At 37.7% G+C, this 71,348-nt stretch overlaps 7 protein-coding genes across 10 annotated transcripts in view; 2 read left to right on the top strand and 5 right to left on the bottom strand.

Annotated features, from left to right (window-relative positions):
• Positions 1-2,243: 2,243 nt before the first annotated feature.
• On the bottom strand, positions 2,244-4,615 carry Nnp-1 (Ribosomal RNA processing protein 1 homolog Nnp-1). The gene is made up of 3 exons (XM_065233696.1): positions 4,324-4,615; positions 4,037-4,260; positions 2,244-3,935 (listed from the first exon to the last, which is right to left on the bottom strand). The coding sequence occupies exons 1-3, from the start codon at positions 4,571-4,573 to the stop codon at positions 2,340-2,342; spliced, it is 2,070 nt and encodes a 689-aa protein (XP_065089768.1). The 5' UTR covers positions 4,574-4,615; the 3' UTR covers positions 2,244-2,339.
• Positions 4,616-15,449: 10,834 nt separating this feature from the next.
• On the top strand, positions 15,450-16,637 carry LOC135710973 (E3 ubiquitin-protein ligase RNF4-like). The gene has a single exon (XM_065233707.1). It carries the CDS (start codon positions 15,764-15,766, stop codon positions 16,589-16,591), a length of 828 nt encoding a protein of 275 aa, XP_065089779.1. The 5' UTR covers positions 15,450-15,763; the 3' UTR covers positions 16,592-16,637.
• Positions 16,638-21,803: 5,166 nt separating this feature from the next.
• Positions 21,804-27,077, bottom strand: LOC135710974 (gamma-aminobutyric acid receptor-associated protein). Its single transcript, XM_065233708.1, has 3 exons — positions 26,883-27,077; positions 21,986-22,183; positions 21,804-21,916 (listed from the first exon to the last, which is right to left on the bottom strand). The coding sequence occupies exons 1-3, from the start codon at positions 26,970-26,972 to the stop codon at positions 21,848-21,850; spliced, it is 357 nt and encodes a 118-aa protein (XP_065089780.1). The 5' UTR covers positions 26,973-27,077; the 3' UTR covers positions 21,804-21,847.
• Positions 27,078-31,561: 4,484 nt separating this feature from the next.
• AMPKalpha (AMP-activated protein kinase alpha subunit) lies at positions 31,562-33,617 on the top strand. Its single transcript, XM_065233698.1, has 3 exons — positions 31,562-31,733; positions 31,801-32,283; positions 32,345-33,617. Exons 2-3 carry the CDS (start codon positions 31,816-31,818, stop codon positions 33,512-33,514), a joined length of 1,638 nt encoding a protein of 545 aa, XP_065089770.1. The 5' UTR covers positions 31,562-31,733; positions 31,801-31,815; the 3' UTR covers positions 33,515-33,617.
• Positions 33,618-40,514: 6,897 nt separating this feature from the next.
• On the bottom strand, positions 40,515-44,765 carry kz (putative ATP-dependent RNA helicase kurz). Its single transcript, XM_065233706.1, has 5 exons — positions 44,530-44,765; positions 42,774-44,457; positions 41,100-42,711; positions 40,768-40,970; positions 40,515-40,699 (listed from the first exon to the last, which is right to left on the bottom strand). The coding sequence occupies exons 1-5, from the start codon at positions 44,602-44,604 to the stop codon at positions 40,620-40,622; spliced, it is 3,654 nt and encodes a 1,217-aa protein (XP_065089778.1). The 5' UTR covers positions 44,605-44,765; the 3' UTR covers positions 40,515-40,619.
• Positions 44,766-53,746: 8,981 nt separating this feature from the next.
• The window catches only part of LOC135710975 (cytospin-A-like), a 73,289-nt gene continuing 55,687 nt past the window's right edge, over positions 53,747-71,348 (bottom strand). For 2 of the 3 annotated variants that reach the window (XM_065233710.1, XM_065233709.1), the window contains 9 exons: positions 66,915-67,769; positions 66,538-66,847; positions 64,979-66,229; positions 64,668-64,819; positions 64,467-64,598; positions 64,295-64,403; positions 56,928-57,179; positions 54,215-54,489; positions 53,747-54,016 (listed from right to left, as the gene is read on the bottom strand). In XM_065233710.1, coding sequence (XP_065089782.1) covers positions 53,927-54,016; positions 54,215-54,489; positions 56,928-57,179; positions 64,295-64,403; positions 64,467-64,598; positions 64,668-64,819; positions 64,979-66,229; positions 66,538-66,847; positions 66,915-67,769 — 3,426 coding nt within the window. In that variant the 3' untranslated portion in view covers positions 53,747-53,926. The remainder of the gene's footprint in view (positions 54,017-54,214; positions 54,490-56,927; positions 57,180-64,294; positions 64,404-64,466; positions 64,599-64,667; positions 64,820-64,978; positions 66,230-66,537; positions 66,848-66,914; positions 67,770-71,348) is intronic. The other variant, XM_065233711.1, reaches the window with a different exon arrangement.
• spdo (sanpodo) overlaps positions 70,610-71,348 on the bottom strand; it is a 5,108-nt gene continuing 4,369 nt past the window's right edge. Inside the window, exon 2 of one of the 2 annotated variants that reach the window (XM_065233700.1) lies at positions 70,610-71,076. In XM_065233700.1, the coding sequence (XP_065089772.1) occupies positions 70,874-71,076 (203 nt within the window). In that variant the 3' untranslated portion in view covers positions 70,610-70,873. Of the gene's footprint in view, positions 71,089-71,348 lie in introns of both variants that reach the window. The other variant, XM_065233699.1, reaches the window with a different exon arrangement.

Below are 71,348 nucleotides of genomic sequence, written 5' to 3' on the forward strand. Positions count from 1 at the left end.
CGTATCTATTGTGCGCCGGCCTTGACTCTGTCTCTCACCCCTGGTAGGGGAGTATGGGTCATAGTGAGACAACTTTTTGCAAGTAGATATAAGTTTTTTTTTTTTTTTTCGATTTTTTTTTTCTTTTTGATTTGTTTGTACGTCGGGCAAAAAATTTAATTACTAGTAATTAAAACTAATTAATTAGTGAAGGTTTTAATTTTTTTTTTTCCTTCTTAAGTGGTTGCGCACCACTTTTGCGCAACACTTATGGCACAAACGAAGTGACAGACGGAGCGGCTCGAAAACTTTGGTGACTAACCTGCTATTGCAATTTTTCAGTGTACCACATGGCAACACCACTACTACTGGATTGTACCACATGGCAACACTACTATTGGATTGAACTAGCATTTTCACCAAATGTACTAGAATATTTTGGTTCTATCTCTTTCACTCTACTCAAAACTGAAATGCATAAAAAAAATGACAAAATGATACGCACTCTTTGCACACTGTCAAAGAATCACTGTACACAAAATCAACTTTGTTCAAATCAAAACAAAAAAACTAACCCATCTGGTGGATGATGGCACAAGCTTCCAAGAAAATTCTATTACAGTGAACCACATTATTTAAATGGATTTCTTCGCCAGTTAGTCGTCTGTCACTTCGTTTGTGCTATTACCACCAGCATGATACAACCTTACACTTCGTTTGTGTTACCAGTGTATTCAATAATCTAGGTCCTATTTAGGATTATATCTGAAAAATCCAAATCTGGCCAACGCCCACCCTAAACCTAAACCTGTTCTAATCCACCTGAAATGACTAACGAATGGAAGACTTTGACTACCCAGCCATGCAATAGTCTCATTCCGTGCCTTATGGCAACTTGATGATTCTATTGCGCTCATCTTCTGGCACCACCCAGGGGAGACTTGGTCCTGTACCCAATGCTTAACTTATCTTCATTTCACTCAGCTACTCGCAATTTCTTGTGATATAGTGGGCGGAATATTATTGCGGATTTCACACCTGATTAGACTCCTGCGCTAAAAATAAGTACACAGTAATATTTTCGCACTGGTCATAAAAGTTAAATATGGAGCTTCTTAATGCTTTCTAGAGCTTTAATTCAACAGTGTAGCTTGCTAGTAATGTTCTAAAGCTGTTACTGCTTTCAAATAAGTCGATTTTAAAAAATTTCTGGCCTGTGCGAAAATATTACTGTGCAATTATTTTTTGCACAGGAGTGTAATTTGGTGCAAAATGCGCAATATTATATGAGACAATTCAATGCAGACGTCTTTCCAAATTTGGCAGATCGACAGGTAATCGGTGAGTTACCACGATAGTTGCTATTCAACAACTCGACAACGTCCCATCGTCAACGCCTGCTATGAGAATTTCCCATTGCAGACGCCAACAAAATGACGTCATCGAGCTATCGATCAACTACCCTGGTTGTCGCCTGGTACCTTATAGCACGATGCTAGGAGGCGAACCGGAAGAATCGACGAGCTACCTCCCCCAAATGATACTTCTGGCAATGGTCACAAAATACCATCTCTTCCTCAGCACTATCTCGACGTTGGCATCCCGCACAACTGTATCCTGACCGTTCTGGATCGGGGTTAGGGTTTGGTCGAACCATTGTAAATTTTTAAGAAAATGTTCGGACCAGCTTAATGGCGAAAATTTTCTTAGCAGTGTTTATTTTTACACAGCTTAAAACTGCAATAGTTTATTCATGTAATTTGTTTTCTAAATGCATATGCTTATTTGATTTTTACTTACATTTCAAGACCAACCATTGAAATGGCCTTAACTCCATTTTGTAAACAAACCTTGTAAGGCCATTTTCTCGCGAACCGAAGTCCGCAAAGGCAAACCAACATAATAAAAAGGTAGGAGAAATTCTACTCTACCCGATTGTGGTTTAGGTTTGCAAATGTAGGTTTCGGTTCGCGAGAAAATGGCCTTACAAGGTTTGTTTACCAATTGGAGTTAGAGCCATTTCAATTGTTGGTCTTGATTTACAGTTTCTTTTCAGTCCTTTTATTTCCAGGTTACGCCCGTGCAAGACGTTTTGTAGATCATCGCTATAATACAATTAAATCGACTTCAATAATTTCAAAACGTTCAAACATCAACTTTTTCCGTACTTCCGTACTTCCTGGATTAAAAAACACCTAGAAACTTGCCAAGACATAACACCTAAAGGCTGTGATATTTAATATGAAGAAATCAGAAAATGCAAGTACCGAATAGATTTGTAATTTGTCATTCTTAACTACAAACAAACAAAATAATAGAGAACTACACATTAATTTGTTTTACGTACCACAACAGTTGTCCTACAATGTTTTGTTGAGTTTCAGGCCAATCTTCTTCCGATAGAATGGATTTATTGGGCTCGGCATCAAGTTTGGTTTCAATGCACCCTTCGGTGGTTTCTTGCTGGAATCGTACGGCACCTGGGGCGAGCTCTTCACCTGCTGAATATGCTGATGCAGATCTTGGAAGATGTTTTTGTTCAGGGCAATTTTAACGCGCTTCTTTTTTTCAGCTGGACCGTCCGTTTGTGGTGTTCCAATGGATCTTTTCAACTTGGATAGATTTTTCGGCGTGGCAAATGGGTTCTTCACTAGGGAGGATGGTTTTAATCGACTGGAAGCATCTGATGGCGATTCTTCCTTCAGGTGTTTGTTAATTTCTTTAAGTTTAGTTTTTCTCGATGGAATGAAATACTCCGTTTCGCCTTCCTTCAAAGGTTCAGACCATTCGTCCTTAACTTCAAATGCGCCTTTCTGTTTGGTAGGACGAGGTGCATTTGGTTCACTTGACGTCACCTTACCATCACTCTTCGGTAGTATCAAATCTTCTTGTTTCTGTTCCAAAATCACTTTAGGTTTCTTGCTTTTAGACTCCTGCTTTCGTTGTTTGATGGCTTCAAGTTTTGCATCTCTTTTAATTTTTAGTTTCTTTAACTTTTCCTCTTTAATCTGCGTTTTCGATATCTTTTTCCGCGTCTTCTTTTTGGAAACAGCAGTATCAGTTGGTTCCCGTTTCGAATCTTTCGGTGTTTCTTCCGTTTCAGTCCAAACATTTGACTCGCTCGTTTTTGCACTAGCATTTACCTCTTGTGACTTCAACTTTGCCAACTCTTTTCGCTTTTGCTTTTTTGAACCTTTATCGCCTACCAGTTCCTTCTGGTAGTTTTCCAATTCACCGATCTGCTCATCAATGTCCACGGCATAATCCTTCTTGGCAATACTTTCCATTGACTGGATACCAAGAGGAAACATTCCTTCGGAGAATTTTTTATACTGTTTTACCAACATTTTCATCTGCTTTTTCCCCTTCGATGTGACGAAAGGTTTGAAGCGGTTATTTTCAAACATTTCTACAATTTTGAGAGCATCGAATCTGATTTCATTAATTACGACGTCCACTTGTCCAGCACGAGGATCAAAAACTTTTTCTTTGTCATTATGTCTACCCTCAGAACCATCTTCGTCACCCTGTTCTCCGTCTTCGCGTTCATACCGGACCTCGAAATCTACATCATCGATATTTCCCGTTATAAAGTTAGTTTTTTTCCAAAGGTCAAACTTTTCCTGATAGTCTTGGCCCAATTCCGATTGGTAAAGCAACGGATGGAATATGCTCGATGTGATGTGTTTAATCATTCGCATGTCATTGGTACTAAGCAGACGGATAGCATAGGTGTTAACGATTAAATGTACAATTTCTGGTTCGATTTCTCCATCGCACACTTTGGCAATTTCCTCCAGCAATAAATCGTCGAAATGTTTGGTCAACCCAAATGGCGATTTATCAGCGTTGAGAATAGTTTTTTCGATGTGCTTCATCATTGCACTGACTTGATCCATGGGCCACTGAGCTTCGTGCAACATCGTCAGCATCTGGCGAGTACAACGGCGGACAAGCTAGAAGAAACAAAAACGCTTTGTAAAATAGATCAAATTCAAACATTCAGAGAATAAGAGATAATATTTGATCAAAAGTATACTCAAACATAAATAATTACCATCATGAACTTGTCCATTCTCCAGTGATCAATTCCAAACCATTCGATGCACATTGTTTCTAGAAAGGTTCCAAAATACTGCAACGCCACGGATAGGTCATCGAAACATCTCACTAAAGAAGCGATTTCATCGGCGAGGTTTTCCTGGGTAAGTGGCTTGTCCGACATCCACATGCAATAGAACAATCCCTTCCATAGGCGGAGGAAGTCCGTATCGGTGAATGCTGTAAGCAAACCAAGCCACATTTCAATAGTAATAAAAGATCACAATAACAGACAATGTTTACCGAAGGAGCTCCGGCTGCGAGTTGCCAGCCAAATTTTGAGGTTTTTCATCACTTTGCGGCGCAGTTTCACATCGTTCCCAGCGAGCGATTTTACAAACTTCAGCTCTTTCGCTATAAGAATGGACTTCTCCTCCACCTTAGACACGGATTCCATTTGCTTTTGGAACCGTCTATTCCCATTATCCGCCTTCGGCATTTCGGATTGAATTTTCCCGGCACGTGGATTCGTCGCGATCGCTTTGACCACCATCTTCACCGAACAAAAACACACATGCGAGTCAGAGACGTTGATGCGAATATTGCGAATGTTAAATCAACGATTAATTGACATGTCAAGACCAACCATTGAAATGGCCTTAACTCCATTTTGTAAACAAACCTTGTAAGGCCATTTTCTCGCGAACCGAAGTCCGCAAAGGCAAACCAACATAATGAAAAGTAGGAGAAATTCTACTCTACCCGATTGTGGTTTAGGTTTGCAAATGTAGGTTTCGGTTCGTGAGAAAATGGCCTTACAAGGTTTGTTTACCAATTGGAGTTAGGGCCATTTCAATTGTTGGTCTTGATGTTTGACATCGACGAGGAACAGAAGTACACGATAATCTTTATTTATGAAAATAAAATAAATATTGGTGACACGCTATTTCAAAACTCCCCAAATTTGGGTAGAATCCACCCAGATCGGTCAAAACTAAACCTTTCCAAAAATGGGTAAACTACCCGGAAAAAAATAACCATACAATTACCATTAAATAAAATACAAATACATCCAAATCTATTGCCAACAATCAATCTTATTGTGCGTATATTGTACAACAAATTTTAACATATTGTTATTACATTAGATGTACAATACGTCCCATATAGTATGAATTTTCAACAATAGAAAAACAATAAAATAAATGGTAAATGGCTCAAGTTTGTTCGGGAAAAAGTGATTTTTTGTATGGTTAAGATACATAACAACCCCCTTGTTCTATTGTAGATTTCTCCATTTACCATAGATTATATTGTGAAAACAATAAATTCTATGGTTATTTTATAGTTGTGGACGATACAATTTATTTTAAGTACTTTAAATTCTATTGTATGGTTACAATACATTTCATTGTACCTATATCGTTCTTTTTTTACGGGTACACACTTAATCTAGCTGGGTAAAATCTCCAACAGCCGATTAACTCGCATTTACTTTTCCTGATATCTCTGCAAAATATCTGTTTGTTAGCTGATATCTCAGCAAAATGTTATTTGTTAGCTGAGGCTCGGCAATTATTGTTTTACTTATCCCCATCAAAATAAATTGCAGAATCGCTCGGCTGTTGGAATCTCGGCGAAAAAAATTAAGTGTGTATGTTGAGAGTGACAAGTTGACAACTGAACAAAGTCGATCGGATTCATGTCAATGTTGTCCATTTCAGTGCCAACATTTCAAAGGGGCGTAATTGCATTTGTAAACAATGGCTTTAGCCATAGATTTCTCGCAAATAAAAGCTCACTCATGAAAAATAATAACACCACCAGGTAGAGGAATGTTTCCTCTACCAGCTAGCATTGTAATTTTGGAGAGGTAACCCGGAAAAAAATAACCATACAATTACCATTAAATAAAATACAAATACATCCAAATCTATTGCCAACAATCAATCTTATTGTGCGTATATTGTACAACAAATTTTAACATATTGTTATTACATTAGATGTACAATACGTCCCATATAGTATGAATTTTCAACAATAGAAAAACAATAAAATAAATGGTAAATGGCTCAAGTTTGTTCGGGAAAAAGTGATTTTTTGTATGGTTAAGATACATAACAACCCCCTTGTTCTATTGTAGATTTCTCCATTTACCATAGATTATATTGTGAAAACAATAAATTCTATGGTTATTTTATAGTTGTGGACGATACAATTTATTTAAGTACATTAAATTCTATTGTATGGTTACAATACATTTCATTGTACCTATATCGTTCTTTTTTTACGGGAAGATATCATTCGCGAGAAATTGACGACTAAAGTCATTGTTTACAAAAGCAATTACGCCCCTTTGAAATGTTGACACTGATTTGTCAACTTGTCAATCCCAACATAGTTTACCCATTTTTGGGTAGGTTCAGTTTTGATCGATCTGGGTGGATTATACCCAAATTTGGGGAGTTTTGAAATAGCGTGGATAGAAAGAAATTTACACGGTAAGAAAAAACGAACCAACGGCCAGTTCACTTTTACCTACTTTTGACTAATTTGTCTCCTTTTCTCCTTCTAATCTAGACAAACATTTCAAAAGGTCCTATCGGTCATTGAAGCTGATTGGAGAAAAATTGATTTGAACTTTTGCAATATATTTTTAAATGTCTTTTTTAATTACGACATAAAACGATAATCTTTTGTATTCTCAAATGCATAGGAAACACATAGAATTCGACTGAAGTGTATGTTTCTTCGTTTTATTCAGGTTTAATTCGTGGTTTTGTTACATAGGACCTTTGGCTTTTTTCTGTATCAGTTAGGACCTGTCAAATTGGTCTGATTGCAAAGTTAATGTTACTTAGGACCTTGGTAAGAATACGGTTTAGAGGTCAGATAATTACAACTACATCATTATTTGTAATTGTTGATGGGCTTAAAACTACTATTCTGCCAATTTATTAAGTAAACTACGTTTATAATAAGAACTTGTCCATTATTTTTTTCTGATGTATGCAGGAAAAATGTAAGTGTATGGAAAATTTGCATATTTTTTAATATTCGGTATATTTTTATAAACAAACTCTGTTTTTTCATTCTACATCATTCGTTTTATATTTATTAGCTCAAGCTGTTCATCAATAATTTACATTCATTCATGTTATTCGATCAAATCTACATCGCTGTCCTCCAGTGGATTGAGATCCACATCAAAGTGGTCTACAACCGTATTATTGTTCTTCTTCCTGTTTTTTCTGTTGCAATGTTGCAAAATAATCTTTTTGCTTGACATATGGCATCAGTTTGCGTAAATCGTCCAATTTAGCACTTGGCAATTCAAGTGGTTGATCCGCAATTGGATCGAAATCCTCGTCCAAATTCACGCTTGTAATATCGCATGTCGGATTTGACAGAATTTTGAATAAGCTTTTGCCTTGGTGTACTCCTGGAATCGCAATTAATTCGTCAACTCCATACCAGATGCAGAGCGATTGATTACAGGCATCGTAAATGAAATTTTCTCATATCCCACTTCCCAGTTAGATGTTGGATCCATAGGAATTTCTAAAACTTCATGTTCATATTAGTATAGCATTTCCAACTAACTATTATGAGTTTTAGTTTTTCTATTCCACGTGAAACACGAGATGAAACAAAGGTCCTAATAGCATTTGTATTTTTTTTGGTTGAATGTCAGATTGGACTGTAAACATGTTTAAGGTCCAATCAGAGAGCTGTGCGATATTATAAAAACTTTCAAAGTGGACGTGTTTTTCACATATTTTTATAATTTTCTGAATATTGTCGTAGTCGAAATACGTATCTGTCATGGATACCAAAATTAATTAAGTGGAATTAAATGGAAGATAACCTCTTTTGCTGTTTTATTTAGCATTCCGCTAACAACCCAATTTCATTACTTCATTATGATGGCTACCAAGCCTTTGGGGATTTTCCTTATTAGAGAGTTGTATAGATTTTTCTCCTTTAGCTTACTTAAATCTTTGGTTTTTATTAGTTAGGTAGGTTCCGATTCAACACATTGTAGTTTCATTTTTATACCTATGATCTTGACTTTTTTACCTAGGGGATGAGTACTTAAGGGGTTAGATTTTGATTAGTTCTTTAGTGGGAATGACACTGATGAAGACTGCACATTGTAGTCGAAATACGTATCTGTCATGGATACCAAAATTAATTAAGTGGAATTAAATGGAAGATAACCTCTTTTGCTGTTTTATTTAGCATTCCGCTAACAACCCAATTTCATTACTTCATATTGGAAGATTGCCGTAGTACCTCAACGTAGATTTCGCCACTGCATGATGATGATAATGTTGACAGACGGCATATAAAATTCGTGAAAATTAGCATTAAATCATAATTTTCATCAAGCCTGCGTAAAATCCTTCCAATATAACATTCGAATTGAAGAAGAAAACGTTTTTACGATCAGACTGATGTGCATCTTTGACTTTTCCAGGTGAACTTTTATAAGATATATTCATTTCATTTCACGGATCCATCAATGCTGCATCGTAAATATGATGGTAAACAGAAGTAAATTGCTCAATTACTCAAAATAAAGATGATTTGTCATCTTGTTATCACTTTGAAGACCATCTAGCACCATTTTATAGTATGGTGCGTGTTGAGTAAATCAAATTCCGGTGCGTTTTCCGTCGAAAATTGTGAGTATCAATATGTCTGCCTAAAAAAGGCCATAATGAACATTTATTGAATATTGGCGTCCTATACAACCAATTCTCTATTACCACCAGCATGATACAACCTTTCCTAAGTAAATTCACTTAATTTCCACTTTCATCTTAGTAAAAATCGCACATATTTACCATTTTCTGAAGAATGCAGTTGCGCAGGAGGTAACCTCTCCCTGTGGGTGCAAACTTGTTATGCATAATTTGCCATGAAAACATCTCCGATCCATACCGAAATAATAACAAATAGTTTTCAAACACGTTTTCTTACACGATTCAAGCAAAAGTTTCCACGGGAAATTATTAGTTTTTCTTTATGGACCGATTTGCCCCAAAAAGCGTCTGTTTTACTTGGAAAATTTGGAAACTATCCTCCTTCTAGTAGTTCTCACTTCGAAATGTAGGTGGCGAAAACTTGGAAAAGTTTCACTGCAAGACGCCAATACAAAGTGGACATAACATGGATTTATACTTGCGTCCGTATAATCAACTTTTATACTAAGTATGTATTTTCTCCCTTTATACCGAGCTATATGCGTCGGTCGGGAGAGTTGCGTACACACAAAAAACAAAAATTGTTGATATAAAAATAATGCAATTTCAAAATGAAAGTTTCCCAAATTTCGTTGTTTTAACTGTGAAAATTTTCAAAATGAAAATTATATCTTTGGTTTGAAAGTTTTTCTTTCACTTTGGACTTGTGATTTTAAAAGTGCATTATGTTTTTATAAAAGTTGTTCAACTGTCAAAAACAGAGCTGCCAGGTGGTTTTATAAAAAATCTGTATCCACTCTATTAAAAAATCTGTATTTTCTGTATTGACGATTTTTTTCTTAATTAATCATGTTTTGTTGTTTTACAAATACAGTGCATACAAAATAACCATAAAAAGTGCTTAACCACCTATTCGGGCTATCGTACTAACCATACGGGATATAATTGCGCCATTTGTGATATCGTCCGTACTTATTTATAAGAGTGATATGAAGCAAGGGGGAAGGTGGCTGTCAAATACGAACAATCGTCGCCTACCTCGCATAACTGGTTCCAAAGGTAAACAAGCCATAAGAAACCTACAGCGTTTGTTTACGTTTGGAACCAGTTTCATACAAGATGATCAGTAGGCTGATTTGACAGCACGTCCCCCCCCCAGATATGAAGCCGTTTGAAAATGTATGTATCTTCGGTATCTTCCTGATAAGCAGTTTTAAATGCAAAAAAGTGCACGAGTTCATTACTATTTGATATTTTTAATATAGATGAATACAATTAATTACATCATTTGTGTGGTAGTTACACCGAAAAGTCAAGAGATGTCGCCCCGCCAGTGCTGGTAAAATCATTTTTGCAGTATGGAGAATATCAGAAAATCCGCAATTTCTTACGAAATACATTTTCAATGCAAATAAAATGTTTACGAGTACTTGTATTTGTACCATTTTAATGTGCTCGGGCCTAGGGGAAGTACAACTTAATCCGAAGTAATATTTGGTGTAAAAATTGCTCAAATTGGTAGTTATTATAATTTTTAGTATAAATATTAATGATATTAACTGTCAAGCGGGAAGCTTCAAAGTAAAAAAAATAACAGTGTAGCTTTAACGCATACACTCAATGACGTTTCACCGATGTTGTTTATGTTTACTAAAGCTTTCTGTTTGTCATCATTTTTGCCTAGATTTTCGTTTTCGATAGCTCTGATCGATTTTGACTTCGGCTTTTCATGATAAAAACGGTACTGGACGTTCCCCCAGCAGCAAATCTCTTCAAGTTGCAGGCTCATGGCGAACCGAGCGATACGACCACGGAACCATCACTCTGGGACTCCGTTAGCAGGAGCGGCGTAGTTAGTCGATTCCCGTTCCATCGGAGGACAGCACATTTGTTCGCAGACGATGAAGATTTCTTGGAAAATAATGACTATTTCTTTTAGATTTTGTGCATTGAGAACAGCTACCAAATAATGCCGATTTTGTGAGAACAAGGAGCGGATTATGGTGGCGGTGACCAGCAAGATCTTCAAGGAATGACTTGCCTCTCGTGTAATACCCATTTTAGATTAAACGAATGTCAAATGTACGCTTAAAACCAAAAATTGTCAAAAAATCAACTGTCAGACTAAGTATAAGATTCGAAAATATCACATATATTAAAATATTCAATATTTCCACTATCGGTATTGATGCTGATACTTGGAGCTGTCGTTCCCCTAGGCTCGGGCACTTTTCTTGTATTTAACATACATGCTTATATTGGAAATATTCAATTAATACTGTGAATCCCCATACAATCTCAAATCGTTTACTACCAGCTCCATATGCATCTGAAAGCGGTTGGTCCTCTGGTTGTGAATGCTGTCAAAAACACCATAACATTCATTTTATAAAAATCTGTATAAATCTGTATTGTAATTTAAATATCTGTGATAAATCTGTATTCTGTATCGGGTCTGTATTAAGATTAAAAAATCTGTATAATACAGATAAATCCGTATAAATGGCAGCGCTGGTCAAAAATACCTGTTCATACACAGAGAAAAAAAATTACCCTAAATTTAAGTTCTTTTTACTTAATTTTGAGTAATTTTGAGTTTCACATCCCACTCTCACTTTTTGTTGTTGTCAAAAACGAAACGAGAGATTCGACTTTCTCACACACAAGCAACACATATTGTATCAATAAAAATTATGCGTTTTCATATTAAAAGTTTCCAATATTTAGTAGTTTTAACTACGAGAAAATTCAAATAGAAATAGATTTTGTTGGTTTGAAAGTGTTTTTTTCACATCCGAGTTGTAATTTTAAAAGTGAAATTTTCAAAAGAAAAGTTGTACAACTGTCAAAAATGCTTTTTCATATTCATTGACAAGTGAATCCAAAAGGCGCGAAAACAAACACTGAATGTGAAGTTTCAAATTATGCATTTCGATAGTGGTTTTTCATAAAGGCCTAGGTTGCTAAAGTAAATTTTGTAAATGGCTTCTTGCATAAATTAAAATCTATCTATGAAAGCCACCTAATTTATCGGATAGAGCCTGGAATAGAGGGCCTCTTCCTTTACACGATAATGCTGGTGATTAACTTGGGAGAGTTTCCATTCTCATGAAATTTGTGAAAAAGGTCATTGTTTACGTTTACGGCCTCTTATCAAAGATCACTGTTAACTTACCACCGATACGACACTGTGCAGTGGCCGAGGTAGTGGCATCCGGAAGTCAACACCCATCTTTGAACGGCCAGCAAAGGGGACCTGACGCCACCGATTCAATTTTTATTTTTCAGAAGATTCGGTAAATTGAGTAATTGTAGTGTTTTAATTTAATTTATTTTTTCCTGTTTAGCAGCAGCAGCTCCAGAAACAGCCAATACAGCAGAGTCAGCAATTGCTTTCCACAAGATTTCGTGAGGCATTTTTGGCAGCACTTAGCATTGCAGGAGTGGAGGGAGGATGTTTGTCGATATGGCAATAACGGGGTCTGAGCATCACTTCCAGTGGATGGAGTCAGTCTACGCCAGTGATAGGGATTACGAAATGCGCTGCCACGTGAACCAACAGCAGGAGGAATCCTAGATCAATTCATCCATCTTCTTGGTGGCTCAGTATCTTCCGGCTGTACTGCAAGATCCCAGCCGTACTAATCAGATTCATTTTTTCACCAAATAACATTAATGGCTGCTACGGATTGAACTTTTTTTTTTCCTTGATTTGTTTTCCGTCGATCTTGTTTTCCAGGCTTAGCACCAATGCTACCGACGCCAGGGAGGCAATAACCCACACCTGGACCCTACCCATCAACCCATCAACTCATGAACCGGGGACCAACGGCTTTACTTCCCGTGATCAGAGATGTTATGCCTCAGAACATTCCGGTGACCAGTCCAACAGTTCATCCGACAGTGTGAATGCAACATCGGTTTGATACTCCACGCGCGCGCGAATTGTAGAGAGTTTTTATCTTCTCGCACGCGAATTTCGGAACTATTTCAAAATTTTATACTAGTTACCGTACCGTAACCTGTTGATCTAATCGAATGTGATTAAATCCTGTGTTTATCTAAACCGCAGTTGACATATTCCATAATTTTGTTGGTTAAAAAACTTGGTTTCTCTGGGGCACTAACAATGGCCATGGCCATTCGACACTATCATTACTGTTGATAGTTATTGTAGCACAAACGAAGTGACAGACGGAACAGCTCGAAAACTTTGGTGACTAAAGGCCGGCGCACAATAGATACGTTTTCGGGTTTTTTGACAGTTAGCCCATAGAGATTGCTGACGTTTATCGTACGTAGTGTGCGTCACGTATACGTATACGGAAAATGTTTTCATCGGGAAAAAAAACTTCATAGCGGAAAATTTTCCCGATGAAAACAAATCACTCACACAGTCATACTTTAGCAATCTCTATGCATTATCTGTCAAAAAACCCGAAAACGTATCTATTGTGCGCCGGTCTTAACCTGCTATTGCAATTTTTCAGTGTGCCACATGGCAACACCACTACTACTGGATTGTACCACATGGCAACACTACTACTAGATTGAACTAGCATTTTCACCAAATGTACACTCAAAAAATATTGAAATCTAAATAGTATAAAAGCTACGCTAAATCGCAACTCTCCGTACCGACGCAAAGGTCGGTATAAAGGGAGAGAATGCAAACTTAGTATAAAAATGGTTTATGCGTTCCGTAGTATAAAATTGAAATATACTTACAATGCATAGATACGGTTTATTCGAGAGAATGTATTTTTCGCTTCTTAATTTTATATATGGTAAATATTATTGTTTTCAAATCAAAATTAAAATTGTCTCAGGGAGGTTTTTTAATTATTTTATTTTTATGAATATTATTAAAAAATACATACCTTTTCGATGTTCATTAGAATGAACTCGTGCTTACGCAGTCTAGCTGCCCAGCTGATCACATGTGCTGTATAAATCCGCCGGGATGAAGCTCTTCACCAGCACAAAGCTCCGAAGAGAATCCAGATGATCTTTTTGCTATCATTTTAGTAAACACTGATCGAATTCCACTCCGTTATTCGGACTTAGTATAATTTTGACGAAAATTTTAATCGAACCGATGTATAAATTTTGAAAATCCATAAAATGTATAAATTTTAATCTATATTCGTTTTATAATATTTTTGAGTGTACTAGAATGTTTTGGTTCTATCTCTTTCAGTCTACTCAAAACAGAAATGCATAAAAAAATGACAAAATGATACGCACTCTTTGCACACTGTCAAAAAATCATTGTACACAAAATCAACTTTGTTCAAGTCAAAACAAAAAAACTAACCCATCTGGTGGATGATGGCACAAGCTTCCAAGAAAATTCTATTACAGTGAACCACATTATTTAAATGGATTTCTTCGCCAGTTAGTCGTCTGTCACTTCGTTTGTGGTGCAAAGAGTGTATCATTTTGTCATTTTTTTATGCGTTTCAGTTTTGAGTAGAGGGAAACAGATAGAACCAAAACATTCTAATACATTTGGTGAAAATGCTAGTACAATCCAGTAGTAGTGTTGCCAAAAATGACAAAATGATACACTCTTTGCACACGTCAAAGATCATATTGCACACAAAATCAACTACGTTCAAATCAAAACAAAAATACTAGCCCATCTGGTGGCTGATGGCACAAGCTTCTAAGAAAATTCTATTACAGCGAACCACATTGGCAAATCAATGTTGGCACTCGTGGAGAATAGAAGAACTATGAAAGTGATGATGGTTTCAAAATTTTCCACGGGGAAGTATACGAGTGCAATCTTAAAATGCTTTTATTTTGAAAATGGAGCATTTTATTTAAATCTGGTTACTGCTACAGTGGTAGAAAAGCGGAAGTCTTTGTTTACACCTAAAAATCTGAAAAGAAATTATGTTTTCTGTATTATATCTCTATTGAGTAGTCCTGAAGTTTTCTACTAACGTAGCACTACCCGGAAAAAAATAACCATACAATTACCATAAAATAAAATACAGTTACAAGTAAATCTATTGCCAACAATCGATCTTATTGTGTGTATATAGTACACGAAGTTTTAGCATATTGTTATTACAATAGATGTACAATACGTCCCATATAGTAAGAGTTTTCAACAATAGAACAACAATACAATTAATGGTAAATGGTTCAAGTTTGTTCGGGAAAAAGTGATTTTTCGTATGGTTAAGATACATAACGACCCCCTTAATCTATTGTATATTCCCCAATTTACCATAGATTCTATTGTAGAAACAATACATTCTACTGTTATTTTATCGTTGTGGATAATACGATTTATTGTAAATACCATAAACTCTATTGTATGGTTACAATACATTTCATTGTACCTCTACGGTTCTTTTTTTTACGGGTAACCAGATTTAAATAAAATGCTCCATTCACAAAATAAAAGCATTTTAAGATTGCACTCGTATACTTCCCCGTGGAAAATTTTGAAACCATCATCACTTTCATAGTTCTTCTATTCTCCACGAGATCCAACTTTGATTTGCCAATTATTTTAATTGATTTCTTCGCGAGTTAGTCGTCTGTCACTTCGTTTGTGGTTACAACTTTATCACACAAACGTTCATGTAAAGTTCCATAATCATTTCAGTTAAAGTTTAGGAGGGATTATAAACAATTTATAATTATTATCGGTAAGGTCGTTTATGCGGCCGAACGGATTCATGTTGATGTTGTCCATTTGTCAACTTGTCTCTTCCAACATAGTTTACCCATTTTTGGGTAGGTTCAGTTTTGGCCGATCTGGGTGTATTCTACCCAAATTTGGGTAGTTTTGAAATAGCGTGTAGAGTGTGTATCGAGAAAAAAAAAATGTGAACTCAAACGTAAATAAACAAGCGACTAGATTAGAAAGAGAAGCTGGCTTGTGAAAATCCCAACTCACCGCGAACTTAAAATTTAAAATTGATTGAAAAGTGTTTTATCGAGTGCTCCGCATCATTGTTGTATTATCACCCAAGAGCACATACTAGACAATAATTATTATTATCAGTAAACAAATGGATTCATCTTCGGAAAATCTAGATGAATCCATGTTAGATGTGATTCAAAGAGCAGAAGCTTTCATAATGGCGCATTCCTTCCTAAATCGTGAAGCCAAGCGATCTTCCAGCAACATTTTCGACGTGAGCGGAAATGACGCATCTTTTCATTCGGCAGCAGATAAGTCTGCCATTGCAGACGATTCCGAATCAAACATGATAGCCTCAGGCCCTTCTACAAGTGGTACTAGTGACAGTGATGGCAATCAACAAACAAGCAATGCTTCCAGTGATCATGTTGAGGTGCTGAGCGATGATTCGAATGCTACACTTCCCTATGAGTTAAACGCTTTACGACCGGAGGCCGACGACAACGCCGATTGTGTTGTAGACAACGATGATTGTGTTGTGATAGAAGTGCCACACCCTGTAGTTGATCTTTGTTCCCCCATGCACGATGAAATACCACTCTCTCCAGCAACTCGACGGGCTCGGCGCAGGAGAGCAGATGCCGCTCTAGTAGTGGAATCCATCAATCTTGACGATACGGTAATCAATATTGCACCTCCAGCGCAACAGAATGCCATCCAGACGCCACCACCCACGAAACGAATGACTACCATAGCTCCGCGTTCAGATTCCATATCAACTGAAGCAGCTTCATCAATATCTGCTACATGCCCAATATGTTTGGAGTCCATATTCCACCAGCAGGCTGCATCTACCGTGTGTGGACATCTTTTCTGCAATGCTTGCATTACACAGGAAATTCAAATCCGCAAAAAATGTCCTATGTGCAAACGGGCGCTCAAGAGACAACATGTTCATCCGATTTATTTTAACTGAAGGCTTATTCGTGATTTATTTAAGTTAAACTATTCTGAGCGGTCTAATAAATGTTACATTTTCAATCCGTAAAATCATCTTTTTATTTATACTATTAAGTCACATTTTTTTTTTTTTTCTAGAGTTAATCAATAGTTAATTCAAGCTAAACATTGCGTTAGGTCCTAAGAACATTGACAGATTCTATTCGTCGACTTTCTCTCTGTATCTCCATTCACATGTAAAGACTTTCCCAGGTATTTTCATCACACAGCTAGATAAAAGAAGCTTTTATTTAGCGTCTAATATTACAAACACAACAAGAAACGGTTATGTGCTCAAGTTATTAACGAAAGAGAATCGATCAATGTTACTTAGCGCCTAATGCAATGTTCAGCTTGAATTGTAATTGGGCTGTTTTTCATTCGTCAACCTCCAGACTCAATGAAGTTCCAACGACGGCTCAATTTTGTTTCCTCTGTTCGAGATATAAATCCACTGCGGCCATCGATTGCCATCTATTGACGGCAATCGAATGTGCAGGAAGGCAGCTTCCACACCTGCCAAACACACATGGGCCGGGACCAACGGCTTGTTTTCCGTGCTGAGCACCAATGCTACCGACGCTAGGGAGACAGCTCCCGTACACCTGGACCCTACCTATCGACCCATCAACTCATGAACCGGGGACCAGCGGCTTGACTTCCCCCTTCCGAAGGAAGGCGTGATCAGAGATGTTATGCCTCAGAACATCCCGGCAGCGCCAACTGGGATTGAACCCAGGGCCTGCTGGGGTGAGAGGTAATCACGCTTAGCACTACACCACCGTCGCCGCTTGTATTATAATTTACATACAACCATATTCTCGGACCTCAGATAGCCTAGCTAGTTAACTGTTATTACTGCACACGGTTCAATAATTGTGAATTAAGATCCAATCCGTCCAACCTCAATCGAGGTTTCTGTTTACCGCCTACTCTAACATTAAACATAAACATTTTACATAGTTGAAGACGCTAATTTCAAATAACATACTGTAGTGGTAATTTTTATACGATAGATGGAGTAGATGAAAGCATAGAGTTGATAGTTCCGTTAGAGTACGGCAGTGTGAAGATTGTATATAGATATTAGAATAGCGAACTAGGATAACTTTTAAGGAAGGTACAAATCGGTTTTTTCATCTCTCTTTACCAAACTCCCCCTTTGGAGAGGGATGGTGAGGGGTGTCCCCCCCCCCGCCACCACTGGCAAAAAGAGATGAAAACCGACCCGTTCAAGTACCAACTGTGTGTTTGAAACAGTTCTACCGATTTTTACCGCACTTCAATTGTTATTTGAAGGAAGGCATCCAGTCGTAGGTTTGGAAATTGCAACTATTGTTTACCCCTACCACGATATGTGCTCCTGTCTCTGACTATGCTTTCATCTACTCCATCTATCGTATAAAAATTACCACTACAGTCTGTTATTTGAAATTGGCGTCTTCAACTATGTAAATCGTTGACTTCACGTAGAAGCAATACTAAAACATATAGTCAAAATAAACATTTTGTTCATCGCCAGTCCATGGTGGAAATTTTACTTATTTTTTTAATTTCTAACCATTTAACATGATAAGTTGTTGAGGCTTAAGATTTTGATTGCACACACTCAAAAAATTTATCACATATCTAATGGATGAAAACCATGTGAACTTCACATAGCTTTCATGTGATCACATAGCTAAAAATTCCACCACAAAATCACATGAATATTATGAGGCCGATGAAATTCATATGAAAAATCATATAAAATTAACGTGATAGCATAAATTTTATGTGAAATTCAGATGAATTTCATTAATTTTGTTCATGGATGAAAATCATTTGCGTTTCCAATGGTAGCTGCATGAAAACTATTTTCGGTGCAGTCGCGTTCCTTATGAAATTTTGGTGGTAATGACTATTTACTAGACCAACAATTGAAATAGGCGGAACAACCAAACGTAAACAATGGCTTTAAACGCAAATTTCTCGAGAATCAAAACACATAAATTTAGCAACTCGGTACCCGCATAAACGCGAACCATCACATGACCTTACCGATAATGGTTATAAATTGTTTATAATCCCTGCTAAACTTCAACTGAAATGGTTATGGAACTTTACATGAACGTTTGTGTGATAAAGTTTTAACCTTATGTGTTATGGTTTTTTGGAAGCGGACCTTACAAATAATGGGTTGTTAAGAACCATTACCATTCCAAATTCTTGTTTTCTCCATACATTTTTGGAAAGAGAACTATATTAGAACGTTTTTACTTATGGTTTGAGAACATTAATGGTTATGGTTATGGTAGTCAGTAAGGTCCATTAATGGTTTTGTATTATCACTCAACTTTACGTGAAATATATCGTGAATTGGTAATCAGTAATTTACAGGCAACCAATTCGCGATATATTCCACATAAAGTTGATCGATGTTACAAAACCATTCATGGACCTTACTGGTTACCATAACCATTACCATTAATGTTCTCAAACCATAAGTTAAAAGGTTTTAGTATAGTTTTCTTTCCGAAAATGTATGGAGAAAACAAGAATTTTGAATGGTAATGGTTCTTAACAACCCATTATTTGTAAGGTCCACTTCCAAAAAACTATAATACTTAAGGTTAAAACTTTATCACACAAACATTCATGTAAAGTTCCATAACCATTTCAGTTGAAGTTTAGCAGGGATTATAATCAATTTATAACCATTATCGGTAAGGTCAATTTATGGTTCGCGCTTATGCGGGTAGCAACGCATCAGACGGTTGCTATTTTGAATAAACGTCAAAATTTTGTTTTGCTGGTGTGGAAAACGGTAACTTAAATAATGATTGTGATAGCAACGACCGGTGTGGAGAGGAGTGATTAAGCCAAAATGGAAACGCTGTGCGTAAGTAAAATAGTGCCGCAAATGGCAACGACTGGTACGGTTGCTCTTATGTCGTTTTCGCTTTTGCGGTGTAGCCACCGACAAACCGACATGAAACATAAACTTAACTCTTGATCGAGAATCCATAACGGCGGATTCAAATGTGCAGCGATCCCATCTGTCAAAACCATAGAAATTTGTTATCTAGATAAAAATAATATGCCTAGAATATATTAGACACGGTTCAACTGATACAATTTGTATGCGCGTTCGTGGCTAGGATACACATTTTTCGCGAACACGGAGGCAGATGTCAGTTTTGTTCTTTGATCAGAAATTTGATGGTACTTGTATGGTTATTCATGTCGGTTTGTCGGTGGTGTAGCTACACCGGTGCTACACTGTAGTACACCGAAATATTTTAGGGTGTAGATATAGGATGCACCTTTGTTTACGAACGAATAATGATGTTGAGCTGTCAAAGACTCGCGCTTATTCCTGCTTACACTACACTAGCGCTACACCGCAAAAACGAAAACGACATTAGAATTTATCGCCGACTTCGGTAATTTTTACCGTAATCTGAACAGCTGACCTGTTCGGTAAAATTTATGCAATTTAATTCAATTGCTTTTCAGCTACTTTGAAACTAAATCTCCACTAAAATGACAAGATTTGATCTTTTAAACAAGGTTTATATGTTTTGAAATTTTGAAATTATTTTCAAATTCAATAGCTTTTATGAAGGTCAAAGTTTTACCGAACGTTCAGGTTCAGTAATACGATGCCTCGCCAATTTTCGCACACAATCAGTTACCCCTTCTTTGGGAACTTCACTAAGGTGGAGGCGAACCAGCCCAAGGCTGAAAGCCACCCTAATAAAGCTAAATAATAATAATAACTTCACTAAGATGCCCTGCATTCTGACGGCCTGAAAAGTAGCGTTGTCCCTGCTATTACGGAATAATTGATGCAACATTTGTTCAAATGGTATTGGGTCAGCTTTGAGCATTTTCTATTTCCTATAGTAATGGAGCCTGCGAGTTGACACTCTTGACACGAGGGATGTGCCGCACCATTGGCGGATCATGCCGAGATGTGGGAATACAAAGAGAAAGTCGACGAAGAGAATCTGTAACTGTTACTTAGGACCTAATGCAAGGTTCAGCTTGAATTATCGAAGACCTACACACTAAATAAACTTAAGAATTTCATAAGGATCGACTTATGAACGACACATATGAATTTCGTAAGCGTGAGCGTTATGAATGATTTTCATCTAATATGAGGTAGCTCTTATGCCATTTTCATCACACCAACCGTTGAAAGACGAGTGGTCGGCATACGGGCATCAACGTATATGATTCAGTTCCAGTCTGCTGCGTTTTATTATTAATGAAATTCATACTGGTTTCTTGTGACTAAAATTCAGCAGTGGTTTTTATGGAATTCTTATGTTCTTTTGCCTCAGTGTATGATACCTCGAACTATCCCCCTATTCTGCGAGTCACGTGACTCGCAGAATAAGGGGGATTATCACCTCGTGTGAGGTGACTCTCCATTTGATTTGCACGGATTCACCTCACACGAGGTGACAAAGTCACGTGACTGGCAGAACAAGGGGGTTCAATTAGTCTTTTTCGTCATTAATAGGCATTCGGACATATGCAATAAAAACGCTGTACATCCCTACTTAGTTTTATCATTTATTCCATATCTGTATAAATTAAATGGATAAAATACAGATTGTGGTTGATAATAAAGCTAAAACTAAAAACCTAAGATTAAAGATGTGTTTTTGGTATGTGCTTTCACACATTTTGCTGCATTTATGTGTTTTTATAATATTTTAATATTTATTAGTTTTTTTTTTTCATTGTTTATATGTTTTCTTCCAATAAGCATCTGCATAAAATGGTGTTTATTTTTGCACAGTAATTTAAGACATGGCGATAGTATCGAGAGGCGCCTGTAGTGATTATATAGATACCCGGTGTATGATGAGTTAGAATTTACAGAAACTTATTTTTGAACATGAAAAGCAGAAAAGTTACGCAACTTTTCCTTTTATGTTCTGAAAATTAGCTGTCCCTTGCTATCCGGCCATTGTTCAGATGATATTTTCCAAAGAACATAATAATTAATCGCCAATATAGAAATCATCCGCTTCAAGATGATATCTCTGTTCTTAGCCAACTCAAAACAACCGGGTCAGTTGAACGGGTTTGAAATGCATCGTACCACGAAGATATATTAGCGGACGTTGGAAAGTATCAGCCCAAAACAGGAAACGTATGACAAAATGAACGAAAAAACATCATATACCAAATACAGTTTATAGCAGTCCTTTTCTAAACATATCACTCCTGTTATTTACTTGCTTCCATATACATTTTCATCAGAGTAAGCAATATACAGGAAGTAATCCTCCTCGTGGTGTTCCTGTCGAGGAGAAAAATAAAACAAGTTACAATCATGAATCATTAAAAACAGTTGACAAATATCGCTTACCTGGTACAAAGACCCCATGGTTGCTGATGTTGGTGGAATTACGTTGTTTACAAAGAAGAATAAGGCGTCTTCAGGCCTAAGATGAATTCTCTTACGAATTAGAAAATAGAACTGCCCAACAGTCAGGTCAGACGGGACTAGATATTTCTTCTTATCCAAATCTCCGATGCGAGCTTTAGGGGCTTTTTCAACAATCACCTGTGTTTAACAATCATACAAAAATTATGAATATTTGTTTGGAAGCAATAAAACACAGATTAAATTTTATCTTATTTCGCACAGAAAGAAAAACATCTTAATACAATCCTATAAACACATTCACTACCTGTCATGAGAAAAAGATCGCTTGGAAATGCATTGCTACACTCTCTTGTTGAATATTGCATCACATTGAAATAAGTTTAGCATCACCCAAATGTTTTGTCATTTCATGTCAATGTCACTGTGCGAGCACTTTTGGAGTTCTTTTAAAGTTTTTGGAATTACAGACTAGTTTATTATGACTAAAACCGAAGACTACAAATCACGAAGACTGGCAACGGTTCCCTTCTCCCATACACATGTCAAACGTCACTGATAACAGCGCCTCTGTCAATCAAAGGTGGAACTTTGAAGCACAAGTGTTAGTGAGACACCGAAACGAATAATCATAACACGGTACTCGTTGTTGTTTTTGATCTGCTCTACCAAATTTCAAGGCAATTTGTATCCAGCAAGCCGGTGGTTTCCAACTCCAAACCGAAAACTTGTCATAGTGGATCAAGTAGAGAATTGAAACTAGGATCGATACCTAGTGAAAATAACTCTAACGTGAATCGAATTATTGTTTATTTTGCCTGTTGGAAGCAATCAATTACAAGGCATTGACAGCTTCCACCACCATTGAGTGAACTACCATTCGGAAGCTGCTGAATTCAAGGATTCAAAAATAAGAAAGATCCGGTACCTACATCACGATCCAACGGAAGGCGTAGCAGGATCTAATGTTGGAGAAAATGAAAATGAAAGGTTGAAGGACTACAATCCCTATTGATTGTATTAATAAAGAATATATTTCCATTTTAGATGTTGTCTGAACATAAAACCCTCGAATAGTGATCTTCTGTATGCTCAAATGGTCAGCGAGTACTGTGCCAAGTTGCCGAGCGTAACAACTTAACTTCCCCCACTGCGGCCAGGTGCCAAAGCCATGCGGAACGTTCATGCATTTTACTAATGCACCATACGAATGCCCATAAATGCATCACTAAAGAGCTAAGGAAAAGTGGAAGATAATTCTGAAAAAAAAACAAAATAATGATCGAGGAATGTCCCACCATCATTTTTTTAATTTTAAAAACAAATTTAGTTACGCATCTGTTTAATTTCAGCTGGAATTTTACTCGTTGTCAAAGAAAGAAACTTTTCACTTTTTACGACAATCATAACAAAACACAGCTATTTATTTCTACCTATGTGTGTGAATGCACTCGTGAATTAACACACACCATCATTCACAGGTTCCACTTTTGCTCAGAAGAGGCGTTGCCGTTACTGTCTCCTGATTTTTGGCAGAGTTGCCAGTCTTCTTGATTTGTAGTCTTTGTTTGTAGCCAATTGGTTACCTTCGGTGCGCTTATTTCTTGTGATGCAAGCAATAAGTTCCCCGAAGACACCAAAACGATTTGAAAGAAGGTGCACTTTTATCACACTTTTTGCATTTTTGGGGCGGTCCAGGTTCTGATGCAATCAGCAATATCAAAATGTATTTTTTTAGTTTACTCGATCTTTATGGGAAATAATATTGCGGTGTTTCCCTAGACGCGGTAGTTAATTTCACCAACCAAAGTCCGCGTTGAATTTCGTGCAATGACGCGTTTGAGAAAAATCAAAATGCCGTGCGGTGCATCACATTGACTAAATCCTACTATACTTTGGACTTTGAAAAAACATTTAAAACGGTTCTTATTTTGTAATACAAATGTCGCTAAAAATACCAAAACTACGTTGTACCATCCATAAGAGTCCATAGAGAAAAACAAATTGAACAGGGTTTTTCTCAGCTTGCTGTTTTCACGAATGGGACAACTAAGCTGAAAAGGGCAGTGCACCTTGGTAAACAACGGTTAAACCACAAACGAAGTGACAGACGGAGCGGCTCGAAAACTTTGGTGACTAATCTGCTATTTCAATTTTTCAGTGTACCACGTGGCAACACCACTACTACTGGATTGTACCACATGGCAACACTACTACCACAAACGAAGTGACAGACGACTAACTGGCGAAGAAATCCATTTAAATAATGTGGTTCACTGTAATAGAATTTTCTTGGAAGCTTGTGCCATCATCCACCAGATGGGTTAGTTTTTTTGTTTTGATTTGAACAAAGTTGATTTTGTGTACAATGATTCTTTGACAGTGTGCAAAGAGTGCGTATCATTTTGTCATTGTATTATGCATTTCAGTTTTGAGTAGAGTGAAAGAGACAGAACCAAAACATTCTAGTACATTTGGTGAAAATGCTAGTTCAATCCAGTAGTAGTGTTGCCATGTGGTACACTGAAAAATTGCAATAGAAGGTTAGTCACCAAAGTTTTCGAGCCGCTCCGTCTGTCACTTCGTTTGTGGTGCAAAGAGTGCGTATCATTTTGTCATTTTTTTATGCATTTCAGTTTTAAGTAGAGTGAAAGAGATAGAACCAAAACATTCTAGTACATTTGGTGAAAATGCTAGTTGAATCTAGTAGTAGCACAAACGAAGTGACAGACGGAACGGCTCGAAAACTTTGGTGACTAACCTGCTATTGCAATTTTTCAGTGTACCACATGGCAACACCACTACTACTGGATTGTACCACATGGCAACACTACTATTGGATTGAACTAGCATTTTCACCAAATGTACTAGAATATTTTGGTTCTATCTCTTTCACTCTACTCAAAACTGAAATGCATAAAAAAAATGACAAAATGATACGCACTCTTTGCACACTGTCAAAGAATCATTGTACACAAAATCAACTTTGTTCAAATCAAAACAAAAAAACTAACCCATCTGGTGGATGATGGCACAAGCTTCCAAGAAAATTCTATTACAGTGAACCACATTATTTTAATGGATTTCTTCGCCAGTTAGTCGTCTGTCACTTCGTTTGTGGTGGTAGTGTGTAAACGTCAAACGCAAGGGAATTGACTATGCGCGCCACAGGTGGCGGTACTACCAACTACGATACTTTTAAATTGTCCGTTAAATGCTTGTTCGATGAACAACTTTTGAGTGTTATGTCTGTTTGTCTGTGTTATAAGCTTAGAAAATTCCAGAAACTTGTAAATTTACGGAATGATCTCGGAGTACATCTGGATGTGTTTCGGATGTTATTGTAGTTTTAGATGATTCAAATTCTTTGAGTCCCGGCAGATTTGGAAGCAATGGGGATCCAAGGGTTTTGATGTAAGAATGTCTAGAAATTTAAACACTATAAAGAGCTCCGCGAATATTTTGAAGTTCCGATGACTCCGGGGTTTTCCAAAGTTTCGGGAATTTCCGGAAGTTTTTAAGATTCTTGATCGTACATCGATGACATCGTATAGAAAGTCGAGTTTTTCAAGCGATTTGTATACCCTTTTCAGTAAAAAATCCTGCAGCGAAGATCCCTTGAAACAAATTTCTATATATTTTTTTTTAGAAATATCTATAAGTCGATAATTCTTTTAATATCAAGCAGTGGAGTATTGACTGCAGACTGCTTCCTGAAACCTGTAGCATAATGAATAATTCTTGCAATGGGAACAACAAGTTACAAGTCCCTTTAGTTTCGTTATGCTACCCACCCAGGTTGATAACCGAAATTGTGTTTATTATTAGGAAGCGATTTAAAAATAGCCATATTTTTCGAATTTTTCATTACCTTACCTCCCAATGTGATGCCCACTTCAATACCGGATTAAATAGAATTGCTTGTAAATGTAATTTAAGAAGTGTTGATGGAACCTTCATTATTGGTGCATAATTAATCGGTACTTCGTGTTACCATTGTCACACCTGCTGAGCAACAGGATAAGCGCATTTGTAAGTCGCATCGCTAACATTGGATTGCCTACACTGCGAAAACACAAAGCACCTTAACCTTGAGTTGTTCTAGTAAAGACTTATCTGCTCGGGTTTGATCGGATATTTACGAAACGAGAGGTACCGACGATTCACTAACAAAAACAAATATGAAACACATATACCACCACATATTAAATAGGTGGTCACATTCAACACTGTTTTCACCTCACCAGCTGAGCTGATATTCTTTTGTGTCTTATAATCAACAAATCGAGCCCCAGAAAAGATTTTTTTTTTTTTGTAATGCCAGAAATTGTTTTCTCTTTTACAATGCTTGGCAGATATCCAAATAAAAACTAAGGTACAATGGCGGCTGGATTTCCACTACTCATACATTGATTTTTTTACCTCGAATAGTTCAGTACTTCCAATTTCTACTACGTAGGAAAAAAAATTCAATAACGTAGGATAGCTAGCTTGTTTTTCATAAACATCGGATGTTTCGAAATGGTTACAAACAAAGAAGCGAACAGACTTATTTTTTAATGACGTAATAACCTTGACCAAAGTTGCTAAATTTAGTATTTCCTGGTAGGAAATATGTTTATGCAGAATATTGAAAACTGTACTGCGATCCGAAAAATGGCAATTTACAAACACAAACAGAAAGCAGTACATTATGAGTACATCCAAACAGATGCAACCTATTTCCAATGGTTTGTTTGCCTTGAAAAATAGTGTCCGACATCTTGATTTCTCCAATAGTCATGAATCATTCTGTTTTTCAACTGAGTTGCGAAAAAATCCACATGAGGTAGAGAATATGCACCTTTTCCAAAGTGATTCACATTCGCTGGGTACTTACTGGTACTCGATCAGGATATTTGCGACGGATCTTATCTCCCTCGGCCTTTCGTTTCTCGAATGGATGTTCCTCCTTGTATTGAAATTTCATTTTTGCACTACTTTATTTTGCCTGCGCTTTTGAAATGTGACTCGGACTTTTCTCTAAACAGATGTGTTCTCTTCAATGTTTTTAATGAAACTGCGCTAACAATCGCCTACTACGTCTTTTGTTTTGTTTGTGTCAAGCGCAAGCCAGTAAAGTAAATAGTTTACAGGTAAAAAGCTCTCGCAAAGCTTTTTAGTACAGCTTTCGAACATTAGTTTGTACACTAAAAATATATTTACTAGATAAATATTTCAAAAGGCCCTATTTGCATTGAACGATTTTCTTCATCAAATTTCTCTTCCATTAATAACTCAACTTCAAAAGCATTCCCTGCTGTGTTGAACGTTCTAAGACCATTTGAAATGTTCATCGAGATTTCACAAAACAGGGGCGAAAACCTGGGGGGGGACGTGCTGTCAAATCAGCCTACTGATCATCTTGTATGAAACTGGTTCCAAACGTAAACAAACGCTGTAGGTTTCTTATGGCTCGTTTACGTTTGGAACCAGTTATGCGAGGTAGGCGACGATTGTTCGTATTTGACAGCCACCTCCCCCCCCCCTTGGCGAAAACATCTAAATCTCAAGTTTAGATTAAAGCCCTCTAGTTAAAGTATGGACGACTGTCACCACAAAACTGAAAAAAGCTGTTCCAATCGAGCAAAGCGGTGCATTTTGACGGTTCGATTGGAACAACTTTTGACAGACGTCCATACTTTTACTGTAGGGCTTTAGTTTAAATGCGTAACAAATCTCCAAATCTAGTTACTAGCGAATCAATCTTCAAAAAATCTTCTTTCATTGGCGTTGACGGCGACTCTGTAGCTCTTTACTCCTATGAGAAAATCCATAAGCAAACGTCAGACTGTGCGTGAAACATGGCGGACTTCGTACTATCCTTTCACTCCATCGAAAATTCCCATAAGAAACTGTCTACATTTGCTGGAAGAGCAAATTTTTCGACAGTGCCGTCAACGCCAATTTCTCACATCTACTTGCATCGGGCACAGCGTTGCCAGATATACCGATTTATCGGTATTTATACCGATTTCCGAACTAGATACCGATATACAGATAAGGTTCCTCAGAATACCGATTTTTGAGGTTTTATACCGATTTATACCGATTTGTTTTTTTAAATAATCAAAATGATTATTGCATGCCCGCGCACGAATTTCGGAGAAAATTACTGTTAGAGACTTGTAGCTTTTCGAATATATCAAATTTTTTGAGCCTTTTAAATTCTAAAAAAAAATCATCTTCAAAAATGTCATGGATACTCTTTCGATGAATGTTTTAATTTCTTCATCGTTTTTGGCTTTCTATTAATCGATAAACAGTCGAGAGCTCTTTCTGGTAAAACCGGGGGAATCGGGAAATACTTTCTAAACATAATTTAATTTCCTGAATGTTCTGCCAACTTTCCCCTGGAATTTTCTTCCACCTTACATCGTTAATTATTTTTCGATTCCTCTCGGAAACTTATTTTGACTTCCCTTGGAAGCCTCTTCAACCTTCGTACGAATGATTCTTGCATCTTCTCCCGCCAGTTTCTTTTTTCAACTTTCCCGGAACTTCAGGGATGCTTCCAGATTTTGATTGCGGATCGACACTAGCTGCAGGAACTTTTAAGAAGTTCTGAAACTTCGGAAATGTCCAGACTTTTGAGTAAATTTCGATAAATTAAAAAACGTTTCTAAAACTTCTGTTCAAATTCTAAATCCCGGTCCAGCGAACTCCAGTGAATTTAAGGAAACATCATAAATATTTTGGATACTTCACAAGTCCAAAACTCTTCTAGAAAATTTAATGTTTTTCAGGACAGTTCTATTCGTTTCAGGAGAATTGAGAGAACTTTAGGAAGCTCCGAGAACATCAGGACAGATCAATAAATTTCAAGGAAATCGCTTAAATTTTAAAGGAGTTCCGAAAAACTCAGGAAATTTCCGAAAACTTCAGCAATATTCCGAGGGGCTCATGCAAATTTAAGAAACGTAAGGGAAGTTATAGGAACACATTTTGAGAACATTTTATGGGAAGTTCCGTGCTTATTAATGGCAGTGTCGATAACTTTTAAAAATTAGAAAAATCGGGAAGATGAGAGAACTTCAATGCTGATGTTACAATAAATACAAGAACATTGTGAGAGCGCTTAAGAAATTTCATAATCTTCGAGAAAGTCTAGAGAAAGATGATCAGAGTACTCCAAAACAGCCCGAGGAAATATGGAATTTTCCTAAGTACATTTCAGGAATGTTCCAAAAGCTTTAGGGGCATTGCGGGGTCTTCAGGGATGTTTTGTGACCATTTGGAAAAATTTCTGGATCATTAGAACATCCCACAGGAGGTCTTTCTTGCGGAAATATGTCCTTGTTTCTTTCGACTGTTCCGTAAGCGCTCTGGCTTCCGACATTCTCCAGATTTATTTTCCAATCTACCTTAGGAAGTTTCTGCCAACGTCTCCAGGAAGTTTCTTCCGTCTTCTCCAGAATGTTCAATTAAACTTCTCGCAGAAATTTCTTTTGTCTAGTTCTGAAATTTTGTCCAGTTGGTTTTTTTTTACTTCTATTGGAAGGTCTTTCCGAGATTTTTCTGGCTTCCCCTGGAAATGGCCACTGCTGCAATTTATTTTCGATTTCTGAAACTTTTCTGTCTTCCTTTCAATGTGAAATCCATTTTTTTGTTATGTTTCTTTAATTTTTAAGTTCCACGAATGTTTTCCCAACTTCTCTCAGTACTTTCCTCAAATTTTCTCCAGGAGAGCTTCTTTCTTCTTTCTATGGATGTTGTTTTCAGCTTCCTCCAGAAGCTAATTCAAACATTCCTCGGAGTTTCCTCCCGGAATTTTCCGATCATAGCGCAAAACTTAAAATTTTCGCTTTCAAAAACGGCAAAAATATAAAATTAATTAAAATAGTAAATACCGATAAATACCGATTTTTTAAAACCATTTACACCGATAAGCTTTAAAACAATCTGGCAACGCTGTCGGGCATCATCTTTTTGCAGGAAATCTTCAGAATCATCGTCAATCTTCCTTCTATCTACTCAGCGTGCACGCAGCTAGCCACAGCAAAACACAATCTTTCCTGCATCGTAGATACCTAGAGTCGTCCCTCTCGTTTTTATCCTCATCATGCAGAGACAAAACATTGTAAAAATTTTAATGTACACGGAGATGAAAAACCACCCAAAAGTATGTACTTTTAGCTCAATAACCCAAATTTGAGTAAATCACATATAGTAGTTTACATTGAACACCAGCAAAAAAAAACTACTCTTAAGTACATTTTACCCAAAATTAGGTTTAATTCCGTAAATTTGAGAATATGCAATTTACTCAAAAGTAACTTATTGGGCTGAACTATATCTATTTACTTATTTATTTATTTATTCGTCAATCCATCAAATCGTAAACTACATATTAATATTAGGACTTATGTTCTATGACTTCGCAGGGTTCTGAAATATATTTTTAATTCTGTTGAGGGCATATTCAGGTCAATCATTTCACAATGATGATTATAAACAGTCATCATCTGATTTACAGGTCTTAATTTAGCGTAATTGGTCCGATGGCGACCTACTGCGAACAACTGTCGATTGCGTGATCGTCGGGAAGGTGCATACAAATTTAACCTTGACAATAGATCAACTGAGTCAATGCGTTGCGAAATGATATTGTTTATAAAAGAAATCTTTGCGTAATCCCGACGTTCTTTCAATGTTTGAATACTGATCAGCAAGCAACGTTCTTCATATGACGGGAGAGGAAAAGCCGTCCAGCCTAGCTTACGTAGTGCATATAATAAAAATTTCTTTTGGATTGACTCTATTCGTTCTTCATGCTTTTTCATATAGGGTGACCAAACAACGCTACAATATTCTAAAATTGACCTCACATAAGCAACGTTAAGTGATTTTATTGTATAAGGATCTTTTAAGTGGAGACCGAAACGTTTTATAAAATTAAGCATATTGCCTGCTCTATGTATTATTGTGTTATAATGGTCCACAAATGTCAATTTAGAATCTAGAATAACACCTAAATCTCTTACACTGATAAAATTTCAAAGATTGCTTGTATGTGTCCCACACATGAATTTTGGCAATGTGATCAACAAATTATATTTATGTGTCGGACACATACTTAATATGTGTACACATAAAAGCCATGTGTAACCACACATACTATTTATTTGACTCATAAATTTCATGTGTGCTTCTGGATGGATTCTGTCAAACGCTTTGCTGAAGTCTGTATATAGAGCTTCTACTTGGTTACCTCTGTCCATTGCATTTAATACGAAGTCCACAAATTCCAAAAGGTTTGTGGTGGTTGAATGGCCTTTAAAAAAGCCTCAATTTACCTCAATACCCTTGAAGAACCCAATTTTGTAAACTTAATTTTTCTCATTAAAATAGGATTGAGCGATATCAGAGAAAGATCGATCTTGACGGATTCAGTATAATTTTGAGTTGTTTTTTTTTTCGAGCGTGCACGGAACATTTAACCGACAAGTTGTGCTCAAAAGCTTTTCGTATGCACATAAAGCTTTTGAGCATCTGTCGTGACTGTGATTGGTATGTCATTAGAAGAGAGCAGCAGTGTGGTGGGGAAAATTTTCATTGATCAAAATAATAGTGAACTCCTTACGTTTTGTATTTTTCTTTTTAAATTGGGCAAAATATTGCATATATTCAGTAATGTTCTGAATTTTTAAACGTGCATGTGATTGAAGATACTTCAAAAAAGTTTGATAATGTAAGAATAATACGCAGTTGATGTTTTTTCTTGATTATTGCGAAGTTGAACTGTTTTTCTCCTTTAGTCAAAGGGCAGCGCAATGACCGACAAAGGTACTACCACGGCCCAGCCGCTGGTGAAGATTGGACATTACATCTTGGGAGCGACACTGGGGACAGGAACCTTCGGCAAGGTGAAGATCGGTGAGCATCAATTAACAAAACACAAGGTGGCTGTAAAAATCCTGAACCGTCAGAAGATTAAAAGCCTAGATGTTGTGGGCAAAATTCGTCGTGAAATTCAGAATCTGAAACTGTTTCGACATCCTCACATAATCAAACTGTATCAGGTGATTTCCACGCCAACCGATATTTTCATGATTATGGAATATGTCAGCGGTGGAGAGTTGTTCGATTACATAGTAAACAATGGGAAACTGCAGGAATCGGAAGCAAGACGATTTTTCCAGCAAATTATATCCGGAGTCGACTATTGCCATCGCCATATGATTGTTCACCGTGATCTGAAACCGGAGAACTTGCTATTGGATCATAATCGTCACGTTAAGGTAAGCTAGGAAGCTACTAGTTTGTGTTTAATACTAAATGATTCAATGATCGTTTTCTTAGATTGCTGATTTTGGCCTCTCCAATATGATGTTGGATGGAGAATTTTTACGAACATCATGTGGATCACCTAATTATGCAGCACCGGAGGTTATCTCAGGAAAATTGTACGCAGGTCCAGAGGTGGATATTTGGTCTTGTGGTGTGATATTGTACGCTTTGCTCTGTGGAACTCTTCCATTCGATGATGAACATGTGCCCACGTTATTCCGTAAGATTAAATCTGGAATTTTCCCTATTCCTGAGTATCTGAACAAGCAAGTGGTAAGTCTGCTGTGTCAGATGCTGCAGGTTGATCCGTTGAAGAGGGCTACCGTCGAGGAAATTAAAAAGCATGAATGGTTCCAAAAGGAATTGCCGGCCTATCTGTTTCCCTCTCCGGTAGAACAAGACAGCAGTGTCATCGATACACATGCGGTGACGGAAGTTTGCGATAAATTTGGCGTCAAAGAGCAAGAAGTACACAACGCTTTACTGAGTGGTGATCCACATGATCAGTTGGCTATTGCGTATCATTTAATCATAGATAATAAACGCATTGCTGATGAAGCTGCTAAGGCCGAGTTGAAGGATTTCTACGTCGCTGTAAGTCCTCCCCCAGCACCTGTTCTGCAACCGGAAAGGCATACTCCGGTGAACGAGCCATTTAAATCGCCTTCTATCCATCCTGAAAGAATTGCACCATTACGAGAGCGAGCAACGGGCCCTGGCAGTGCACCTATACCGTCGCCAAACATTACTGCTACAGCTTTACCGATAGATAAACACCGTGGTACGCCAGTCAAACGAGCCAAGTGGCATTTGGGTATTAGATCTCAATCTAAGCCTAACGACATTATGCTGGAAGTTTATAGAGCAATGAAAGCTCTCGACTTCGAATGGAAAATTATCAATCCCTATCATGTCCGCGTTCGCAAGTACAATTCCCGCAATGATAAGTACGTCAAAATGTCATTGCAGTTATATCAGGTAGATACCAAAAGCTATTTGCTGGATTTCAAATCTCTCACCAATGACGAGGTGGAACAAGGAGACGATGTGATCATGGAAAGCCTTACCCCGCCCCCTCCTGTTGGGTTTGGTGGGATGGGCATTCCGAACCAACCGACCGGGCATCATACCATGGAATTTTTCGAAATGTGCGCCGCACTTATTATTCAACTAGCTCGTTAAGATATTTTACACCGGCCGATGCCATTTGTTGATAGATCAGTATCCAAAGTTTATTTTATGTATTGCAAATGATCAATAAAGATGCCATTGAGTATACAGCATATACTATTGCCTACTGGTGAAATCCGAAATCACGCGCTATACAGTCTAACAATGATATGGTAAACATGTTATTTGATAAAATAGTCTTGAATTCAAGATAAGGTACCTATCAAAATGGTGGACAAGTATGGAAATAGCTTCATGTCGCCATGTTCGAGTGATCGTCGTTGATAATGATTTGTTGTTATGTAAAAGAGGTTCGGTGACCTAGTGGCAACCTTTTTTCCTTACTGAGTGATCGTGGGTTTTATCCCAGGCCTCTTACAATACTGACTTGATAGGTTCGCATCAAAAGATTGGAAATATTATTCGTGTGAATTTCCGAAAACAATACTGACCCATTCCAGGTGACGTGCCACGCAAATTTTCGGATCATTATTCCTCTTTTCGTTTAAACTTTTAATAAACTTCATAATATGACAATGTTATGGGCACCAATAGAAAGTAAATATTTTTTCCACTTATTTTGTTTATTAAGGTTCAAATGTCCAAAAGGACAAAAGCTTTTAAATAATCCAACTCAAAACTATTTTTTTTCACTTAGAGTTGACTCATTCTCAACCCAACTTAAATACTGAAAATTATTTTCTCACTTTTGGATATTACTCAATTAAAAAACAATAATTAAATATTTATTTTGTATTGCTTTAATGTTTATTTCAGACCATTTCATAACACGAGCAGTTTTTAACTGACGTTGGTCATCTAGCTTTCAACCATCCAAATTCTCGTACTGCTCAAGAGTTACAAAATAATTCATCACGGTACAAGTATTTGAATAAACATAAAATCAATTTGTCATCCTCACAAATCCCAATCCTTTTATTTCTAAGTCATATAATCTGGAGCCACTGAGTGGCCACAATATCCATTTTTGCACGGAATTTGAGATAAGAGATAAGACAAGTAACTTGCAAAATAACTTGATCAGAATAATGTTTTGCCTCTTAAACCCTTAATGATTATTCTGATGCTAGGGTAGAGCACTACTTCGCCGTAATCGCCCATTAACGTTCTATCGATTAGAAAAGATCAATAATATCAATGATCTCACCGTGCAAAAATCAATAATAGGTATGTGCCGATGCGTTAGTTCATTAGCTACAACATAAATCCTATTAGAGCGCATTGTATGAATATTTACGCTCATTGTTCTCAAAACAAAAGAAGCGCTCCTAGCGAATCCCCTTTTTCTACGTTTATCCGTAGGACGAAGAAAATCTAATGGCGTTTCAATGCGTTTGGACGGAATTGAAACTCGTAGGACGAATTTAGAATCAAGAAGCAGTGTTATATTTTAAGCAATATCTCAATAATGTGTGACTCTTTTTCAAGTCCAATGGTACGTATGGAAAGGTGAATACATTTAGAAGTTATTTTTGACAGAAATATTCCCCTTTTTGTTTAAAATCGTTCAGAAAAGAGAAATAAATCGTGGGTTGTGCTTAGTACGACGGAAATAAGATCAAAAACCCTATCTTTCATCCAGTTGAAGTTTTGTCTTTACAACTTTTGTTGACTTTGATGTTCGATTTTGCAATGATCTGATTTTTTATCCTTTTGTCCCTCAACCCGTTGTCTTCCTTTTTTTATTGGGTATCAAGCTGGAGCTGCGTGACAGCTTTGTTTTCAAGACTTGACAAATTTGAATAAATTATGCTTCTATCCTTGACAATACAACAGAAGGATCAGCCTATGTTTGCAGCTTGAACATTCGATTGCGATTCCGTGTATATTGTTTCAAGATAATACATCCGCGTAGTAATCCGATTGAATAAATTATAGATTCCATAGATAAGCGGAGACACAAAAAGTTTTTTTTGGCGACCATGAAAAATAAATGATCTTCCTGGCATCCGTGAAAAAAGTTCATCTCATCATAGAGCTCTTCGTTGTGCAGTTTTGTTTTATAAAGCAAATCTTTGCAACAATGTATCGAGGAATGGCTTGCTTCATTGGGTGAGACAGGTTTACTCTGAGTTGCTTTTTTGCAGCGAGTAACTCGTGAGTAACTTAATGTACCTCAACATTTCCTCTGCCTGCTCCGTTTACTCTTTTTAAGCATTATACGTCTCATATTAGACGTCAGTTTTGTTTGTAAGTAAAGTAATCCCAAGTGTATTCTGAGCCTTTCGAATAGCTGGAATATTATGGAAGAACCTGTGCCGGTGCAATAAGCAGGCACCAATAACAACCTACACTTCCAACCAGCTTTAAGGGTTGTTCTTCCTCCTCAGCAACCAGCCTCAGTCGTCACTCCAAAATGGTCATCTCTGATCAAAAAAGCTCTCCAATATTCTTCTAAAGATCTGGAATTCAACCTATGATGCAGCGATCCCATCCTCTTCGATTTCTCCAGTCGTAACAGAAGCCCCATTGGAAAAGGCATCACCAGTCAATGTGGCAATAATTAACTCCGATCCCCTTTCGACTAACATTCCCGTTGGCACCATGGCGAGCAATATTTCAACCATGGCCCCTCCAACGGCACCCGCCGCCACAGTTTCCGGTATAGAAAATATCTCCCCGGTGGGACAACAACCGATTAACACCCAATTCCAGCTCCGAAGACAACGCTACAAACCATTACCCTACGATGAAGTAGCTGCTGTTTCCGATGAGTGCGATCTTCGTCCATCCAACGGCAGTTTGTCAAGCGATGGGACGGGATTGCTTCGACGAGTATCGATTTTGAGTATTTGGTCAGGTAGATCGGGTTTTTCTACCACATCAACCAGATAAGCATTCGACCGTCGTAAGTGTAAGGTTGCAACAGGTTCTTTCACGTTCACGGTTGGTAAGGGTCGAACGAAGGTTATTAAACTGAGATGATTTAAGTGTTTCCGAGTGCAACTATGAAATTGCTCATGATTAGGAGCTGTGTTGGTTTGCTTTATGTTTCCTTCTTCCGTTGTCCACGAAATAAATCGGAATTTGGAGTGTGGAACGCGTTTTGTGCTCATAATATTACAATACTCGCGTTGGAGGCGAACCAGCCTCAGGCTGAAAGCCTCCTTAATAAAGATAAATCAATTAATCAATTATTACTACTTCCTCAAACAACACCATGATGACGTCATGCTCGTTTGGCTACACTAATAGTACATTCAGACTACAGGGTTCTAACATGTTCTAACGGTTGTCAAATAATTGCAACACAGAAACCACCATCAAGATAGCGCTATAACATGTTATAACTCTGTAGTCTGAACGTACTGTCACAAACGAAGTGACAGACGGAGCGGCTCGAAAACTTTGGTGACTAACCTGCTGTTGCAATTTTTCAGTGTACCACATGGCAACACCACTACTACTGGATTGTACCACATGGCAACACTACTACTAGATTGAACTAGCATTTTCACCAAATGTACTAGAATGTTTTGGTTCTATCTCTTTCACTCTACTCAAAACTGAAATGCATAAAAAAATGACAAAATGATACGCACTCTTTGCACACTGTCAAAGAATCATTGTACACAAAATCAACTTTGTTCAAATCAAAACAAAAAAACTAACCCATCTGGTGGATGATGGCAAAAGCTTCCAAGAAAATTCTATTACAGTGAACCACATTATTTAAATGGATTTCTTCACCAGTAAGTCGTCTGTCACTTCGTTTGTGGTACTGTGAACCATTTGCCGAGTTAAATTTAACTCGTGGTTAAAAGTGACATTTCGAAAGTTATTTTCTATGTTCGAAAATCCCTGTGCTGTCGGATCGACCGGTTTTCGAAAAGAACTTAACCAAGGTTGTCAAAATTTAACTTCTTGTCTGTCAGAAGTAACCACGCTCGGATAGCAGGGTTAAAACGCTGTCCAGACTGGAAAGTTATAACATGTTATAACAGTTGTCAGCTAATTGCAACAAAGAAACCACCATCAAGATAACATGCGCTATAACATGTTATAACCATAGAGGTAACTCTAAGACCACTGGGTCCCGAAGAAAATCATTATTATTTTTGGCTCACTCAGTACCAGAACAACGGTCCCAAGCTGTCCCAAGCTATTTCACTCACCCCTGCATGTTCTGCATGAATCCACACACCCCTGATGTTATCTGTCAAACTTTCATAGCGAATCAAAACAAACATAGTGTAGTATTAGAATTTCAACTAGAATAGGGTACGTTAATCGTTTGCTTGGGACCAATAGGCTACTAAAGTGGTGAGCCAAATTAAAATCGTTAGTTTCGTATTGATTGTTGTTATAACTCTGAAGTCTGAACGTACTATAATAGATAACTTTCCATCTGTCAAATTTTAACTGACAGTTCATTTGGCTACATTATACTTTTCCTCCGCTTATCTATGGAATCTATATAGTATCTATAGAATAAGGCTGTGTGTGTGTTCAGAGCCTAAATTAATCCGTTTCGAACGAAATATCTAAATTATGTAAGTTACGAAAACCGCGCGAATTCCGAACGCCGTGCAAAACAACCGAAGCCAGAAAAAAGGCTTATTACCATTTAAAGAGTGCCACCAAAATAAATGTGCCTATGTAGCTTAGTTGATTCCTTTTAGTTTCCTCCCTAGATATTATACTTATTTACTACTGAGCTTTGTATCATCATTTGTTAAATCAGTTGTTAATAATGTTTACAGAGCCGAGGATTCTTGTTCACTATAACGAGGGTGACGCGCTTGGCATAGATGACCCACAGCGGGGTTCTTTAATTTTGAAAAATATATCGGTTTTTATAAATCATCTGAAAGAGCTTCGTTTTCTGAGCACAGCGATAATTTTTTTCGAACCCACACACTTTCATCTCGATTTTTAAATCAAGATTTAAAGCAAAATAATAACTTCACTGTTTGACACTAAACTGACAAACTGACAGCTCGCTCCCATACAAAGTGACACCGAGGGGCGCTAATAAGGTGATTTTTTCAAATGTAATCGTACTTATTTAAAATAGTTCCAGTGTACCAAAATTGATGAAATTTTGGGTTTGGGTTCCATTTTTAATGCAGATTACGAATATGCATTTACCTCAACACCCTTAAAGAACCCAATTGAATCCGATCAGTAGCGGTGCGACTTCTTCCTTCGTCTTGAGGGCAGCCTATCAAGGCTGCTTGCGGGGAGCCTTTTGTTGTGTACTGGAGAAAAATGTACAACGCCACGCACCGATAGCACTGCTGCTGCTGATGACGAACGGTCAACACCATTCACCACACGCGGTGATTGAATAAGCACCGATCGGTGAGACTGGATGGAATTTGATTTTGAAATCTGTGTTAGGGAAAGCGCTTTTCCTAGGCAATCAATGATAATTTTGATCACCATAGCAACAGTTGGACATTTGTGTAATTTCCAATCGATTGGCCTGTTTAGAATTAAAATCCATTCGCTATTGACACAGTTATAAGTGGTCACAGCCTGACCACTTTTCGTAACGCGATCGATTTTGTTTTTGTTTTTTATTGCACCCCCATATGTTGCCGAAACACGTAATCCTACGTCAAAATAAAATTAGAGGTCTTGAAAAAATACATGCCCCTTGCACTCAACTAGATTTTCAGGATAAAACCACTTTGAAGAACTATTAATGTTTTTTCAAAGCAATTTTGAGGAGATTTTAGAATGAATTCTAGGGATAACATCAAGGTATTTCAGAGAAGGAAATTTCGGGAAGAGCTCGAAGAGAGTTTTGACTAGAACTGCAAGTCAATTGAGTGAGTTAATAATGAGTTTTTTAAGTAACGGTTCCAGGATTCGTGAAAATGGGTTTTTACAATTTGAGGGTAAACTTCTAAAGGAATTCTGCGAAGAGTTAAATAGAAATTCAGAGAATAATGCCAAGGGTGTACCGAAAAGATTTTTTTGGATAATTTTAAGCTGAATTTCCAGAACAAATTAGAGGAGATATTCTAATTCTGAGAAATATTTTAAGACAATTCTGAGGTAAATTACAATTCCATTCTAAGGAGAATTCAAGTGATTTAAAAAAGGAAAGAAGTGAATTCGTTTCAAAATCTTGAAAATTTGATAAGAATATAAGAACGAATTTCATAACATGGACTGTTTAAACATTTTCAAGGGATTCTCAGCGATTTTTTCCCACAAATTTATTTTAGAAGAATTTTGAAAAGAAATTTGTCAAGAGAAATTATGTTAAAGGCAAGGTTTATTTATTTTCATCAACCGATGTACCACCGACAAAATGTTACAGTAGACTAGTACAAATACATACAAAATGTGTTTTTCTTGAGAATAATGCATGAGAACAATTCAATAAAATCCTGTTCAGAATTTGAGCGTATTTTCAAAGTAGTTGAAATATACACAAATTTTGGTTTCCGGTTTTATGGTTAATTTAAATTTAAATCGAACAACCGGGAAAATTTCCAAAATTCTGGGAAAAAAAAACTAGGAAACTGTAAATCGAAATTTGCTGGTCACCATACATGGTGCAGTGTCAGTAGAGAACACTCAAAAGCACCTACAGCTACCGTTGCCTGTGGTAAAGAATTCGTGCCTGGTGACCTCACAATTTCATCTCGAATGCTGAACTCTATCGTCGATGGTATCAGACCCATATCAACAGAATTTCGAGAGCGTAAGTGGAGGTGGGTCGGCCACACACTAAGAATGCGCGGGAACGAAATCTGTAAGCAATCGAGATTGGATTGGAACCCAGCAGAGGCAGACCAGGGCAGGGGCTCATGATGATGGCGGCGGAGCCTTAACAAGGAAATCAAGCAAGTGGATAGGGATCTGACGTGAGCGCAGATTATAGCAAAAGCAATCAGCCGCGCAGGATGGAAGTCTTTCACGTTGGCCCTTTGCACCACTGGAAGTGCTCAGGATACATCAATGAATGAATTAATGATAATACATTGGCTCCTCGTAAACTATTTTCAAACAGCGTAAGGATTGGTGATAACAGAAAAATATATCGATGATGCATGTATGCATATTTACTAGGTACTACCGATTTAATGCTATACAGTAACCTTTAATTAACACAACAATTATTGTTACCTGCTTTTTCTTAGTCGACCGGTGGCCAAATTTTGGCCACATCAGAATGACAGGACACTGGCAGACATTGCTGATACTCGGCGAGAAGAACTGTTAGGTGAAATTATTAAGATTATAGTTATTAGTATTAACATGAACTTAGTAACATCCCAACTTACAGTTTCGGTCGGTTCTCCAAAGCTCCTCCAGTCGAGATCTGTCGAAAACCTCGTTCTGCAGCAGAGTTTTGACGAAGGTAGAAATGCGAGCAATCGATGAAGAAAATGACTTCAAGGCGGAATCCGGCGAGGAAAGCAAAGACTTTCTGAACGGTTTTAGTTTATGGAAAACTTCCCCAGCGAGGAAAAATTTAATAAAATATCTGAAAGGAACAAACAAACACCAACTTCAAGTAACCTAAATACACCTGGCGCAACGGAACCTGATCCCGGATCCGGATAACTTAAAAAAGAGTATTAATAAACAATGTGTTGAGTAATCGTATACTTACTGGCACCTCAACATGTTCTTGGGCATTTCAACCTCTGCCGCTGGCAGCTCCCATCCGGCCTTCCCTACAGTAGCTTCCACACGGCAAAGAAGGCTATCTTCGGTCAAATCGTACGTCGGTTCCGGTTCTTCTAGCATTTTAACGATATTGCAGTACTTGGGTATCAGCTGCACCAACCACTCCGGTTCAATTGCCGTTATACCACGGATGAACATTTTCGCTTTGCCACCATCCACCGTTTCGTAGGCCTCCTGATAGCACACCCATTCTGGATCCTTTTTGCGCAGCACGGAACTTGAATGCATGAAGACGGGATCTTCCATATTCGGAAGGTTATATGCGTGTTTGTATTTAATCCGGTCCGTCTTCAGTTTAATTTCACTTTCCGGGATTTTACGGGCAATCTGGTCAGCCATACCAATTAGCATCAACTGGCGCAATAGTTTAGCTTGAATATCGCTAGGAGGTGACATGCCAGGGTCAACAGTTAGGTTTAGATCTATTAGGTTAACATTTACTTCGTTTGTAAGTTGTACCCGTAGTTTCCGGATTTCCTTAACAGCTTTCAGACGAATGCCATTTTCTTCGCAAAATTCTGCAAGCCGCCCTTTGCTATTGGCAAACTCTGCTGCTCCAACGGCACGCAGCAAAAGCATAGGGTCACCAAGCAGAAACAAATTACCCGTTCCAGCCCAAGCTTTCCTCTTTGAACGCCATTTTTGGTGATCTGTAGTGTCTTCGGATAGGGACACTTCCTGGAAAATTTCCTGAACAGACAAAGCAGCCACCATGCATATTGCATACGGGAGCAATCCATGTTGATGGCTTAGGGCTAGCATTTTGCCAAACCTCGGAGCAACGGGAAAGGCAGCAATAGTCCGACCAAGCTTGGTAATACGGCTAAGAGTGTGGGATTTGTTTTTGTTATTAACGATACTTTCTTGCAATGCATCCATCAGAATAAGTCGTTGTTCTGCCACTTCTAACTGTGTTCGGTCCGGTGGAGATGGGAAAGGAAAGTTAACAACCTTGTCGATTCCCATGCATTTCATATGCAGCATCAAATCATCGACCGGTTTCTTCTGAATCTCTGGCTCGGAAAATTCGACAAATTCATCATTATACACGGCACTTGAGTAGAGCCTATAGCAGTGGCCGGGACCAACTCTACCGGCTCGACCAGCACGCTGATTGGCGGATGCTTTGCTAATGTATGTTACTACAAAGGCCGTGACTCCCGTCACCTTGTCGTACAGTTTCGTCTTTTGTCGACCACAGTCAACTACATACTTGATATCGGGTATTGTGAGTGATGTTTCAGCAACGTTTGTGGCGACAACGCAGAGGCGGGTTCCTTCCGGTGGTTCTTCGAAAACTTTCTGCTGTTTCTCCGACGACAGTATTGAGTACAACGGCAGAACCCACAGCGGTTGATTATGGCTTAATTCGGAAGTACTTATATCTTCACCAAAATCCGACTCCAAATCGCTCATCTCATCTCCGCTGTTTCCCCCGGCCTCGTCTTCGTCCTCTCGTTGATCAGCTTCAGCATCATCCCATGGGAGCTGATAGTTGTCCAAGTTTATTTTCGGCAGCTCAACTCGTGCCATTTCTGTGGAAGATTGAGAAGGTTAGATGAACGATGTTGGAACTGATTGTTTAGTCTGCATTTACCTCCAAGAGATTCAGTCTGATGCTTGATCTTCTTTTTCCTTTTCTCTAATTTTGCTGCCTTTTTCGGGTTTACAATGCGCTGTAGCTCTTCGTCTTCTTCTTCAGAAACATCCGCAGATGGAGATTTTCCACCAACTTTATTTGCTACAGATGAACCTTTCCCTTTGTATGGAAACGCGTTACGCAGTTTATTTACCACATGATTAACCTCCTTCTGCCCGGTGAGAAAAATGAGTATCCCACCCTCCGGTAGTTTGGTGTGAATTTTGACCGTCTTCAAATAGGCTTCTCTAACATAGTCGCTAACTGTGGTTTTGCTGAAATGAACTGTTACAGGAAACTGCCGGGATTCTACGTTGATAACCGGGGGAATTTTGCTGAACAGCGACCGGTTTTCGGTGAAGTCTTTCACTCGCATCGTTGCCGACATGATTATCAACTTCAGTGGCTTGCCCTTCTTTGCACGAAGAATCACAACCCGCGAAAGTAGTCCAACAAGAATATCCGTATACACACTTCGCTCGTGAGCTTCATCCAGAATAATCACCGAGTATTGTGACAACAGGAAATCGTTTTCAATCTCCTTCAGCAACACACCATCGGTAACAAACTTGATTCTCGTGCGATCGGTTACGTTGCCTTCGAAACGAATCAAATAGGAAACCACGTCTGTGGATAGGTTCATTTCGATGGCCACACGTTTGGACATTGAGATGGCTGCTACACGTCGTGGTTCGGTGACAGCAATTAATCCACGATCAGAATTTGCAAATCCTGCTTCGTATAAAAATTGAGGCACCTGAGTTGTTTTACCGCTTCCGGTTTCTCCAGCCAATATAACGATTGAATTGTCGCTGATCGTTTCCATAATGATTTGCTCCTCAGCAAGAATGGGAAGCTTCAAACGAGCGGCCTGAATTGCAGCATCGCGCTCCACGTGAACATAAGTGGCCGGCTTTCTATCCACTTCCTTATTTGCTTTCTTTTCAGAAGGTTTGTCCAATTGTTCAGACTCCTGTGAAGCAGGACCGGGTTTGGATTCTATTTCGCAATGAACGTGTGGTACTGTTGCCTGAACTTGTTCAGATTCCTCTATCTTACTAGAAGTCCCATCTTCCATGGACGCACAATCTTCCGAATCTGTTTCTTCCGCTGAAGACGACGAGCTTTCGTTGTTTAAACTGATTGTATTCAAATCCCTTTTAGCTTCTTGGTCATTCTCCTCTCCATCATCATCATCCTGAGTTCCTTGTTGAGCTCGCAATAGTGCCAAGCGTTGTTTTCTCATCCCAACCAAGCTTTTTAGCTTCCGTTGGCCATCCTGACTTTGGGAATCCTCCGCCACTTTAGTTGGTTGTTCGATTACTACCCCATATTTTTGCTCCTTGAACAATTGCTTCAGACCTTTCGTTTGAACCGAACTGAGCTTGGTGTAGTTCTTGAGCTCCTCGGACGTTGCTTGCACTTCAGCCAATGCGCTTATCAAGGACGATCGATTTTCCTTTTTCCGTTTCTGGTCGACAATCTTCTCAAACCGTTTACGTTGTTTCTTGGACAGAATTTTCGTAACGACCGTTTTTTCACGTTTGATTTTAGTGGGCCGCTTTTGCGATGGTAGAACCAACATATTAGCATTGTCGGCTCCACCATACCCATCGTCTTGGGCGTTCAAATCTAGTTTTATCTAAAAAAAAATTCAAAGTGTAGATGCTGGAAGCACGTTGAAGATGTTAGGCATGAACATTCAAAATGTTACCTGTTTGGTTGCGGTGTCATCAATCACTGTTTCGACTTGCTGCCGACCTTTTTCATTGAACCGTCTTTTACCCATATTTGAGAATAGTTTTAATTGGGGCTTAGCACCAATCAAAATTAAGAATTAAAATATATTGTGCTGAAAACCTCTAATAAACCAATCATCGACTCAATTTTTTTCGCACTGTTTTATTTATTTACCATCAATTGCACGTGCGTTGCGACTCTGTCAAATGAAGCTGTCAAGGGCATACCCATGTGGCAAAATTGTGAACACATGGTAAAATTAGAGTCGGTGTATAATGTCACGCCAAGAGAAAAACAGTTGAACTGGTTGAACTCGCATCACGATTTTCGAAAGATTCCCTTTCTTTTAACTTGACAACAGAAGACATCTACATCAACTTCAAATGACTTCTAGCGAGAAAAAATAATAGCGGCTGTAGTAAATCATTATATCAGTGATTTTGTCAAATTCTTAACAAAAAATAGTAGAAATTCTCTTCACTGATCATTACCAAACGTATCCCATGACAATTGAATGCTCACTGCGTGTTTATTATCATTTCTTCGATTATATTTTATATTTTATTGCAATACCTTTCGTGGACCTTTCATAGCATCGTAATGTTTCTTTACTTTGCACGATAGGTAGCTGGTTTGACAGTTCGATTGGTAAAATAAAAATGACTCGAAAAATACAGGGGAACGACACATCCTCATCCAACATCCATTTTATTCTCAAATCCATAGTAAGCAAATACCATAAATGGTTTCGATGAAACCCTAAACACGTCTTTAAGCAAAATAACCATTAAAATATTATTAGGGGTCCACATTCTCATCTGTATATCAACGAAAAAACATTCTGAAGTTTTTTCTGTACCTGTTATCCATTTTCTATTTTTATGCATCCCTGTCTATTTTGTTTGCATGATATCCTTAACACCCTGTTTTCGATCTATATTCTTTCCATCCAGCTAGCATGCCATAGCAGCGCTGTCAAGTCTTTTTTGAAATAAAAAGCATCTGAATACTCAATGAGTGTCGATCCCCCTGGATTCCAACGTAAATTTTTCGAAACTTTTGTCGTTTCCGATTTTGCTACAATAAACCGGTGTATAGTGTAAGCAGCATTAAGCTCGAGTCATTGACAGCTCAACATAATTTGTTGGTAGACAAAGGTGCATTTTGGCTCAGCTCTGGTACTATCTTCGGTCCCAAGCAAATCGATTCACCCCTCGGAACATAGGAAAATCCACTAACCCCTCATTTTATTTCATAGTGAATCAAAACAAACATAGTGTAGTACTAGAATTTATACTATAGAATGGGACACGTAAATCGATTTGCTTGGGACTAATAGGCTAGTCAAGTAGTCAGCCAATTTAAAATCGATAGTTCGTATTGATTGTTCGTGCAACTGTCAAACTTAGTTAATCATTTTCTTTTATACACAGCCTACTACCATAGAGGTAACTCTAAGACCACTGGGTCCCGAAGAAAATCATTATTATTTTTGGCTCACTCAGTACCAGAACAACGGTCCCAAGCAGTCCCAAGCTATTTCACTCACCCCTGAATGTTCTGCATGAATCCACACACCCCTGATGTTATCTGTCAAACTTTCATAGCGAATCAAAACAAACATAGTGTAGTAATAGAATTTCAACTAGAATAGGGTACGTTAATCGTTTGCTTGGGACCAATAGGCTACTAAAGTGGTGAGCCAATTTAAAATCGTTAGTTTCGTATTGATTGTTGCTACTACCAACAATCAATACGAAACTAACGATTTTAAATTGGCTCACCACTTTAGTAGCCTATTGGTCCCAAGCAAACGATTAACGTACCCTATTCTAGTTGAAATTTTATTACTACACTATGTTTGTTTTGATTCACTATGAAAGTTTGACAGATAACATCAGGGGTGTGTGGATTCATGCAGAACATGCAGGGGTGAGTGAAATAGCTTGGGACTGCTTGGGACCGTTGTTCTGGTACTGAGTGAGCCAAAAATAATAATGATTTTCTTCGGGACCCAGTGGTCTTAGAGTTACCTCTATGCTAAAGGGTGATACGGTCAAAATTTGGTCAAGGGAAAACGCGTGTAAATCGGTGAAATCGTTTATTTAAAAAATAAAATTAAATTTCTTTTTCAAGTTCAATTAGTATAAAATTCAGGAAAAATATTCAGTTAGGCTTCCGCTTTTCCAAATCCGAATTGCCGGGCCTTACGCTTGACCCCTGCCATCAGATTTTGTACAGCCACCTTGTTCACCTTCTTCGCCGCAGAAAGCCAGTTTGCCTTGAACTGCTGCTCGCCCTTAGCAGTTTTTTTGGTCTTCTTTAGGTTCCGCTTGACAATAGCCCAGTATTTCTCAATTGGGCGGAGCTCTGGCGTGTTGGGAGGGTTCTTGTCCTTGGGAACCACCTGCACGTTGTTGGCGGCGTACCACTCCATGGCCTTTTTACCGTAATGGCAAGATGCCAAATCCGGCCAAAACAGTACGGAACAACCGTGTTTCTTCAGGAAAGGCAGCAGACGTTTATTCAAACACTCTTTCACGTAAATTTCTTGGTTGACAGTCCCGGAAGCTATGAAAATGCTGCTTTTCAAGCCACAGGTACAGATGGCTTGCCAAACCAGAGATTTTTTTGCGAACTTTGACAGTTTCATGTGCTTGAAAACATCTGCTACCTTTCCCCTTCCTTTTGCCGTATAAAACTCCTGTCCCGGAAGCTGCTTGTAGTCGGCTTTGACGTAGGTTTCGTCGTCCATTACCACGCAGTCAAACTTCGTCAGCATCGTCGTGTACAGCCTCCGGGATCGCGCTTTGGCCGTCGTATTTTGTTTATCATCGCGATTTGGAGTCACTACCTTCTTGTAAGTCGATGGTCCGGCTCGTTTTTTGGCTCGATGCACGGTTGTAGACGATACACCCAGCTTATTTGCGGCATCTCGGAGAGAGAGGTTAGGGTTTCGCTTGAAACTACCGGCAACTCTCTTTGTCGTCTCAGCGGCTTCCGGTTTTCGATTTCCCCCCGATCCAGACTTCCTGGCTGTCGACAAACGTTCCCCAAACACATTAATTACATTTGTAACGGTTGATTTGGCAACTTTTAGCGATTTTGCCAACTTTGCGTGCGAGTAGCTCGGATTTTCGCGATGCGCGAGCAAAATTTTGATACGCTGCTCTTCTTGCTTGGACGGCATTTTGACAACTGAAGAGTGAATTCCAAAATCAAAATAGGAGCAACATTCTACACACACACACCTTCAAAATGAGGGGTGTTCAGGTTTTTTAAATGCAAAATTGAAAGAAATACGTCAAGTTGATATTGACCAAATTTTGACCGTATCACCCTTTACTACGGTATGAGCTATAGGTTACGTGCATGCAAAGAAAACCAAGGCATTATATGCACAGGTGAAACGGGGACCTTATTTGTACGATGGTGCAAACATTATATATATACGAACGAAGTCAATGAGAACGCGTGGTATGAAAGTTTGCACCCATTATTCCCAAAAACAAAAGAAGCTCTCCGACTGAATCAATTTTTATTTTTATCCGATAGGCCGAAGTGAATTCATTAGCGTTTCAATGGCGTTTCAATGCGTTAGGTCGAGTTTAGAATCCGTAGGCCGAGTTTGGCGTTAAGAAGCAGTGTTAGACTTTTGACAATATCTCAACGATTGGTTTCTCTTTATCAAATCTTATGGTACGTACGAATAAATTTGGAAGCCATCAGTGATAATAACATTCCGTTTGGTGCTAAATTGCGTTATATTAAGAAAGACTAAGTATGGGTTTTGCTTATTAGGTCGGAAAAGGGGTAGTTGACCCTACCTTGTCTTTCTTGGTAAAATTATTTAACAGATGTTTCCATTTGGCATACTTTCCTGATAAATGAAAAAATGCAAAAGTTGTTCCAACTTTGAAACCGGATAAAAATCCAGATGAAACTTCTAGCTACCGTCCAATAAGTTTGCTTTCTTCAATAAGTTAGAAGAAAAGTTAATTTTAAATAGAATATAATAATAATAATATAATCAATATAAACTCAATTTTTGCAGATGAGCAGTTTGAACTTCGCCATGGGCATTCAAATACTCATCAACTCTTAAGAGTTACCAATTTAATTCGTTCAAACAAATCTGAAGGCTGCTCACCTGGAGCCTTCGACAGTGTTTGGCATGAAGGTTTAATTACCAAATTGAAAAAGTTTAATTTTCCACTGTATATTATGTAATTAGTTCAAAATTATTTAACTGACAGAACTCTGCAGGTAAATTATCAAAATTCCAAATCTGAACGACTACCTGTTAGAGCAGGAGTTCCTCGGGTAGCATTCTTGGGCCTATATTGTATAACATTTTCACTTCAGACATCTCTGATTTGCCTCAGGGCAGGGTTAGGAGTCAGGGTTGCCACAAATCTTCGTTCGCTGATGATACAAGCATTTCCGCTAAAGGAAGAAGTCTTCGTGTTATTTGCAGCAGACTGCAGAAAAGTTTAGATATTTTCTCTTCTTATTTACAAAAATGGAAGATTTCTCTCAAACTCAACTTATACTATTTCCACATAAGCCTAGAGCTTCCTTTTTGAAACCTAGTAGTAGGCACATAGTCACTATAAACGGAGTTCCAATTTCCTGGTCAAACCAAGTGAAATATCCTTTAATAAGTATTAGTACTTGACCAAAAAATTAACTTTTAAAGATCACATTGAAGCCAAATGTTATAAACAGGAAATCCAAACGTTGCCTGACGAATAAACTTCTAATATTTAAACAAATTTTTAGACCGGCATGTTTTACGCTGTGCCAATATGGTCAAATTGTTGCACCACCAGGAAAAAAGCACTTCAAAGGATTCAGAACAAAGTTCTGAAGATGATTTTGAAGTTGACTCCCTGGTACAGCACTACCGAGGTAAATAGAATTTCGAATGTTGAGACTTTAGAACAAATGTCCAACAAAATAATTAATTTCAGGCAAAAATCGTTGCAATCCTCAATTGCAATGAATAATTCCCTTTATACTTAGATAAGATTTAGTTTTAGTTTTTAGTTTTAAGATTTTAAATTGTTTTACTGACATGCAGGTTAAAAAAACTGTTTAAAGACAGGAAGAATGTAAAAAACACTTTGATATATATATCATACAAATTAGGGCTGGTAAGTTACTGTAGTAACTGGAGCACCTAGGTTAAAATGAAATGTAATTTATTTTGATTTTGGAACAAATAATGAGTTACAAAAAAAGATTTTCCTTAAGATTTCTATGATGTTTCTATAATAGTGGAACTCATAAGAAACTAATGCGTTTCACTATTATAGGAACCACAATTAGCAACTACCACTACTACTGGAACAGTGTTCCTAAGTTTTCGAAAAATGTATCCACTTTAATCACGATATTTTTCTAGCAAAATAGAGATTGAAAGCTATAGACGGACGTATAAAAATTGAATGTACATCGTTTATTTATTTTTCAATACATAAATTATCTTAGTTCCTCCACTACTGGCTCAGCCACCCTAATACAAATTTAAATGGGTAAACATCTCTTTGTACTTAATCCCCCACATGTGAATTATCCCTAATTAACCCTCATGTGCCTAATTAACCCGCCGCGAGTGTTAGTTTTTTTGGTGTGAGCAAAGAGTCCCGATTTCCCATAGTACCTCCCCTCTGGAGTGAATTTACCACCCCTCCCAATAATACAATTCAGTAGTGCGCGAATTTAATCGATTAGTGTTACCTCTTTACTTCGGGGCCGCCGCTGTTTTGTTGTTGGCGGTGGTTTTCTGGCAAAGCAACATAAACGGATCTCTGGTGAGTTCAAACTGAGCGTTTCGTTTCAGGGAACTGGGCGGGGGTTGTCGTAATGGCGGCGAACCCGGGTTTTCCTCCGCGAGCATGATCAAAATGCACCAACTTTGCCGTATTTTATGAACCCTGAAGGGAACCACGGGGAAGTGCGCATCTTGCGTTTGCAAGGCGTGATGCCAGAAGACAACACCCAAGCCACCCGGTTATGATCCGAAAATCGGTTCAAAAGCACTTGATTGCGAAGATAGAGGGAGGTTTTCCGGAAGCCCGCGGAGCTACCTACGCGCTTAAGGTGCGGAGTGGAGAGCATTATAAGAAAATGCAGCAACTCAAAATACTCCGCACCCTTCGTTGAACTCCACGAGGTTTGTGGTCAGCTGTCAAGATGCCATCAAAGAGACAGAACAGGACCTGGTTGCTGACCTCAGCGATCAAGGCGTAGAAGAAGTGCGACGTATCACACGATGGGACGGATCAGGTCAGGTCAACACGGCGACCCTCATTGTGACCTGTCACGGCACGTGTGCACCTGAATACATACACACTAAGATTTTTTTTACAGTAAACTGTAAATTTTTACCGAATATGGAACAGCTGAACTTTCGGTAATCCATTCGGTAATTTTTCAATTTACAATCCGTTCGGTAAATTTTCTTCGCTTACACACCAAATTTTTTTAATCTTGTTCGGTACTTTTTTTGTTGGATTTGTTCAGTGAAATATATTTTTTACCGAATGCTTTGTAATCAATATTATTTTACCAATTTTCTGCAATCATAACTGCTGAATATCCGTAATTTGCAGAAATTTACCGAAAACTGTAAATCAAATTTGCTGATTGAAACTGTAAATGGTTGCGATTCCACAATTCTGTAAAAATTGTAACGAATATACTGTAAAAATAATCTTTTACAAAAACAAACTGCAATGTACAGCATTTCCGTAAAACTTACTGAACAACATCGAAATGGCAGCAAAGGTTGTGGTTGACAGTACAAAGTTTACAAATCTGTTCAGTAAGTTTTACGGAAATGCTGTACTTTATTGCAGTTTGTTTTTGTAAAAGATTATTTTTACAGTACATTCGTTACAATTTTTACAAAATTGTGGAATCGCAACCATTTACAGTTTCAATCAGCAAATTTGATTTACAGTTTTCGGTAAATTTCTGCAAATTACGGATATTCAGCAGTTATGATTGCGGAAAATTGGTAAAATAATATTGATTACAAAGCATTCGGTAAAAATTATATTTCACCGAACAAATCCAGCAAAAAAGTACCGAACAAGATTTAAGAAATTTGGTGTGTAGGGTACACGCGGTATCTAACTCGTCCGTACTATCCGTCGCCCATGCAGTGCTTCAACTGCTGGGCGTTCGGCCATACCAAGCTCCGGTGTAGAGTTGCAAAAGCAATTTGTGGGAATTGCTCGGGTGATCACCCGATCGCCAATGACGTCATCGATAGTCACCTACTGAACGGTCTTGAGATGACGTGCATCGCCACCGAAAAGCTCGTGCAGATACTAGCACCAACTTTCAACACTTACGTTTGGATTGGCTCCGGTCTTCGTCCGTCAACGCCCGCCGATGCCGCATGCATCGAAGCGGGTATTCTGCCCTTCCGCCATCGTATAACCGCAGCAATTGCAACGAAAGCCACTGCCTTTACAGCAATGACCTCCGAAAATGACAGGATCTTTCTCCTCGATGAGGGGAACAGACTCCTCCACATGACTGCCAATTCGGAGCTCCCCCCAATGGCCAAGGTCCACTGGTACGGAGACAAAAGTTGGCGCATACCTCCACCAAAAATCGAGAGTCGGATAAAGACCAGGTTCAAGGCTGGAGATAACTCTGCTGCCCTGAGGAGAACAGTAGCCGAACTGCTAGGCTCGGACTACCCAACCCATGCCCACATATACACGGACGGATCGCTTTCCCGAACCGGGGTCGGAATTGGAGAAGCCGGAATTTCAGCACCGATGAGTAGAAGCATACCGCCACAATGCTCGGTTTTCTCCACCGAAGCTGCGGCCATCTTTGTTGCCGTTACAACATCCTCGGACCGGCCCATATTAGTGCTATCCGATTCCTACAGCGTGATACAAGCCCTTACATTTGAGACCCTGACTCACCCCTGGATACAGGGTATTGTGGAGGCCACACCTCCGAACGCGGTGTTTTCCTGGATCCCTGGACATTGCGGTATTCCAGGAAATAGCGAAGCCGACAGCCTGGCAGGGTCTGGACTAGCTGGCCCCGTTACACCGACGAAGTGGCTCTACAGGACATAAAGCTATGGATAGTCAGCAAAATGTGGGAAGCCTGGGAAGCAGAGTGGTGCCAATACCAATCCCTCTTCATCCGAAGAATCAAAGGAACGACAAGCAAGTAGACGGATATGTCGAAACTACGGGACCAGAAGGTGGTTTCTCGTCTTAGGACAGGCCACGAGGATCTCACATAGTTTTGGTGGGACGCAGTTCCACAGCATGTGCTACGTTTGCGGAACCACTGCATCGGTGGAACACATCCTATGCCTGTGTCCGCAATACCAACAACTACGGGAGCAGTACGCACTTCCCAACAGCATTAGGGACATACTGGGCGACGAACCTTCCACTTTAGCGACAGTTATTTATTTCCTCAAGGACGCTGGGTTATACAATAACATTTAGGTCCTTTTAACTTTCTTTTGGCTGACGGGACATCTCTGCCAGACGGGGCATTACCCCTCCTACGGTGGAGCTCCGATACCTTTCAAAACTCTACATAACTTTGATGTACCAGATTGCTTTTTTTTCTCGTTGCCTGTATTGTTAGTCTTTTTACTGGAATCTGTTTTAATTGCTTTTATTTGAGTACATGTGAATTGTAAGCCAACTCCGTTACAAAATTTGCAAGCAGAACCCCCCTCTGGGGCCTCTTATTTTATAGAGATGAACTAGACAACGGCTAAAAATCTCTCTAATAAAGTTTAAAATAAAAACTCATGTGCGTAAAGATTGTGTTATTCTTTTTCTGCCCCGTGTTATGAAAATGGGTGCTGGGTACCCAGATAACGGTTAAACTACCGTGACTTATAAACCCTGCTTTCTAGGATATAAATCTCAAAATATTCGTGGTAAAGTTCGAGTGGTAGGAAACATAATTTTAAACTACTCGAATTATGTGATTGTTGCTGCTAGAAAAATACGATAAAAAAGGCAATCATATTACAGCCAGTTTTCCTAGGTACCTTAAAATGGCCACAAACTTCATTCAAGATAACGATATTTGGAGTAATGAAACACAATTCAATCCTCATTTATTAACCGTACCAGTAGTAGGATGTAAGTAGAATTTCTTTCGAATAAAATATTATAATGTTCATATTGTCAAAATTTTATTGTATTTCGAGTTATGATCAGGTAATCAACAATGCAGCAATTCTGTATGCTTTGTAATAAATAACGGTATAGTAACGCGGTTAAAATAAACACATATGCTTGAAACTGGAAGTCATAGAAAATAGTAAATTGCCTGTGTTACTGCACGTGAAGCTATTTTAGAACTCATGTTTCGAAATGCTTATAAATTGCCGTCACATATCCCATTACTTGTTGCCAGTCTGGCCGTTCTAGCTGGCACATGTCGTCAATACTCTGTGGGAAAAGGAGCATTTTAAATTTTAGATAAATTATTACGCATCATGCACACTACAAGTACGAAAACGCTTACAAAAGTGCGCTTTTACGTAAAATCATGGAATGTAAAAAGCGGACTTTTATTCGCGATTCTGCACTTTTTAGGAATCCAGTTTCAAATACAAAATATGTATAATAAAAAAAAAACACACTTACCAAGGATGTTGGTATTCCCACGCTTTCGGCAGCTGCGAAAGCTAAGCTAAAGTTGCGTCGCTTGTCGTTTGGACTTAATTTATCATAAGGGATGTGATCAGGTAGATAGGAGTGCATGATTGCGCACAATGCGAGGCCATCGTTCCAGGAGGAACTGAAGTTAGTTATATCTATATTTCGATAGCCGACAGTCTTATTTTGACACCACTTCAGCAAGGCATTGCGCTTTGAGCCTCCATTTTTCACGAGCGCGTTCAACGGGTCCTTACGGTCGCCTGAAGGAATCAAAAGAGAAGTGAACGAGAAGTATGTAAATGAGATAAATGAATTGAGTAGTATTTTAATATTATTTAACTGCTATCGCTATCTTGATTGCTTATTCAAGGCGATACATAATCCGCGTAGGACAATTAGAAGTATCTTGGGCACATACATGTTTTTTCGTAGTGCTTATTCTGTGTGTCACGTGACTCTGTCACCAGTGATTTGACAATTAGGTGTTTCATGCTGCTTCTTACAGTACTCACTACCAAAGGGCGAGCCGTCTTTCATCGTAATATGGGCTGGTGGTAAATCGACTTGAGAATGTATTGCAAAATTTACAATTAATTAAAAATATCAATAATGGTGCAATTTGTCTGATTTATTATTTCTGCAAAATAAAGATAATCAATCAAGTATTTCTGCATAATGCCACTATTACTAAAAAGAACAAAATGTCGAAATTTTATCACCGCTAGAAGCAAGGTTTGAAGAGAACTCGACGGCTTTTCGAAAATCTCCATACCGCAATACTGGTATATCCACCATTGCCGGGGAAACATCTGTCGGATTTCTGAAACTATTACTCCATTGTCACCTCGTGTGATCAAATGCATAGTCACCTCACATGAGGTGACAATTGTCACCTCACCGGTGAGAGAGAGTCACGTGGCTCGCAGAATATGGGGGAGTGTTATTGTTAAAACTAATTTCCAATCATTTTAGATGAATTACAACACAGATAAACCGGAAAAAGTTCTATCTCGTGATTTTTTGCTTTTGTTGTGTGTCATCAAAGTTTACAAATTTTACAAAAAATCTGAAAATCGTTCAAGATTATAGAAGATTATTCTACACAGCCAATGAGATCCAAACCAAACTGAGTCGAATTCGACTAAAAATTGAGTAAATTTTTCCTCATTTTACTAGTATACTGATAGACTCAATAAACTTTCCATTAATTTTCCTAATATTCGAGCTGGTTTTTTAGGGAAATCGAGGCAATTTAAGTCGAATTAAAACTCAATTTTGAGCTACTCTCATCGACCGTGTCCATTACCCATAATGTCATTTCCCAGAATTACACAATAGTGTTCCAGTTACCCGGCGATGGAAGTGAAAAGTGATAGTTACCTTATATCGATGTATACCAGGATAGAAATAACCATAACATAACAATGAAATAACAATAAAATACAATACATTATATTGTTGACAATTAACCCTACTGTAATTGTGTTGCATTGGTCAAATGACCAAATTGTTACCACAATAGGTTTATAATAAATTCAATGTTTTTCTTCATTCCTTTATTTAACGTCGGTCTCTGTTCCGAAATCTAGTGCCAATCACCGACGGACATTGATTGCCATCCATTGACGGCAATCGAATATGCAGGAAGGCGTAGGATATCGCACACATGGGCCGCGACCAACAGCTTTACTTCCCTTCTGAAGGAAGACGTGACCAGAGATTTTTATGCCTCAGAAAAATCCCACCGACCTTGGCTTGGATTGAACCCAGACCCATTGAGGTGAGAAAGTAGTCACGCTTACCACTACACCACCGGCGTCGGCTTTATTCAATGTTATCAAAGTATTGATCAATAAAAAACAATAAAGTTTATTGTAATGAGATCAAATTTTATGGTTACATTAACAAGCAACTCCTCTTTTCTATTGTAAAAGTTTAATTTACCATAATAATCTAGTGTGCATATCAATAAGTTCTATTGTATTTTTATTGTTTTTGGTAGTAAAATGTATCGTTGGTACAATTAATTTTAGTGAATTGTGACAATAGGGTCTAATGCTTTTCTATGGTACATTTTTATTCGGGATACCTTTACCCCGAATATAAAAAAAATCAGCAAGAAGGCAGAATTTTATTCGGAGTAATGGCGTTCGGTGTAGTGACTTCGGGGTAATGTAGAACAACCATGAAAAATGTTCTCAATTATCAAATATGGAAGTCCTAAAAAAAATTAAGATGAGGTCGGCGTCCATTTGGAACATAGTAGACAACGAAAAAATAGAGAAATAAACTACCGTGCCAGCATCACATTTGACGTGTTCCTAATGATGACGCCCTCGTCTATTTTTGATCGAATCTTGCAGTAGTAACATTTCAAAAATATAGATTAAAATAGTCGAAAATTATTGAGTTCGACGAGTTAGGAACCGCTTCAAATATGGTGCCCCCATGGAACTATTCCTACGGCCAGGGTCCTGTGGCTTTAAGAATTTGTTGATTATTAACAACTTGTTTCAGAAAATTATTATGGCAGGCTTCAGAGAACGCGGCAAACATTTTAAATCGTATGTTAAGTACATATGAAAACATAACAATCAATGAAAGCAACAAAACAATAGGGCATATAAGAAATAAAAGAAATAAACTTCAAGACAGAAAAAAATATTATAAAAATATAAAAAATAAATCTAAAACATACTTATGTCGCCGTAGCTGTTTCGTCGAACGTAGTCCATCGTTTTGTGTGACAGTATCGATGCAGTAACATGGTCATCGGTTTGTTGTTTGAACAATTTTCCGGAGTGATTATAACTATTACTGATCAGAGTGGAGACTTTGTTGTTGCAACTAATGTTATTATTACTGTAATTACTATTGTTATTATTGCTACTGTCAAGATTACTGCTGCTGTTTGCGATGATATTTTGAGTTTTAATCAGCAATACTGTATCTATAATTGAGACAAATAAAGAAACACAATCAAAAAAGGCAAAACAAAAGCAAATCATATATAAAAACACTTAACAGAACACTATTAGTAATAGACATGAATCGATACAACACACAACACATGTATAGGATGTAAATAATTGTTACTCACATGCATTTGATTTTAAACGTTGACATTACTATTTTGTAGCACCGCTTAAAAAGTCATTCATTTCCCTTCTCATATGTACAATAGACAATCTTCCCAAGAATAAGTACAAGTGCTTGTATACATATTAATATGTAATGGTGGCGCTGATTCACTGCATCTCTTGTTATGTCTTATATGTCAATAATGAAAAGTTTAAAACCAATAAAACCAATAGGAAATGTTAATTAATAATCAACTTGCACGCGTTGGTACATCGATTGCGAAGATAGTTTTTTTTTTACAATTTCCGAGCGTACTGACCAAATCAATACCAACGATCACGACATCAATGTGAAATCTACACAGAACAACTTATACCGAGAAAAGTATTCATATGTACAGAGAGGTTTCGATTTTATCACGGTTAATTTTTGTTTTTCGCGTGATGTATTTGAAACCCTTCTAATTTAACATTGAAATTACTGTCTTTCTATTTAAATGTTGATTGATTTCGTTTATTTAAGAGATTTGTAAACCTTAGGCTGGTTCATCTAATTTTTTGACAACATGAAATAAATATTGTTAATAATTCAAAACATAACACGATTATTGCTAATGCAATTTTCTTAATGCAATCCAACTTTTCATTAATTGAAGACAACGTATAAACAACACTGGCATCTCTGTCAGCATTTAAAGCACAACTATGAAAGGTGAAACCAACGGATAGAAAAATTAGCAAATACGCCAACCTCTCTTTTGCGGTTGACATCTTTGCTATCAAATTCGTTCTGAGCTCTAACCTTTTAGTTACCAGTCTTCTTGTGTATTTTTCGTTAAATCATAAGTTAGAATTAATGTGCCAGTCAGTGCCTTAGCTCAGTCGCAGCTACAAAGCAAGACCATGCTGGGTTCGATTCCCGGTTCGGTCCGGTCTAGGATTTTTTCGGGTTGGAAAATTTCTCGACTTCAATTAGCATAGAGTATGATTGTACTTGCTACACTATTATACTAATTCAAAAAGGATACAGGCATCGAAAGCTCCCAACTAATAACTGTCGAATTGCATCTTAGAACACTAAGTTGAGAGCACGCACAAAGCTAATATGCGATAAGCTTGAAATACGAAGAAGAAGAAGAAGAAGAAGAAGAAGTGTGTTAGTCATGAATATACGTTCCTATCCCATATGTAATAGTTGAAACATTTCATAATATGAAACTATAGCCGTGACTTATATGCACCATTTAATCGCATATCAACAGACATAATACATTTATGATGATAAGCTCCAACCGGTATTATCCACGCATTATATCAAGATTTAGAATGTCCGGTTGCTTTGATGTCGACATCAGAGTTAATCAACACTCTAATGTCGTTTTCGTTTTTGCTACACTACACCGGTATATAGTGTAGGAGCAATAAGCACGAGTCATTGACAGCTCATCATCATTTGTTTGTAAACAAAGGTGCAACCGGTAGCTACACCCTGATTTTTTTCGGTGTTCGGCGGTGTAGCACCGGTGTAGCTACACCGCAAAAACTAAAACGACATAAGCCAACATTTTGCAGATCATCAGAACAGGTTTGCAATTGTTTAAAGCCAGATATGTTTTATATCAGTTCTTCTACAAGGTGATACATACAAACGAAAATCAATATGAAAGTGTTTATAAGATTTTGCTTAATTTTAATGATGATGATGATGGTCCCACCTCTTACCCCTACAAAGGTTTGAGCTGGACGATTTATCTTTAAGATAATTAAATGACATTTTACCCAGGTTAGCAAACAAAATCGAACTGGTTTCAGTTACAGATATAAATTCCATCTAGAGTTTACAGTTGCTTCACAGCGATATAAATGTGGAAAAGCTCAGGCGCCCACCTCTTAGCTCGCCTTTTTGTCCACCTAAAATATTCATAAGTTTCAAGCAATCAAGAGTTAATGAAAAATCAACAAAGCTTCCTATTACACTAGCAACCCCGCAATCTGATGCTATCATAATTTTCAGCAATGTCAGGAATGCCCCCCCAACATTTGCCAGAAAACTTACTACTAACTCAAGGTATCTTCCAAATAAGCTTCAAAATTGCATTTTTTTTTTTATCAAATGTTAAATTCAGTCCTCTATATCCGTAATACGCGCGCGAGGCTCAAACCTTTGTAGACTACTTTTTTTTAATTAATCTACTATTAAATCAAATATTAAAAATTCATCATCACCATCGTGGCGAACAGAAATAGTTTTTGCAGTGCTACAATAATTATTAAAAAGTCGTTATGACAGCTATCCATATAAAATAATCCGTTAGAGATAACTTCGTCAAGATACATAATTTGTCAGTTTATAAACAAATCACTGGATAACTGTTCAAAAGACAGTTGCTTAACGTTTGATATGTCTAGGCATCGAATTGAAAACATTTATTCCTTTATAATATAATGAACTTTGTGAAGCACAAGTCAAGAAATGTGGTGTTCTTATTTCAACCGCGTTTCTAGTATTATATCTATGAAAGTCAATTCCTCTTTCGATTCGATCACCGAACACCATAGTCAAATATACAATTCTTTGCTTCACCGACAACCATTGTAAAGCGTCTAGCATCAAAGTTGAGGAAGTGAATCTATTGCATCTCAAAATAAAACGCATTATTTTATTCTGCAAGCGCTGTCATCTCGATATTTGTGTTGCATTGGCCAGAAATAAAATGGAAGGGCAATAGTCTAGATGAGGAGAGATGATTGATTTGTATAGCTGTATTTTACTGGCAATAGTTAAATCGTTTTTCAGTCAACAAGGAATTCCATACTTCTTGGCAATTTTCTTGATGACATTGTCAATGTGACAATTGAACTTACGTTTGTCATCAATAATCACGCCAAGATATTTAATCTCGCGAACGCGAACAATAGTCATTTAATCGATTCCACGAAATTACCATAAATTTAGTTTTACTTGTATTCAATTTCAACTGCTTATACTTCAACCATCTACTAAGAGAAAGCAAATCTTCATTCAAGTGTAAAACGACATCATCTAAATCCTTAGCCGCAATGAATAACACAGTATCATCTGCAAAAAGATTAATATCGCAAAATCATAAAACACGTCGCAAGTCATTAATATACATAATAAATAACAGGGGCCCTAATACACTTCCCTGGGGCACTCCAAGGTTATTCCCCACGGGACTGCAAACAGAATCATTAAAAACAGTCCGTTGAGTTCTGTCAGACAAATAGCTTTCAAACCCCTTATATGCAGTACTCGTAATTCCAAAGCGCTTGATTGATCTTAACAATAAGGGCCTAGAAATTGTTTCAAAAGCGCGTTTAAGATAAAAAAAAACAGCAACAGTCGTATCACTTACACTTCAAGTTATTTTTCCACTTCGCTAATACCAAATTCAACGCGGTTTCACAAGAATGACCTTCCCGATATCCCGATTGTTCTGGTATCAACAAACTATTACTATTTAAGAACTCCAACAGCTGGCCTTTAACAACAAGTTCTAAAATTTTCTCTAATGTGTGCAACATGTTGATGGGACGAAACTCTTCGGCTTTAATCGTTCCAGCAACTTTTTGAATAGGGACCACTAAGGATTCCTTCCAAATTTGTGGTACATGTCCAGTTTGTAATGATTAATTAATAAGGTCCAGCAAGATGTGGCCAATGACATGAAAGCAATCTTGAATAACTCTAGCATTAACATTATCTACTCCAGCCGATTTTCCTAATGAAAAACAAATAACTCTAAGTTCATCTAATGTAATTGGGTGAAAAACTTCATATCTACAACTACTATTAACTGGCTGTTTTATTTCGTCAGGTTCATCGACCAATTCAATGGATTGATTAATCAATGAAACACTGCCTACAAAATAATCATTAAACTTAGCTGCAATTACTTGTTCTGATTGTTCTAATGTGTCATTAAAAGTTATGGACCGCGGTTTGCAATTATTAGGTTTTAATAAAGATTTCAAAATTTTCCATAACTCTTTGCTGTTGTTTTGATGCTGATCTATCTTCCTTTGAACATATTCACAACGAGTTTTCTTTATCGATTGTGAATACTTATTACGCGCGATTGTGTACCTATTCCAATGATTGTCATTATTTGATCTAAAAAACTTTTTGTACCATTTGTCCCTTTTCCGTTTAAGATGCAAAAGATCCAAATTGTACCAGCTGTTCTTCAAAGAAACAAACTTTTGCTCAACTAGTTGATTAGTACACGTTTTCAAAGCGTTATTAAGAACAGCTGTAGATTCATCTAAGTTAGCGGCCGCAAATGGAAAATCCACGCTCCTCTCAACAAGATTCGAAACAGCTTTCTTCGAATATTTCCTCCAGCACTTCAATTTACAACATTATCGTTATCGTTAACATGGTCTAAGACATTAATCACTAAGGTCTCATGATCGGTTATTTTCAAATCAGTATCCGTAACTGAACAAATGGAATCAAAATTGGAATAAACGTGGTTAATTAAAGTTCTACTGTGCCTGGAAATACGCGTATATTCTTTGACCGTTTGGTTTAAATTAAAAAAAAAACTCAGCTAAACGTTTCAAATGATTCGAATTATGGTTATCACGCCAATGAATATTAAAATCACCAACCAATATATTTAATTTACTAGAATCAAGGAATGTCTCGAGCCAGATCTCTAAAACTTCAACAAAACGCTGGTCACTAGAACTGGGAGAATGTTACAAAACACCATAATTACCCATCTTCTACCAGTTGCCATCAATAACTTCGTTGGTACGAAGGTTGAATTGATAAATAGTTTTCGGTGTTAGTTTTCGTCCCACGATTACAACTTTTGAAAATCGACAATCATATCTCAAAAATTCTGATACTTTCTAATAGCGTAAGTTTTAGCTATTCAGTGACAGTTTTCATAAAATTTGAATTGAATATACACATATACAGGTACAGAGGTAAGCACATATCATCGGTAAGAGACGAGTGTGTGAGAAAATTTGCGATTTTACCGATGATATGTGCTTAACTCTCAGTATTTTCTAACTTTCGTATAAACAAATAAAACTTACTACAAGTCGTTAACCGTAATCAAAAATTAATTTGATCATCACTATGGCCTGGTCGCGGTGGTCGGAGGTGAGGCCAACATCTTATTGCTCCATTCATACTGCATTGGACATCCCTTATCCAACATGTATGATATAGAACACATACGATCTGTGTTTGTTCACATCGACCGATACTGAGTGGTTGCGGTACAAGCACATATCGTCGGTAATAGACGATTGGTGTGTACTAGAGAACGCTTGCGCAAAAAGACTAGGGAGGGAAACGGATTCGAAACTCAAATGTCATTAGCCAAATACATCCGTAGACCATAGGTCCACCGTTGCATAATTGGCAATGCACCCGTGTACTGAATGGGAATTGTGGGTTCGAATCCCACCACAATTTTATCACACATACGTCTCTTACGATGAGATGTGCTTACCTCTCAGTATCTTCTAACTTTCGTATAAACAAATAAAATTGACTACAAGTCGTTAACCGTAATCATAATCTGACAAATGTAAAGGATACTCTAAAGGCTTCTACGTATGTGTATAAAGAGGATCCCTCAGAAAAAAACTTGTTTGTTTACGCGAGAAAACGAATAGATGAAAATAGTAATTTTTTGTATAAAAAATGCATTTTTTGAGATACTTGCTTTGATGGTTCATTCTGAAGTTATGGGTTTGATTATCATTATCAGCAATACCCATTTTTGTCTGGATCATAATCTATACATATTGGATACAATGAAAAATTAAGAAGTTACAGACCATTTTCGATGTCCGTTTTATAACTTGAACAGTCCTTAAGTCAAGCTTTAATTGACTGTTTAATGCTTGTTCGATAAAAGCAAACTGTTTTTCTGTGCTATCATATTTGGTTTTGGCACTGTCTAATTTATTTAAAATTTCTAGTTTTATTAGAAAGTTATGCAGTCACAATGTTTGTGGTCCATTTTTGCTTTAGTTCTGTTCAAATAAAATTATGTATGGCAAACATTCGGATAATCTGAGAATACTATGCTTTTTTTTAATTCATGTATTGAAGAAGTAACTTTTCAACATTAGGCTGGTTCGTTATGAGTTTTATCTTTTCTATTTGGAGATTCTCCTGCCAACAAAAAGTTTATTTATGTGAATTATTTTTCCCATTATTGTTATGCATGCAGTCTAGGACTAGGATGCTTATTTATTATGATAACTCCATGGATTAATTTTGCCTAATTCATTTAATTTTTGATAGATAATTTTGTAACAGACGCTTATATTCAACAGTATGTATGCGCGAAGCACAAGACCTGAAGTATTATAATAATATGTGTTTGCAAAGAAGTCGACTTGATTTGCGGTCTTAGACAACAATGTACTGCATAATTTTCCCAATCCAAGTATCAGGTTTGTTTAAAAAAAAATATTTTTTTTATTTTTGACGATTTAATGAACAGTTAAGGTTTGTTTCCGATACATTTTCCCATACACATTTAAATTTAAAAATTCTCCAGCAAATCCAGATCGAAACCAAATTCGTTCAAAATTGGGGCAGTTATTGGGGACCTCGATACAGATCGAAAGAGCAGGGGGTTGTGATCCGCAAATACAAACATGACCCACCCTAATGTATATATTGATATAAGCCAGGCTCTATTATTTTGAGTATTTGTTTGGTATGCCAGGTGGCGATTATAGAACTTTTTTTTAAACTAGGTAGACATTCGTGAAATAAAATAAATATGCATTGCAGTCACATATATTTATGTGCAATTTATTTTGTGTGATAGATTTTTGTTAGTACGTCAAGTGAAACATCTGCTACTTATTACCTAAAAAAATGATCTACTCTACACTACAAGTGATATAGTCACACATTCCCAAAATAATAATAAAATAAAAACTAACTACGTTGTCCGTTTAATACTGTACACTCGCTCACCTGTTGGATTGTTCTTAGGATTGCTGCTAATATTGTTACCAGTTGTGGGTTGCTGCTGTTCGCGCAATGGACTTTTAGCAGACATTGACGATATCAGTGGCGAGTGGAGCTGCTAACAAAATTTAATTTTAAGAATAGTACCAATAATATGTAGAAAAGTTAAAGAACATACCACACCACTGCTTTCGTTACCATTGTGGATGGTCGCGTTGTTCGTTGGCATGGAGGGATTCACACATGTGTCGGGTGGAATGCTATTTATGCTAGAACTAGAACTACTTCGTGACTCAGCAGTAACTTTTGCCTGTAGGGATGTTCCAAAGGAGTAGAGGTTAGTTATCTCTGAATAAAGGATTAATAAGGTCTCACATACCTGCTTTGCTGAATTTTCGATACTCTCAATAAGACTCTTAACGGACAATCGCGAATCCTGCCGCTGAATTGCGGATTTCTGCTGCCGTCGCACAGCCATTTCCTGCTGCACTGTGTTGAATATCGATTGGTGTGACTCGGAAGATGCGACTACTGTAAGGTAGTAAAAAAATGATAATTTCGATTAATACAAATTACCACAACTAAAAATGCTGCCAGAATAAGTACAGAAATAGGTAGCCAAGCAAACAAGTAGGAACAGAAACAGCAAACAGGTAACAAAGCATATCACAGGCAGTAAACTAAACTTACTACTCGGTTTAGTTCGGTTAGTCCAATTCTCTCCATTGTTATCGTTATTTGTGTGATGGGTATTAGATTTATTAAACACGAAAGATGTTCTCTTTAACTGATCCAATTTTGCATCATCATATACGTTGACATTTTCTGGATATTTTCGCGGTTTTGGTGTCACCTTATTTTGCTGTTCTTCTGCTGCATTGCTTTGCACCGGGCCGTCGGCAAGAATGAACTCGTTTGTAGTTTTATCGATGACATAGACAAGGGTTTTAGTCTTACTTGCTTTATTGTCGTCGGATGCAATATTTAATTCATCTATACTGTTCATCCTGGGTAGAGGTTTAGGTTTTTTACTGGCAGTATTGGCTAATTTCTCCGGTGTTGTATGACTGAACTCAGACAAATTGGCATATATGGATTCTGAATCATCTTCTTTCAAACTCAGATTACTCAGACTAGTGCTGCTCGATCTGTTGTAACGGAATTTTTTGAATTTTGACAAATTGGTTGTCTTAGTCATACCGTCAATATCGGGAAGAAGCAGGTCGTCGGAGCTTTTCGAGTGAAACAGAGGATCCAAAGCACCTTGTTTATCGTAACGGTCCGTTCGTAAATCTTGAATACTTTTTGATGCAAATAGCGGTACAGGTCTGACCAATCGGAAGCTATGTTGAGTCAGATTTTCATTACTTCTGGATATCGCAATAGGTCGAAAGATGGGTTCTGGGGAATCGTCTTCTAGGGTTTCAACAGTTTCGCTAGATGAATTAGAAGACGAGAAGTTGTGCATTTGTTCGCCGATGAGCGCAGGTGTTACTTCTCGAAATTTGTGATTTCTTGTAGGGTTATTGATTTCCTCGATTTCATATGAATATCGATTTCCATCTTTCAGAATAGGATCAATTTGTTCGGTTAGATCATCGTCGTCTAGAAAATGTACTGACATTTTTGGAGGCTTTGAAGTTGGTAGCGGAGGTATAAAATCAGCTGAACGATTTTTGTTTATTCCATGCCCTTGGTCTGGTGACCGATTGGGCAGTTCAGCAGTAGCCAAGTGCAAGCTATCAAATGCTGCTGCCGTAGCCGGCGAAAATGTTTTTAACTGTTTGCGTAATATTTTAACCTGGTTAGAAAACTCGTCTACATTGCGATCATATGTGTTAAGGTTATCGATAGAGGCAGATAAATCTTGCTTAATGTCGTTCAGTTTCTCATAGCTGAGTAACATACCATCACTCGTATCTACAATATCTACACCAATAGCTGTGAAAAATCATGCACAAATAAAAATTATACTAGCTAGAAACAATAAAGGGTGAAGAGTATACGTCTACATATTAAAAGTATTACAATGACGATGTAGAAATTAAATCTATCTACTAAACTTGTGCGAACAATTTATGTTGATATTGTACTGCCTATTTCATCTTATAAATACGGCAGTCCTCGGTTTTACTATTACTGTTTTTTGTCGTCACTGTGATACTTTTATCATAAATATTTAGTTGCAAATAATTTCTACAACCCAAAAGAAGAAACCATCAGGCATGCAATAACTAGAGTTAACTTACGTTTGTTGAGTTTCTCTATTTGCTGTTCCATTACACGGATTCGCTCGCGGAGTGCCTTGTTATCAAGGGCTAGCTGCTCTCGAGCATTGTGTGCCTCGGTTTTGAAATCGTTGGCCACTCGTACCGTCATCAGTAAATCCGACTGAAACCGGTCCCATTCTTCGCTCTCCTGTCTCCTTAAACTAATCTCTTGGTTTAATTCATCAGTCTTTTCTGCAAGCAGTCGTTCTGTGTCACCCAAATGGCGCTGAGTTTCCGATAGAAGCGCTTCCAGTTGAGCCTTGTCTTCGGTAAGGCATTTATTTTGAACCTAAGCAAGCGAAACAACGTTGTAAGAACTGATTATGATGATTTTTGCTGTCGAAAATAAAACTCACCTGTAATTCGCTGATGTTCTCCTGAAGTTGCTGACAATCACTGGCAATTTTGACTTTTTCTTGCTTCATGTTTTCGTGCTTGTACTCAAGATCCGAGATCACACATTTGGCATTGTTTCTAACCACCTTGCATTCTTCGCTCATTCGTGCCAATTGGTCTTTCAGTTTTTGAATCTCGCACTGACTAATGGAGACTTGCTCCTGAAGTGATGCCACCTGAATTTCCAGTGCATCCTTTTCCTTTCTCGCTGTATCCAAAAGCTCTCCCAGATCCGATTTATCACCCAAGGCGCGATCTTGTTCCAACTCTTCGATCTTTGCCCGCGCATTCTCAAGCAATGTCGTCAGTCGACTTATTTCTATCTGTTTTACCGAACTGTCTTCCTTAGACTGTAATAGCTGCGTATCAATTTCCGTTCTCTCTGCATTGGTTGCGTCAATTGTCGACTCAAGGACTCCGATTCGCTCGTGCAGTCTTAATTTCTCGTTAGTTCTTTCTTCCAAGGCCACTTTAAGTTCATTCAGCTCAGAGTTTAATTCTTCTTGTTTCAGCATAAGGCTTTCTCTTTCCTCTTGAGCATTCTTCAGCAGTTCCACTAATTTCTGTTCTCGTTCCGTTGATCCGCCATCCTGTTGATTGGGTTCTCGCAATAGCAACTTTTGCAAAGTGCCAATTTGCGTTCGAGAGTCTTCTAGTTTCTCAGTTTGCCTGCAAAGGGATTGGAAAATGACGTCCTTTTCCTCTGCCAACCGTTCGTTGTCGGTTTGAAGCTCATTAATTTGTGATTGCAAGTCGGCAAGCTCCTGCAGTGTAGCCTGGAGTTCTTCATTGGTGGAATAATGGGTTTCTTCCATCTGTTAGTAGAATCGTGAAATATATTGGTATGTGCAATTTGGATTGAGAATAGTAAACGTACCTCTGTATTCAATAGCTAAATGAGGAGAACTTATTCATACTCAATATTTATATTTTTCTAGAAACGGGCGATTACCAACTAAATAAAATTGCTTGATACACTTTTTCTAATGTCAAATAATTTTGAGAACTTTTTAGTGCCACCTAAGCTATGGTTCTATCAATGTTTTAGATCGACAGGATATTTTATGATTAAGTTGGAGCCGGATATCTTAATTTATTTGAATTTGAAAGTGTACAGATGCTTTGGAAAACTTTATAAAAATGTCTACGTAGTAACATTAGGGTGACTAAATCGAATCTGTTAGAGACAAGGTTGCAAATACTCATTTCAGCTAAAATAATGTTTTTCGGAATAATAAAACCAAAAGATGGTATGATGGCATGTTTTACTTGTAACTTACAAGAAGAGGTTACAAAGTATGCGTTTGAAACATAAAACCTGTAAATTTTGCTTTCTATGAGTCACAATCAGCGATTTTCTGATCACTGAGTGAGTGAGTGAGTGAGTGAGAGAGTGTGTGAAAAATCGCTGATTGTGACTCTCATGAAGTGAAATAAACAGGTTTAATATGTCAAACACATTCTTTGCAACCTCTTCTTGTATCCTACCAATTCAAAATATGATCATGGCATCTAATTATTTCATAATTAAAAAAAATGTTGTTTTAGCTGAAATGAGTATTTGCAACCTTGGTTAAAGATAACGAGCAGGGTTGGCTCCACTCACTTCGTTGTAATAAATGGTTTTCATAATTATGAAATCTTTATAGTTATGCGATTTTATGATTGGTGAGTGAACGCTTACGAATAATGTAACTCCTGATTATGACACTCTGAAAGCGAAATTGACAGGTTTTATGTGTAACACACATACCTTTCAACCGCTTCTAAAAATTTACAAGTACAAAATATCATTATAGCAGCTAATGATTCCATCATTCAGAAAACAACATTTTTTGTAACGAAGTGAGTGGAAGCAACCTTGCTAACGAACCATAATTAAACTCTGAGCAGTACTCAAATCTATATGTTTGAATGTTTCTTCTGTCAACGTAAGATTGAAGAATAGAGTGTTCCGTTTAACGGGTAAGATCTACTGACCTTTGGTTTTATCCTCTTCTTATGCTTCTTATGTTCAAATTAGCGTGCATAGCCTGAACGTCTGAACATAGCATTAGGACCAGGACTCCGATCGATTGTCAATAGTGATCTCTGAATGCTGAAGTGTGAGTGTAGTAAAGTGAGTTGATCATAATGCTTGGTCCAGTTAGAATCTGGATACAGATTTTGTTTATAACAGCGGTTCTGGAATGTTTTGACAACTAGTATTTCGAGGTTCTAAAATATTAGATGATTTATATTAATATTTCGCTAAAAGTTCTTGTCTAATATCCTAATGATTCCATACCATTCGAAAGGGAAAAATCAGGGTTTTCATTTGGCACGTTTAGAACTTTTGGCGACCATATTGAAATTAGCCGCCATATTAGATTGTTTAAGGAATAAGTTTTTCATAAGCTTACCTTATTAATTTAAAAACTAAGCATGTCATTTGAAACTGAGACCTTTTCCTATAAGATAAATAACAAATTATGATTGAGAAATTTGTTCAACGTAACGAACCAGAATAAAAAGAAAGAAGAGGTAATATGGTCTGTTTCTTTACGAAAAACGAAGTGCTCTATCATAATTTGATATGTATTTTAGTCTCAGCTTTAAAATGACGCGTTTAGTTTTTAAATTGGTGGGTAGTAAACTTTTGAACAACTCGTGTTTTCGAAAAATCCAGTTAGGCGGCTAAATAAATATGGCCGAAAAAAATGCTCAATATGCCAAATGCCCTTCTTCTTCTTCTTCTTCGCATTTCAAGCTTATTGCTTTTCGCATATTAGCTTATTGCGTGCTCTCAACTTAGTGTTCTAGATGCACTTCCACAGTTATTAATTGAGAGCTTCCGATGTCAGTACCAATGCATGAATTTGCATATTGTGTGACAAGTACAATGATACACTATGCCCAGGGAAGTCGAGAAAATTTCCAACCCGAAAGATTCCTTCGACTGGACCGGGAATCGAACCCGCCGCCTCCGGCTTGGTAATACCGTGCCTTTACCGACTAGGCTATCTGAGGCCCCACAAATGCCCTGGCGTTTCCCTTTCAAATGGCATGCAGACATTAAGGTGTTTTGCAAGCATTTTTAAATATATATTAATTTAAATCATCCAAGAATCTGTACAAAAAAGATCTTTTTCTTAAACTGTTCGAGCATCCAGTTAACGAGGGGTTCAGCGATTCAAAATACTACAGAGCGATTTTTCAATATTCACAAATTGAGCTTCGAATAAATACAATAGAAATGATTTTTAAGAACCTCGAACAAAAGAGCCCAGTTTGTAACAAACTGTCTGCTGGGGTTAACCAGCAGCGTAAGCAACATATGAAATATATCATATCATCAAATATATCAAAGAAAGTTCGCTATTTTATCAGAAACCCGTCGTAATAATGGTGTGATATTTATGTATGACAAGTCCAATAAAAAAAAAGCTTCATTTTGACTACTTTACAATTTTCTTACGTCAAACCAATCCCGGTATAGAGCTGAATTATTACTTTCAGATTCTAACCGGACCACACATTATATGAAAAGGATTCAGCTTACTAGCACTAGCTTACTGATCTAGGGTGACAGTGACATTGTAATAAATATATTTTTATCATTCAGAATAATTTATAAAATGTTTGTTTATTTGTGTCTTTTTGGTTATAAATATGTAGGTTACAATCAATCACACTGTTTGCATACTTATCATTTATTGGAGATACAAACGCTTAAGTCATTTTTTGGTTAAAATACACTAGTATTTTCTGTTTTACACAATAAGATGCGTTATTTTGACCAGAAATTAGATGTCAAACTACGGTTGGAATGAGGTACGCTACACAATTATTTGGTTCGTCAGAACGCTGGCAAAAAAAAAGTATCTTTGTTGTTTTTATCTGCTACTCTTAACTAAACTTAAGCGCTGAGGCTTTGTAGCTAGCGTACATCTACGCGATTGTCAGGCGGAGGGGAACGACACCACCGTGACGTAACTATTCCCAAACTAATCAACAGTAATGTGAGCGATGATAATCCTAGTATGATTCCGGTTGTCACATCGTGCAGTGGCGTTCCCGGAAACGGGTGGAGCGTCATCAGGATCAGCTGAGCACAGCAATTCAACAGCGAAAACACAGTCACTAGGATGTAACCTAATTAATGAAAATAATCCCATTGCAAATCCGAGGCTATGTATCATGCAACTTTGCTGTGATGAGAAACCTAGAGTAATATTCGTTACTAGATAACCATGTTGATTTGTGCAAGATATTTGAAATTTCACAAAACATTCGCGAACGAAAGGTACTTTTTTGCTTTTTATAAGATTCGCATCTTACTTCAGCCTTTCTTTGACAATTGTAAAACATAATTTCAATTGTTTATGGGGGTGAACATTTATTTACAATAAGTT

Source organism: Ochlerotatus camptorhynchus, unplaced genomic scaffold, assembly GCF_037179485.1.
Source record: "Ochlerotatus camptorhynchus isolate MF236.1 unplaced genomic scaffold, CSIRO-AGI_Acam_v1.1 ptg000411l, whole genome shotgun sequence".
Taxonomy (NCBI): domain Eukaryota; kingdom Metazoa; phylum Arthropoda; class Insecta; order Diptera; family Culicidae; genus Ochlerotatus; species Ochlerotatus camptorhynchus.

Excerpts from the sequence above, each read along its gene's own strand:
- Nnp-1 (XM_065233696.1), bottom strand. The coding sequence starts at position 4,573 with ATGGTGGTCAAAGCGATCGCGACGAATCCACGTGCCGGGAAAATTCAA. Across the intron at positions 4,261-4,323 it reads TCGCAGCCGGAGCTCCTTCG|CATTCACCGATACGGACTTC; the intron begins GTAAACATTGTC and ends GTTTGCTTACAG. Across the intron at positions 3,936-4,036 it reads GAATGGACAAGTTCATGATG|CTTGTCCGCCGTTGTACTCG; the intron begins GTAATTATTTAT and ends TGTTTCTTCTAG.
- LOC135710973 (XM_065233707.1), top strand. The coding sequence starts at position 15,764 with ATGGATTCATCTTCGGAAAATCTAGATGAATCCATGTTAGATGTGATT.
- LOC135710974 (XM_065233708.1), bottom strand. The coding sequence starts at position 26,972 with ATGAAATTTCAATACAAGGAGGAACATCCATTCGAGAAACGAAAGGCC. Across the intron at positions 22,184-26,882 it reads AATATCCTGATCGAGTACCA|GTGATTGTTGAAAAAGCCCC; the intron begins GTAAGTACCCAG and ends TGTTAAACACAG. Across the intron at positions 21,917-21,985 it reads CCATGGGGTCTTTGTACCAG|GAACACCACGAGGAGGATTA; the intron begins GTAAGCGATATT and ends TCTCCTCGACAG.
- AMPKalpha (XM_065233698.1), top strand. The coding sequence starts at position 31,816 with ATGACCGACAAAGGTACTACCACGGCCCAGCCGCTGGTGAAGATTGGA. Across the intron at positions 32,284-32,344 it reads ATCATAATCGTCACGTTAAG|ATTGCTGATTTTGGCCTCTC; the intron begins GTAAGCTAGGAA and ends TCGTTTTCTTAG.
- kz (XM_065233706.1), bottom strand. The coding sequence starts at position 44,604 with ATGGGTAAAAGACGGTTCAATGAAAAAGGTCGGCAGCAAGTCGAAACA. Across the intron at positions 44,458-44,529 it reads ATGACACCGCAACCAAACAG|ATAAAACTAGATTTGAACGC; the intron begins GTAACATTTTGA and ends ATTTTTTTTTAG. Across the intron at positions 40,971-41,099 it reads AAGAACATGTTGAGGTGCCA|ATATTTTATTAAATTTTTCC; the intron begins GTAAGTATACGA and ends TGTTCCTTTCAG.